The sequence below is a fragment of the Sorex araneus genome, chromosome X (assembly GCF_027595985.1).
Source record: "Sorex araneus isolate mSorAra2 chromosome X, mSorAra2.pri, whole genome shotgun sequence".
NCBI lineage: Eukaryota > Metazoa > Chordata > Mammalia > Eulipotyphla > Soricidae > Sorex > Sorex araneus.
The window spans coordinates 123,397,227-123,469,315 of record NC_073313.1 but is presented as its reverse complement, the minus strand read 5'-3'; the positions used below and the strand labels follow the sequence as shown (position 1 = coordinate 123,469,315).

Here is a 72,089-nt window from a genome sequence, read left to right as displayed (position 1 = left end):
GACAATGGAGCAATGACAAGGCAATGGTATAAAGATGGTCTCTTACGTGGGTGCTAGAATAAGTATGCAGCCACATGCAAAATATTAGTCTAGAGATAGACCTTATACTCTTCTCATAAATTCACCCAAAATGGACCATAGACCTAAATGTTAAAACAAAACTATAAAACTCCTAGAAGATAATACAAAAAGAAACTTAGAATACTTTAAGTACAGTGATGCCATTTTTAGCACAAAGCATAACCCATGAAAGAACTAATTGATAAACTGGACTTTATTAAATTGTGAAGTGTCTCTATTCTGCAAAAGATACTGTCAAGAAAATTATAGAATAAAATAAAAATGTTATAGGACATATATAATAAAAAAATTGCCCAAAATATGAAAGAAACTCTTAAAACTCAACATTAATTTTTAAAACGGGCCAAAGTTCTTAGCAGACAATTCACTGAAGAAGGTACACAGAAGGTGGAAAATAGCAATATAAAAAGATGTTCCACATTATATGTCACCAGAAAATGGAAATTAAAACAAAAGTGAGATACCACTAAACACTTTTGAGAATGAACAAACTCTCCAGAGCACTAATAGCACCAAATGCTGACAATAGAAAGTCTCATTAATTATGGGAATGTAAAATGGTGCAGGCACATTGATTTTTATCTTGGGTTTTTTTTTGCTTTTGTGGGTCACACCCAGCGATGCATAGGGGTTGCTCCTGGCTCTGTGCTCAGGAATTACTCCTGGCAGTGCTCAGAGGACCATATGGGATGCTGGGAATCAAACCCGGGTCAGCCGCGTGCAAGGCAAACGCCCTACCCGCTGTGCTATTGCTCCAGCCCCTATCTTGGGTTTTGTTTTGTTTTGTTTTTGCCAACAAACTTCTTCAGGAAATTTTTCTTTTTTCTCCCATTTTTATTGAGGTGCCTTGATTTACAAAATTGTCAATAATAGTTTCATGCATACATTGTTCCAACCCTGCACCTACCACAAGAATGTACATTTTCCTCCACCAATGTCCCAAAGCCCTTCCTATCCACTTCCTTGCACCCGAACCCAAGTAAGCTCAGTTCTGTATACCAACTCTACAGTTGTACAATTTCTTACAAAACTAAATATATTCTTATCATAGAACTGGGCAATTATACTTAGTGGTATTTAACAAAAGCATCTTAAAACCCAAGATCTCACAAAAATCTGAATACCAATGTTTATCACAGCTTTATTAATATTTACCAAAACTTTTGGGGGGTGTTAGGGCAACTCCAGATATTCCAATGGATTACTCCTGGCTCTGCATTCAGGAATCACACCTGGCAGGGCTCAAGGGACCATACCTGGTTCCAGGGATTGAATCTGGGTTGTACGCATGCAAAGGAAGCACCTTACCTGCTCTAGTATCTCTCTGAGGCCTATATTTGCCAAAACTTAGAAGCAATAAAGATGTTAAACAATAGATGAATAGATAAAGCATGGTACATTTATATAATAGTATGCCATTCATCATTATGAAGAAATAATCCTGAAAATTAAAAATAGATAACAAATATTAAATGGAATATTATTATATTCTTATATTATAATATTCTTGTATATATAATATTCTTGCATTATAATTATACATAGTATATATAATATAGATATTATAATTATATATAATATATAATATTCTTTATATGTAGCATTCTTGAATATTATTCAAGAATATTGTCAGGTGAGAGAAACTAAATTTAAAATACCACATATTATACTATTTCAATTATATGACATTCTGGAAAAGGTAAAAATATTGATGTAGTTAAAATATCAGTAGTTTCAACAGCATGATCTCACTTATCTGTGGTATATAGAATACTAGATTAGGAAATATATTGTAGTAAAAGGGGGTGCTTAGATCACCGTTGACCTTAGTTCTTTGAGATATGGACAGAGAAGGAAAGAAATCAAGGGAGGGAGAAGAGAATGGGAAGTAATGGGTAGAAAAAGGCATCAGGGAGTCAGTTATGCTGGTGAGAGGAGTGAGGGGCAAATCTATAAATCCCAAACACAGACTCAACAAGACTTAAAAACCTAATATCTAAGCAGCAACCACTGAAACTTTGTGATGTGCCTGTCAAGTTGACAGGCAGGGATGGGGTGAAGGTTGAGGTGGGGAAGAAATATAGAAACACTGGTGGAGGAACATTGACACTGATGGTGGGATTGGTGTTGAAATATTATATGCCTAAAATTCAGCTACCAATGACATTGTAAATCACAGTTCTTTAATAGTAAAAAAATATCAGTGGTTTCAAGGGTGAGTTGGGAGGGATGGATTAACAGGAATAGCAGAGAAATTTTAGGACAGTGATACTACTACATGATATTATGATGGGAATTCCATGTCCCTATACATTTATTAACTCAAATTGCGTGAACAGCATTAAAAGTTAACCCTAATAGGGTAGGAGCAATAGTACAACAAGTAGAGCACTTTTTTTGCATGTAGCCGGCCCAGGTTCGACCCCTGGCACCCCATATGATTCCTCCTGCCAGCCAGGAGTGATTCTTGAGTGCAGAGTAAGTCGTGAGCCTCGAGCACCAGGAGTGTCCCCCAAACCAAAAGTAACTAGGCTAAAAGTTGACTCTCATATAAACTATTGAATTCAGGGAAATACAGTACATCAATGTAGGTTGCTCAGCTGTTAGAGTGTGATCTCATAGGATTTTGAGAGTAGTTCAGATCATGTGTATGTGAAAACAGGCGATATATGGAAAATCTCTGTACTTTCCACTTTTGCTGTGAACCTAAAACTTTCCTAAATATAGTTTATTTTGAAACATAAATCTAAAGATTTAATATCAGAAAGAAAGGAAAAGAAGATTTGAAAATTGATTCGGGAGTGTAATATCCAACTGCTTAAAATTAAAATTGAAATAAAAAGTGTAAAGAATTAAATTGTTAAATTAATCGTGCAATAAATTTTCCATAATTAAAATCTACAAGTACCTAGAGTAAGGGGAGTCCATCAAGTTTCCAACAGAAAGCACAGAAAGACACTAACCACCCTGCTGTCATTTGTTAATCATCAATAGTCACTGGTTTGTAGCAAGATTATGTGGCAAAATAAATTGTTCTTTTCCAGTAGTTCTAATTTAAGACTTGGGAATTCATCAAAGTCACATCAGTGCAGCTATCATTAGAATCAGTAGCACTCTGGCTGATCCATAGTGTTAATGAGGCACACCAGTCATGGGTCCAACCCCTGGGTGGGCTATTCAATTTGTTCTGTTTCTTGGCCAGATTCTTAGCCCTGAACCAGAGGTAGGATAAGAAAGTGCAGACGGAGCAATACAAAACCATCCTAAGCATGAGAAAAACAGGTCAAGTTATGTACTAGTGGAAGGTCTGTGTCTTCACATATGAAAGGTGCCTTCTCCTTTGAGATCATCAAAATTTAAAAATTATTTTATATAGCTGATATGTATCCACAGACTAGGCTGAAACTGTGCTTCAAAATATTCTCTGGAGAAGGAAATAGTTGTATTCTCTGTGTTTTCTGGTGAGTTCCTGGTTTTCTTTATCCATATAAAATTTAAGCAAGAGCCCAAAAGTGATTTTTCAAGCTAGTATTTCCCAAGCACACAAATTTTATATGCCAGTCAGATTTATTATAATAGGAATAGAATGAATTAAGTCAGCTGCTTTAAGATGATGTTTGTGATTGATTTTCCAGAGTACCTTGGAGGTTGTCCATTTATCTCTTACCGTTCTCAGTAAAAAATACAAATAATAAATTTAAAGCTTTTTGGCCAGGCAAATGCTATTTTCCACCTATCCTCCTTGGCACTTACTACTGCACAGCACCACATGTTCTTTTCACCCAGATTGCTTGACTTTACCACGTCTCCCTGAGATATTTTCTCTCTGTAAAATCACTGCTCTTTTGTTGAATTGTCTTTGATTGGTGTCTTTCTTTCCTATCTCCCTCTTTCACGTTCAGTTTCTAATGACTCCTTTGGTAACATCCAAATGATGTTTGGTCAAGAAAAATATCAGTAAAAATAAAAGCATGTTTTACTTAAGCATGTAATGGAAAGATGTAAAAATATTTACCTTCTATTTAAATGTTATATTCGTATACATCTCGTAGTTACTTTTGCTTCCAAAGGTAATGTTAACGAAGATACAATACAAGACAATGAGAATTATATCTGTTCACCGTTCTATAGCTTATTCTTATCCTCAGGAAAAAGCAGTCCCTAAATTTTACAGAGATAGATATGTCTAAATCTGTAGATATGTCTAAGTGCTTTTGAAGCCACTAGCTTTCTTATTATTCTTTGCTCAAACACTCTGAGTAATCTTCTTTATAAATTCAAGAATCTAAAGGACAAAGTCTCCCATGATTTGATGAGGGTCACATGTCTAGTTGGTGGCATTCAAAAACAGCCTGGTAAGCCCAGTCTTCCAACTCAACTGTAAATCATTTTAAACTCGGATTTAAGTATAATACCTTGCCTTGCTCTTAGTGCCTCAGCAGTCATTTTATTGTTTCTGGCAGAGAAGAGGGGAAAATGAAAACTAATATAGTGGTTGAAAGTTAAATTTCTTTAACAGACTAAGCTTAAAATAAATTCACTATTTTCCTTCAATTCTCCCTTTTGCACCCCAGACTTGGTCCTACTTCAAGAACATATGAAAAATTATTAGCTTGCCATCTCTGGGGATAATTATCCCTGCTATCGTGGATAAGAGCCCTGAAAAAGGAATCTGGAAATCCAGGTTCTGGGTTATTAACTAACTGTGCTACTTTGGACAAGTTGTTTCATGAGTATGGCCTTCAGTTTTCCAATTTGTGAAAATAAGAGGATTGGAGAATTCACTAAGGTTATTTACTCCCAACTTTCTTTAAATCTGTGGTCAATATAAGGAAACATGCTCTATGAATCCGTTTAAGATGAGAGAGCAAGAGAGATGGTATAGGGATTAAGGTGCACGCATTGCATATGGCTGACCCTGGTTGAACCAACCTTCAGCATCACATAGTTCCCTGAGTATTATTAGGTGCAGTCATGGATGACCACCAAGAATGGCCCTGAAGACCCCTATGAGAAAATTGGTCAAAAAAATCATCCGTGGAATTTTTGAGGATGGGAGATGTGTTCTGAAAGTAGATAAGGGACCAAACATGATAACCTCTCAATATCTGTATTGCAAAACATTATACCCAAAAGTAGAGAGAGGGTATGGGGGAAAATGTCTGCCATGGAGGCAGGGGGAGGGTGGGAAGGGGGGCGTATACTGGGAAAAAGCAGTCCCTAAATTTTACAGAGATAGATATGTCTAAATCTGGGGACATTGTTGGTGGGGAATGTGCACTGGTGGAGGGATGGGTGTTTGATCATTGCATGATTGAAATTCAAACATGAAAGCTTGTAACTATCTCACGGTGATTCAATAATATTTTTTAATTTAAAAAAGAAAACAGGTTTTTATTTTTTTAAATTTTTATTATATCACCATGTGAAAGTTACAAAGTTTTCAGGTTTATGTCTCAGTTATAGCAATATTCAAACACCACCCCTTCACCAGTGCCCATATTCCACCACCAAAATCCCCAGTATACCCCCCGCCCCCGCCCCTCACCCCCAACTGTATAACTGATGAATTTCACTTCATTTTCTCTTTACCTTGATTACGTTCCATATTGCAAAACAACACTCACTATTGTTGTTGGAGTTCCCCCCAAGAAAGACAGCCCTACTAAGAAAGCATTTGATAATTGGTTTTCCATTAAAAGATTGTATGTTTTCAGTTTTTAGAAAAGGTCATGCGGCAGCACGGTTCGGATGTGTTCCAGTCCCGCAAGCCGGAGCCGTGTTAGTCGCTGCTCAGTGTCGCCAGGGCTCCACCTGGAGAAGGTGTGCCTGCTGTACCTCCTCCATCTGGATCCCCGGTGTTGCTGGCCGGGTTTGGGGTCCGGAGCATTTCTCCGGCCGAGAGAAAACCGGTTTTTAAATGCAAAAATAAAAATAAGAAAGAAAAGAAAATCCTCAGTACCACAAGTCCAGAGGAGCACCACATCCTCAGTCCTAGTATGGTCTGTTGGGACCTCACCTGAGAATTGCTTAGGGACTCCCGCCCAAAGTTATTAGACAACTTAACGAAACAAAGTATAGAAACTTCCTGGTCAATAAAGACAGAAACAATGTAGAAAAAAAAATCCAAAAGTGTCATAAGGTTAAAAGAATAATATATTGTTATCAACCTAGGAATGGTTTTAAATAAGGTCAGTTATTTGGGGGGCCTTATTTATCTTACTAATATTTTTAAATATCATGAATCACGAAATCACAAAATCCCATTAATCACCGATTTCTCGGGCGGGCTCAGTAACCTCTCATTTTGTCCTTTCCCTGAGATCTTAGAAGTCTATCTCAACTCAGCCCTCCAAACGATGTCGCACTGGGGGCTCTTTCAGGGTCAGAGGAATGAGATCCAACTTGTTACTGGATTTAGCATATGAATACACCATGGGAAGCTGGCAAGGCTGTCCCATGTGGGCAGGAAACTCTCAGAAGATTGCCAGTTTCTCCCAGAGGGAGAAGTAGGCTACAAGATATGGCGCGGCCGCTTTTCTGAGAGCTTTCTTTTAAGTCTCTCTCTGGATGTTGGCCGTTGATGGGATTACACACACCTGGGTTCCTCTGCCGGTACCTTCATGAGTGAGGCCTGTCCGAATGTGTGGAGAGGGGCCTTCAGCATGGCTGTAGCTAGGTTCCAGTGGTCTTCGGCTGCCAGGAGCTCTGCTCGAGGCGGGGAGGGAAGCTGGAGCCCATCCCCTCCGAGGGGCCCTGGGGAAGACAGCCAGGCATGTGGGTGTGGTAATTATGGAAAGGCAGAAAGTCTCTTGCCCTCACGCCTGGCTGTCTTCTCCGGGGCCCCTCAGGGGGGATGGGCTCCAGCTTCCCTCCCTGCTCTGAGCAAAGCTCCTGGCAGCCGAAGACCACCAGAACCTAGCTACAGCCATGCTCGAGGCCCCTCTCCACACGTTCGGACAGGCCTCACGCATAAAGGTACTGGCAGAGGAACCCAGGTGTGTGTAATCCCATCAACGCCCAACATCCAGAGACTTAAAAGTGAGCTCCCAGAAGCGATATCTTGTAGCCTAATTCTCACTCTGGGAGAAACTAGCAAGCTACTGAGAGGTTCCTGCTCACAATGGACAGCCTTGCAAGCTTCCCATGGTGTATTCATATGCTAAATTCAGTAACAAGCTGGATCTCATTCCCCTGACCCTGAAAGAGCCTCCAGTGCGACATTGTTGAGAGGGCCGAGCCGAGAGAGACTTCTAAGATCTCAGGGAAAGGACGAATGGAGAGGTTACTGAGCCCGCCCGAGAAATCAACAATTAACGGGGATTTTGTGATTTCATGATTCGTGAATTATGGAAAATGAGTAGACAGTGTCTTGTGATGTGTCGTGTGGCAGCTTTTGTGGCCGTGTGATCCAGAAATGTTCACTCATATGTGAGGCTTGCCCTGAGTGTGTGGAAAGTGGCCTGGAGCGTGGCAGCGGTTGGGTTGTGGAGGTTGACTGCCAGGGCTGGGTCCCTTGGAGCAGGGCGGGCTCTCACCCACCTCACTCTGGGGCACCCTGAGTGAAAACAGCCTGGTGCGGAGTCCAGTGGCATGGTTATGGGGACCTCTTTTTATGCTCCCTTCTGGGAGAAGCAACCGTGAGTTCTGGAGGGTGGCCGATGAGGAGATTATCTGGTGCTGGCAGGATGTGGCTTATGCATGTGACCCCTAGGTCGCTGGAGACTGGGGGAAGCAGGCAGAGGATCTCTGTTCCTGGGTCCCGTTGAGACCAGAGTCTAAGGTCACAAAGTTCCACAGTTATGAAAATTATCTTTACTTAATTGTACTCATTTTAAAGCATATATATTTTACTTGATATAACAATGATTTGCAAGCATGTTAATACTTATACATTTTAAGGTCACTATATTACCACGCTATATCCACCATCAAAACTCAAATATCCCCCTACGTCTTACTATAGAACCCTTCCTGACTACCCGTCTTTTAACCAGTTGGTAACTTCAGTACTGTGACCCTAGTCTAAGACTTTGTTCCATTGGACATTGTCCATTCCCTTCCTTTGTTTCTTTGTATGCCACAAATGAGTGAGGTTATTCAGTATTTCACCTTTCACTTATTTTAACATAACACACTTGTTACATATATGTTGCAGCATGAGTAGTATTCCATTGGGTATGTATGCAAGAACTACTTTATTCACTCACATGACATTAACTTGGATTACTTCATGTATTGGTTATTTTAAATAGCACTGGAAGAAGCATAAACATATTTAAATATTTTTCAAATTAGTATTTTGTATTCTCTGTATAGATCGTAAGAAGTAGAATTGCTGGATCATAAAGTGGCCCCATTTTTAATTTTTTGAGAAGTCTCTATACTGTTTCCTATATGATCCAGTTCACAGTCCCACCAACAATTAATGAAAGTTGCCTTTTCATTTTCCCCTCACAAAAACTGATCTTTTCTGGCCTTTCTATAAATGCCATTTTAAAATTATAATGTAATATGTCACTGTCCTTTAGAGTTATATTTTCCCGATAATCAGTGATGATAAAATACTTCCTCAAATTGAGATTTGGCATCTGTATATCTCCATAGTATGTCTGTTCAGTTTTCAGTTTTCATTACCCATTTTGAATAGAGTTGTTTCTTTGCCTTTTTTTAGTTTTGTGAATATTATTCATATATAAGGTTTATAGCCTTTTCATTGTATGTATAATGTGAAAATATTTTCCACTGCAGTATGATATATTTTTGTCTTAGTGTTAGTTACTTTCCCTACGCAAAATGCAAAATTGTTTTAATTTGATGTTCACCCATTTGTTTATTTATGCTTTTGTTTTATTTGCCAATGGAGTTGAACATATCTAGAAATCAATATCATGGGGTATTCACCCATGCTTTCTTGAATGTGTTTTATGGATTCAAGTCAATATATAAGTCTTCAATTCATGCTGTATTAAGTTTTGTATATAGTGTGATATAGTAGTTCAATACAATTTTTTGCACATAGCTGAGGCTTTTTTCCATCTCTTTATGTTCATTGTACCATTATCATAAACTGACCGGTCAGTTTATAATAATTTTTTGAGAGCTTACTTCTGGGCCATAATTATTTTCCATTGATCTAATTTTCTCTTATTTTATTTCCACACTGTTTTAATTGCCATTGCTTAATGGCACAATTTGATAGAAATTTCATTGAATCATGTAATGTCTTGTGTAGGATTGCCATTTTGACAATGTTATTCCTTCTAATTTCTAAGTATAGAGTATTTTTCCATTGCTTTGTGTCTCCTTTGATTTTTTTGACTAGTGGCCTAATTTTGGTGTATATCTTTCACCTCCTTTGTTGATTCCTTAGTATTTTCCTGACGGAATTGTAAATGTGATTGTTTACTTTAGTTTTCTCTTCTAAATCATTGTTTGTGTGTAGAAATTCAACAGATCCTTGTTACTGATTTTGTAGACTATCACTTTATTATAATTTGTAAATGATTTTAGTGGTGTTAACTTTAGTTTCTATTTTTATATAATGCTTTTCATTTATTTTTCTTGCCAAATTACTGTATACTTAGATTTTAAATACTACATTGAATAAAAGTGCTGAGAGATAGAACACAGTATGACATTAGCTACAGGTTTGTTGTAAGATCTGTATAACATTGAAGTAAATTCTTCCTATCCCCATTTTGTTTGACAGATTTCATAATATAGGGATATTGAATCATTACAAATGCTAATCTGTATCTATATTAAACTGTAATTTTATGCTTCCTTTTAAAACCATTGAATAATAAATTGATTTATGCATGTTGAACCTTCCTTGTAATTCCTGAAATAAATTCAACTTGGTTGTTATGTACTTGCTATTCTTTTAGTGCAATGTTGAATTTGGCTCACTAAGATTTTGTTGAGGATTACTCCGTGTATGTTCATGAACTTATTGATCTGTGATTTTCTTTTTGGTGCTATCTTTGTCAGCTATTGCATTTAAGGTGACATTAGCATCACCAAAACTATTTGGGAGTATTCCTGTTTCCTTAAGCTCTGAAATTGCTTGAGAAAAATAGATAATAGGTCAAACTTGAGGATTGTATAATAGGTCACTAGTAAACTCATCTGGACCTGGACTTTGCTTTGCAAAAGGTATTTGATTAATGCTTCAATTTTTTGCAGATATCTAAATAGCTTGATCATGTTTTCCATCTCTTCTTTTCCCCAAGACTTATTTTATGAGAGCACTGTGATTTACAAAGTTATTCATAGTTGGATTTTAGACACACAATGTTTCATCACCAATCCGAGTACCAGTTTTACCTTCCCTCCACTAGTGTTCTGAGTTTCCCTCTCCTATCTTACCCCCACCTCTGCATTTACTCTTTGGAGGTTGTAAAAATTCATCCATTTCTTCTAGGTTCTTCAATGGCATCAAATTGCTTATAGTAGTCCCTTGTGGTTCTTTTTGTTTTGTGTTGTCGTAACACTTCCCTTTCATATGTCATCCTGGCACTATATGTTATTCCCACACACAGTCAGGAGTGATCCCTAATCACAAGGCCAGGAGCAAGCCCTGAGTACCGCCAATTGTGGCCAAAAAAGTAAAAATAAATAAAAAGGTCTGAGGTTATATTTTTGTGTTTTCATATTTCCTAATGAAAAACTATATTGGTAGAAACTTCCCTTTTAACACTGTTTTATCTTGTGTCTCATATTAGAATACCCTTTGTCTTGATACTCATCATTTTTTTTTGCTTTTTGGGTCACACCTGGTGACACACAGGGGTTACTCCTGGCTTTGCACTCAGGAATTACTCCTGGCGGTGCTCAGGGGACCATATGGGCTGCTGGGATTCGAACCTGGGTTGGCCGCATGCAAGGCAAATGCCCTACCTGCTATGCTATCGCTCCAGCCTCTTGATACTCATCATTTTAAGGAAGTCTGTTTTACTTGATCTCTACCTTGACCTAATAGTAGTTTGTCTTATCTGACAAATGTTTAAGGTTTTTCTCAGACTTCATTCCCCCTCTTGTTTTTGGTGGGGTTTTGGGCCACATCTGACTCCTACTCAGGATAGCTCACAGAGGTGCTCACAGTACCATGCTATGTTGGGAATAAAACCTGGGTCTCCAGCAGTAAAAGCAGGCACTACAATCTATTGGGCTCTAGTCTTGCCAGCTTTATTTATTTTTTCAATTTTATTTTCATAAAGTTGTTCACAATAATTGATAACTTTCAATAGTTCAACACCAATCCCACCACCATTACACCTTCCCAACACCATTACTTTGAATTTTCCCACCTCACCTGAGCCTGCCCCACAAGTAGATGCTAAATAATTAATTTTGTATTGCTTGTTATGAATAGTATGATATGTCACTCCTGATATTCTAAAGTTTTAAATAATTGCAGTCTGGAAGTATCTCTGCAGCATGCTGCTTCTTCCAAAATTCATTTGTGACTCTCTGGATCATGGCCATAAGTGCACTTAAATGGCATCCAGAAGAAATACGTGGGTGTGACATGACTGTCAGGACACGGGAAGGGTGGGGAGATGAGAAGAAACGGTCCATTCCTGACTCCGTGAAGCCTGGAGTTTTCAGTCACTAGTCCCGCATACCTGGATTTTTCAGTGGATTAATTCTCATGCGTAGGGGGCTCTGGATGAGTATGTGAAGACTGGCCATGAGCGTGGTGGACATTGGGTTCTGGAGATTTTCAGTAGCCAGGGTTCATTTGGAGCAGATGGAGGGACACATCTGCCCCCATCTGAGATACCCCAGTGAAATAAGCCTGGCTCTGGAGCCAGCTTTCTTTTTATGGTTAATTTCTACCTTTACAGCACTGTAAATTGAAATGATACTTGATATGATTTCTATTTTCACGACTTTATGGACATTTTGTGTGTACAGCATGTGGCCAATCCTATAGAACACTCCATAAGTAGTGTAAAAGAACATGCATTTGACTATTTGAAGAACAATTAAGTGGAGAAGCCTGTAAAAATTGATTATGCCTTGTTCTTCCAACTCTTCATTTATAACTGTTATTTCCATATTTTTTTCTGCCTGACTGATATGCTAAATGGTGAGAATGGGGAGTTAGAAATCTCCCATTACTATGATGTTGCGGCCAATGTCTCTCTTCAGATTCATTAGTAATTTTTCAACCTTGATCGCGTTCCTAGTGTAATATATGTTAATAAGTGCTGTGTTCTTGATGATCTCTTAATCATTATATAATGTCCATTCATGTCACATATTATATTATTTAGTTTTAAAACATTTTGTCTGATGTAGGTATGGCCATTTCTGCCTGGTTTTGTCATTATTTGCCTATATGATTATTTTCTAATCTTTTTTGTCAATTGTTAATGGCTAGGCTTCTTTTTAAATTTCTATTAAATAACTGTGAATAATAAAGCTACAAAGTTATTTATGATTGAGTTTCAGGAGTCCAATGTTCTAACAATATCAAGCCCTTCACCAATGTTAACTTTCCTCCCTCAGTGTCCCCAGTTTGCCTCCCATCCCACAGTATTGTTAAAATGTTCCCTTCCCTGGCTTACCTTCCACCCGGCAACCAAATACGCTGATGACAGGCTTCTTGCTGGAGACCAGTTCTCTGGATTTCTGTTTCTATTGATTTTAGGTGTTTGTTATTACCCTATGATGTTTATGTACATTCCACATATGACATATGTCCTGTGTCTTTCCTTCTTCCTCTGACTAGCTCCATTCAGCATGATACTTTCCATTTCCATCTACCTAGCAGCAAATTGCATGGCTTCATGTTTTATTTAAAATTTGTGTTTCCGTTGAATGAAATGAGTCAGAGAGAAAGGGGCAGACAGAATGACCACACTCATTTGCAGGATATAAAAAAAGCATGAGAATAATACCCAAAGACAATAGGAACAAGGGCCAGGAGGACCGACTCATGGTTGGAAGTGAGGAATGGGGAGTGTAGTTAGGACTGAGAAGGGACAAGTATGACAATGAAGGTTGTAAATGATCACTCTGAAAAAGAGCTGGGTGCTGAAAAGGGGTAAAATCATATACATGAAATTCTTTCAGTGATGGTATTGCAAACCACAGTCCCTAAAGGGCAAAAAAGGATGAGGGGGAAGAGATGGAAGAAAAGTATGTGCCAGAGAGGCCGGCAGGGTGGTGGGCTGTGGGTGGAGGGAAACTGGGCACACTGGTGGCGGGAAATGTATACTGGTGAAGGAATGGGTGTTGAAATGTTGTATGACTGAAACCCAGTCATGACGAACTTTGTAACTTTATATCTCATGGGAATTCAATTAAAACTTTTTTTTAAATTTAAGTAAAATAAAATCAAGCAGGGCACTATGGGCCACACTTTGAGGAGCTAAAAAAAAGAAGTAAAATTTGTGTTTCACTGGTCCTCCTGGAGGAAAACTCTAAAATGCCCTTTGACATTTGACGAATACACAGTGGCAGACTGTATTCGTCCTGTCAAAATCCTGGAAACCGCACCCGTGCCCCTCCACTGTAGCCATGACAATGGCTCAACCCCATTGCGTCATTAATATTCTCTGCAGAGACACCAAACTGCAAAAAATTTCAAGCTTAGAAATTTGCCCAAGCTTAGAACTCTGGGGTCTCCTCGGAGTGTGGTTGGGTAGCCTCCCCATATAAACCCCAGATTTCCAGAAGCACTACAAGCCACACTCACTTCCCACAACTGCCACCATGTGAGCTCAGTGGCCCAGACCATAGATCCTGAGGTCTCTGGACTCTAATTCCGCAATACTGAGATCACAGAGAGTGCACACAAAATTAGATGGAAAAGTAACATATTACTTTTGAGCCAATTAAACTAAAAAAAAACAATAATCCATATGGCTCAACTAGCAACAAACAGCATAATAAATTATTAGAGAAGGACTTGATACAATGATGAGGTATAACAATTTTCACCAAAAAAATGATTTTTATACTTATTGATTTTAATATTGAAATTTTTATCTAATCAATTTTAATTCTAGAATTACATCAACAGTTATATCTTCTGTCTACACAAAATATTAACCAAAATACATAAAATAAAAACAAAATCTGTGTTTATCCTTGCAGTTTAGGTACTTCTCTAGTAAGAATAAAAGTTTGGGTTTGTCAAGTAAAATGTGGTCGGAGGTCATTCGGGGGAGGGGTGATGCATGCCGAATGTAGACTAGAGACTAAACACAATGGCCGCTCAACACCTTTATTGCAAACCACAACACCTAATCAGAGAGAGAGAACGAAAGGGAATACCCTGCCATAGTGGTAGTTTGGGGTGGGGGAAGACGGGACTGGGGAGGGTGGGAGGGATGCTGGGTTTACTGGTGGTGGAGAATGGGCACTGGTGAAGGGATCGGTTCTCGAACTTTGTAAGGGGGAAACATGAGCACAAAAATGTATAAATCTGTAACTGTACCCTCACGGTGATTCACTAATTAAAAATAAAAAAAAAGTTTGGGTTTGTTTGCAGTCCAACTGTCCACAGTGTACGTTTAAATTGATGAGTTTAGGTCACTGATATTAGATAAATCATTGATATAAAGGAATTTGTTGCCATCTTCTATGTGTATTTGGTTAATTTTGTAGTTTATTTCAGTTTCTTTAACCTTCTGTTATTTCTCTATTTGTGCTTGGATATCCATCTACTGCATAGTTATGTTCCATTTGCCTCATCTGTTTTGATTCTTTTCAGTACATATTTCTTGATGTTACCTTGTAGCATATATCTTAACTTCTAAACTTTTTTTCTCATTTTTAATTTAAATAAGTACAGCTTGAGTTTATTCTGTAATACCCCTTTATTATTCTCCTTTCCCACCAGTTTTATGGGGTGGCTATACCTACTGGTAGTCAGGGATTATTACTGGCTTTGTGCTCAGGTAAGATCCCTGGAAATGGTTGGAGGACCATATGCTGTCCTGGGAATCAAGGAACTAACCAGGATTGTCTGCATGCAAGGAAAGTGTCTTGCCACTGTACTATCTCTTTGTGGACCCATTTTTGTTTTTTATGTATTTTACCCCTTCTGGATGGGATTGCTTTGCCTTTCATAGCAGATCCTTTAGTATATCTTGTCAAATCAATTTAGTCACAATAAATTCCTTTAGCTGTTCTCTTTTTTAAAAATTATTTTTTAATTTATTTTATTCTTTAATTAGTGAATCACCATGAGGGTACAGATACAGATTCACACATTTTCAAGCTTGTTTTTCCCTCATACAATGTTCGCAAACACATCCCTCCACCAGTGCCCATTCTCCACCACCAATAAACCCAGTATCCCTCCCACCCACCAATCCCATCTCCCCCCCACCCCAGACCAGTGGAACAGGGTGGAATATCCCTACACACAACCCCAAATGTATGACCAAATAATCTTTGATAAGGGAGCAAGAAATGTGAAGTGGAGCAAGAAAGCCTCTTTAACAAATGGTGCTGGCACAACTGGACAACCACATGCAAAAGAATGGGCTTAGATCTCAACCTGACACCATGCACAAAAGTCAGATCAAAATGGATTAATAGCTGTTCTCTTTCTTTAAAAAATCCTTGAGAGAGGCCTTCACACTCTGCGTCAGGCTGAGTTCATCTGGGGCACCATGGAGGGGGCCAAGGAGTCCCACCTCCCATCCCAACAGAGTCCTGGCAGTGGAAAACCTCCAGAATCCAATTGATTCCATCCTCATTGCTAATCTCCTCAGGCTCCAGATGAGCCCCTCACACATGAGAATTAATCTGCTGAAAAACTTAGGTATGTGAGCTTTTGTGTCTGAAATCTCCAGGTTCTCATAGAGTTGGGAATGGGCAATCTCCCCCCATTCCCCTGTTCCTCCAGGAGCCTGGTAGTCATGACTACAAACTGCCTCTAGTGCAATATAAGCCCATTAATTGGCCATGATCCAGAGAGACTCACAAATAAATCTCAGAAGACATCAACAACCTGCAGAGATGCCTCCAGACCCCAAAGCCACCACCGAGTTTAAAGGTTAAATCCAGTTGTGCCACCTTATTTAATATTTTTGAATTCCTGCAGTATATTTCATACTCTGTGCCACTGATTTACCAGGAGCAGCACACCAAATTTGGTGGGGTGTAAAGTAGAATGCAACTGATCTCAATCAAAAATATAAAATATAAATATAAAAATATTAGCACACAAGGCTCAACATGTAACAACATGTTAGTAATCTCCTATACAAGGGCTTACTGGCTCCAAGGTGAGATACAATAATCTTTATAGACTTTCCTCTAAGGAAATCTTTTTGGATCATTTTAGCGGATTACTCTTTACAAGCAATACAAAATAAATTATCTAGGATTTGCCTTTGGGGCAGACTTAGGTAGTGGTAGGAAAATTTGAAATAATGGTGGTGGGAAGATGTAATAGTGGTGGGTTTGGTGTTAGAATATTGAATGTTATAAGTTATTGTTAACAACATTATAAAATAAAAATAAAGAAAAGAATAAATAAATCCTTCATTATTTTATTAAATTTTCATTTATTTTATGATACTATTAATTATGGTTCAACATGGACATAAATCCAACATCACAGAAACATCATCATTGTGCTGTGGAAGAATATCAACCCCCCCCATCAACTCCCCAACTCAATTGTATGGATCAGTTTTCCCCATTATGCTGCCTTTGGATCTTTGTTGCTATATTGCTGTGTATCTCTAAGACCCACATATGAGACAGGCCATTCTGTATATTTCACTTTCATTAATACTGATCTCCTCTACTTCTATCTATATTGCTGCAAATTGCATGGCTTTGTTATTTCTGAGAGCTTCATAGTATTCCATTGTGTGTGTATCACAACATTTTTTGGTATTCTAAGTTATATACATATATATGCAGTGGGATCTCACAGTCTTGTTTTTTTTTAATTTAATCACCTTGAGATACACTGTTACAAGACTGTTCACTAAGACTGTTCATGATGGAGTTTCAGTCATACAATGTTTCAACATCCATCCCTCCACCAGTGTACATTTCCTATCACCAATGACTTCAGTTTCCCTCCTGCCACTACTCCTCACAAGCCTGTCTCTATGGCAGGCACTTTTCTTTTCTCTTTCCCTCTCTCTCTCTCTGTCTCTCCTTTTGGACATCATTGTGTGCAATACAGATACTAAAGACATTATAATGTTTTTTCCTTTACCTACTTGCTGTACACAGTTCTTATACAAAGTGATCATTTCCAACTATCTTTGTCATAGTAATCCCTTCTCTATCCCAACTGGCATTTCCCCACGCACTTGAAACAGGCTTCCAGCAGTGAACCAATCCTGCTGGCCCTTGTTTCTACTGTCCTTGGGTATTAATTTCATAATATGTTTTATCATGAGTACAATCATTCTGTACCTGCTCCTCTCCTTCTGACTCATTTCATTCAGCATGATACTCTCCATCTCATCCATTTATAAGCAACTTTCATGACTTTATTTTTCTTAACAGCTGCATACTATTCCACTGTGTAAATCTACCATAGTTAACTAGTCATCTATTTTCTGGCACTTGAGTTGTTTCCAGATTCTGGCTCTTATTAGTAGTACTGCAATAGACATACACAGTCAGATGGCAATTCTACTGTGTGTTTTGGGCTCCCAGAAGTATATTTCCAGAAGTGTTATTACTGGGTCGTATGGAAGCTCAATTTCTAGCTTTTTGAGGAATGACCATATTGTACTTCAATAAGGTTGGGTCAGTCATCATTCCCACAATGAAGGAGAGAAGTGGAGTCCCATTCTCCCCTATCTACGCCAGCACTGACTGCTTTTGTTCTTTTTGATGTGTGCCACAAGTCTCTGTGATGTGAGATGTTATCTCATTTGTTGTTTTTAATTGCATCTCCCTGATGATTAGTGATGTAGAGCATTTTTCATATGTCTTTTGGCCATTTGTATTTCTTCTGTGAAAAAGTCTCTGTTCATTACTTCTCCTGATTTTTTGATGGGAGTTGAGGTTTTTTCTTTTAGAATTCTACTAGTGCCTTATATATTTTGGATATTAACCCTTTATTAGATGGGTATCGGGTAAATAATTTTTCCCATTCTGTGAACTGTATTTTATCTTGTTAATTTTTTTTCTTTTGAGGCACAGAGTCTTCTTAGTTTAATGTAGTCCCATTTGTTTATCTCTGCTTCCACTTGCTTGGCCAGTAGTGTTTCATTTTGAAATTGCCTATAGTTTCAATGTCATGGAGGGTTCTGCCCACATTTTTCTCCAGGTACCTTATATATTCAAGACTGATATTAAGGTCTTCAATCCTTTTCTAAATCTGACTTTTGTGCCTGGCATTAGAGAGATTGAGTTAATTTTTTGTATCTAGCTTCTCAGTTTTCCCAACACCACTTGTTGAAGAGGCTTTTCTTTCTCCACGTCATATTGCTTGCTCCTTTATCAAAGATTGAGTGATCATATATTTTAGGGTTGGTGTCAAGGTAGTCAGCTCTATTCCACTAGTTGGTGGGTTTGTCTCTGTTCCAAAACCATGCTTTTTAAATTGCTATCACTTTGTAGCACAATTTGAAGTTGGAGGAGGTGATGCTTCCAATCTTCTTCTTTTTCCCAAGGATTGCTTTAGCTATTTGTAGGGGTTTATTGTTCTGCAGGAATTTCAAGAGTGTTTGACCTATTTCTTTGAAAAAATGTCATGGTTATCCTTATATGAACCACACTGAATCTGTATAATTCTTTTGGGTGTATTACTATTTTGACCAATGTTAGTCCAATTGATCGAAGAGCAAGGGATGTGTTTCCATTTTCTCGTGTCCTCTTTATCTCCTGAAGTAGTATTTTGTAGTTTTCTTTGTATAGGTCTTTTACCTCTTTAGTTAAACTGAATTCGAGGTACTTGATTTTATGAGGCATGATTGTATATTACAACTTGTTTCTCCATTTATCTGTAGTTGGTCATTTGGGTTGCTACTCTATCTTGACTATTGTACTAAGTGCAGAGATTAACATAGTTGTGCATATATATATCTTCAAGTTAACATTTACTGCTTCTTTAAACCTGAGTGAAAACCTAGATGGAGAGAGTAATCTTGATTGAAGATGAAAATGTTATACACATGCAAAGAAAATAAATTTGAATCCCAATATCACATCAAATACAAAACCTAACTCAAAATGCATCAAAGACTTAAATTATAAGTCTAAATATTTCAAACATTTAGAATATAACAGATAATATTCATGACCTTGAAATTGGATATCTTAGATATGACACCAAAAGTAATAAGTAATAATAATAAGGCTAAGGCAGAAGCAATAACTCAGTAGGATATAGTACATGTTTTGCATGTACAAGGCCCACGTTTTATCCCCAATCACTGATAGAAGCAATCCAAAGCAGCAAGCTGGTAGTAGCCCATGTGACTTGCCAAGTGTAAACTCCCCCTAAAAATGAACAAACAGGGAATAATCACACCAACCATAAAATGGCAGAAAATATTTTCAAATCATAAGCTTCTCAAGGAATTTATATCCAAATATATAAGAATAATATATAAGAAAACCTCTTCCAGCTCAAGCCACAGAAACAAAACATAGTTTAGTGTTTGGCAAATACTGAGGAATAAGTAGTGAGTGGTAATGAATAGAGTGCTTCTTTGGTGGGGGGTAATTAAAATATTCTGGAATTAGATTTCATGATGGCTTTATTGCTTTTTGAATATATTAAAAACCACTGAATTGCATACCTCAAACACTGCTTTTTATAATATGTGAATAACATCTCATTTAAAAAGTCAGATTTTGAAAATAGAGTCTGGCCAGGAATATTAACAATCAGTTCAGAGATGAATAGCTGATAGAAATATATTTTAAATAAGATGCAATTCTTTTCATCTTAAATCCAGTGACTGACATCCTTATAAGAAAAGGTATATTTGGAGATACACAAAGGAGTAAACAGATAAAATGTGAAGACACTATCTAGATTTGGAATGACACAGCTTTATGCCAAGTAATGCCAAGAATACCCAAAAATCATGAGAAGCAAGAAAAATATAAGGAAGAACTACTTGCAACTTTTGATAGATGATTCATGCATAAATATATATATATTTGTAATAGAAAAATGTTAACTCTCCTTTCACACTAAAATTCTTTCAGTTGAGAGGACATTGGTGAAGGGAAGTGGACACTGGTGAAGGAAGGGATGGGTACTCGAACAATGTATGACTGAAAGTCAATCATGAACAACTTTGTAGCTTTATATCTCATGGTGATTCAATAAATAAAAAAACTTTTAAAAAATACTGTCTCTATGATTCAACCACAGATGCAGCCCTGCTGACATCACCACAGGAGCATGTCCAGGTCTAAAAAAATTTTCAGTTGATTGAACATCCCTTTCTCATTCACTTTTCAAGGTTTTGTTCATGATTTCCCTTTTCTTGGGACAGAGTCTCTGTCTTCCTCTGGTTGTTCATCTTCTAAACTTCAATTTTATCATAACATACTCTTAGAAGACTACCTGAAGTATCTAGCATCTTCCTTATAAGCTTGCAATGCTGGGTTAGGTAACTCCCTCTGAATTCTCAAACACCCTGTACTACCTACGACTGTATTTACCACACACTGAATTGTAAACATTCATTTACATCTTGTACATCACCCTGACTACACTATCCTTATGACACTGATAATTTCAATTGATATTCAATGCTTATTGAATTCATTAACTAATTCATGTACAAACACTACTGAAAGTCAAATTTCTTGTATTCCAAAGGTATCCAAAGGTATCATAGATAAATGCAAAAGGCATTAAAGGAGAGAGTGAAAGGCAAGTAAGAGATTCTGTTAGTTTGGGAGCCATACTTAGCTATGGTGAGAGGGTACTCTAAGTGCTTGGGAGTCACTATTCATGCTTCTCAGGGGATCATACTATTCCAGGAATCAAACTCAGGCCTACGGTATGCAAAACAGCCCTTTGAGATGTTCCTCCAAACTTAGAGGTTTCTTTTTAATTCAGATAAAGAGCTAGGTACAGAGGTAAAAGTGATTTAAAACAAGGCAGTCTGAGAAAAGAGCAATCAGTCTGACTTGATCTGACACCATTTTTTCCCTCCCATTCATCACCTTTTTTTCTCCCAATGGACGACTCAATACTCCTATACTACAAGCACATACTTCTACACTAATATGACATTATTCAACTTGTTCTTATAATCCAGACAGCTCTTCCACATTTCCTCTCACCCATTTCTCACAGTGTTTTTATGGTACAGAAGCTTATGACAGTTCACTACTGCCTTCTTTAGCAAATGCACTTGATTTGTGGCTTGTGTGACCCCTCAGAGTTTTCCTGTCATTTTCCTGGTCACTCTGTTTCAATTCAATTCGTCAGCAACTCCATGTCCATCATATGACTTCTAATGCTGGAATATCTAGACTAAAATCCTGCTTGGCAAAATGTGAATGGAGAGAACCTGGCTTAAAGAAAAGTGTAGATGGAGTCTGGAGAAATAGTAAAGCTGGTAGGGCACTTGTATTGCACACAGTAAATCCAGATTCAATCTCAGGCACTCAGTATGGTGCCCCCAGGCCTACCAGGAGTAATCCCTGAGCACAGAGCAAGGACTAGTTCCTAAGCACTTCCGGGTGTGACTCAAGAAACAAAATAATAATAATAATAATAATAATAACAATAATAATCAAATAAGCAAAATTAAAATTTTTAATGGGAGATAGCCCAAAGCATTGGTCCACATGCTGTGCATGTAGGATGCCCATGATCTCGTCACCATATGGCCATTCAATCACTGTCAGGAGTAACCCCAAACACTAGGCCCCAGAGCACAACTGAGTGTGGTGCCCAAACAAACAACGCCCCCAAAAGCAGTGGAACTCACTGTGCCAAAAGACAATGGTGCAATATTGACAAACACCAAAAGGAACCAATTGGTGGTTAATTATTTTTTAATTTTGGCTTAGGTTATAAGAGTGTTAAAGTTTATGGTATTGCTGTGCAAAGTGACTGCACCTTACCACCAAAATGCTCACAACTACCTCTCACTATCCTTATATCACTAAAAATTTTATATCCTTCTGTTTTGCTCTTTGACAGTCATATATTCTTAGGTGTACATTCAGGCAATGTAACACTTCTGAGTGTGTCTTTTTTTAAAAAAAAGTGGATGATAAAAGGATGAATTAAAAAAAAAGTGGATCACAATGTCCAAAAGCAGAGAAAGAGACAGTAGCACCTGTCACAGAGGCAGGCACGGGGTAGGAGGTGGGGGATGATGTGAGGGACCCTGGGGACACTGATGCTGGGAAATGTACACATGTACACTGGTGGAGGGATAGTGTTGGAATACTGTATGACTGAAATTTAATCATGAATGGCTTTGTAATGCTCTAAAAATAATTTTAAAAATTTTTGAAAGGTGGATCAGAAAAAAGGTGGAAGATAAAAGGGCCTGGAATCTAGATTAAAGGGTTGGAATGCATGTCTCTCATGTACTAGGATCTGAGTTTGAAACCTAGCTCCACATTTCCTTTTGTCCAGTACCACCATGTGTGTCCCTGGTGGCCTCCAGCATTGCTGGGCCCAAGCACCAGTCCATTACAAAGCCTGATCACAGAACCATAAAGCCCAGCTGCATGAGTGTTGCCGTGAGTGGCCCCTCCAGACTTCCCGAACACTCCTTGGAAAGCCAATGCCCCTAAATCTAAATAGTCAGGATATATTTCAAAATTTAAAACTCAGGAATAAATACACTATCAGAAATAAAGAAGGACTAACATGGTAAGTACTGAATTCATGTAAAAAACAGAACCAAGATCATGAAACGTATAGTATTCTAGGTGGAAGGTAGAATATAAATGCCATGAACTATGAGGAAGTAAAGACTAATGCTGTACCTAACAGAAATCAAGAGACGGGATGAGTCATGTTGCCATATATCATAATGATAGCTCATTTCCTCAAAGTTACAGTAATTTACTGTGCACCATAAGTTTTGTACTAATTATTTCATAAGTATTCTTTTATTTTTCATAATTACCCAATGAAGTAAAAACACTTTTTAATCTTTATTCTAGATCTGAGAAAACTGAGAGACATAGATTAAATAGTTTTCCCCACTCTATAGCTTGTAAGTATCAGAATATGCTGCCCGAGTCTATGTGCTGCTTGCACCCGCATGGTCAAGTACATGCGGTGCCTGAGTACATGTGTCGCCCGCATCTTCCCCCTTGAGATGTGTACTTTTATGCTTTGCTAAAATAAGGATTTCAGGAATCTAAAATCTAATTCTGCGGGGACAGAATCTCCTGCCCCCACGCCAGGCTGTCCTCACCAGAGCCTCTCAGAGGGGGGCGGGTTGAGTTTCCCTCCCCACCCCAAGCAGAATCCTGGCAGACGAAAACCTCCAGAACCCAGCCACAGCCATGCTCAAAGCCACTCTCCATATGTTTGGATGAGCCTCACCCTTGAAGGAACCAACAGAGGAACCCAGGTATATGGGACCCGTGGCTAAGATCTCCAAGCCTGCTCCAATTGAGACTGGGCCTCCTCCATCCAGATCCCTAGTTTTCCAGTAGTTTGTCAGTCACACCCACAAACTCCCCCCAGGGCCATGTAATCTCACCAATGGCCAAGATCCAGAAACTATAAAACAAAGCTCCCGGAAGAGAAGGACGCAATTTTTCCTAGAGCTACCTCTTTATTTTCAATTTTTCCCACATGGCAGAGCCTGGCAAGCTACCCGTGACATATTTGATACGCCAAGAACAGTAACAACAACGTGCTATTGTGTTCCTGAAGTGAGTAGATGCCATTGGGCTACACTAGCATGTGACAGGGACAAATGAAGACATTACTGGAGCCCACTTGGGCAAATCGAACAATGGGATGACAGTGACAGTGACAGTGAAGTAGCAGAATAATTTGAATGCAAGCAGGCTATCTCTATAACTCAAGGTATTAACTACATGATAATAGTGCTGGGAAAAAAGATACTTTCTCACAAGAAAGAGACAAACTCAGATGTCACATCGCCTTTCCCCACTCCTATTTTTCTTCCTGGCAGTGAGTGAAACAACCATCCTGGAAACATGAAAATGTAAGTTGTGCTCAAAGGATCACAGAACAGAAAGACAGAAATGGGTATCCAGTCCTGAATGCTGATGCTGAGACTCCATTGCATCAGAAAAAATTCACTTCTTATTTGGTCTTTGTTCCATGAAGGATTTTGTCTGCCTCTTCTTTAGATAAGTTTTAGATTTATCTAAAACAACCTTCTTCTTCATTGTTTTACTGACAGATTTTCCATTTACGTTTTGAGCATAATGTCTTTTCTATTTAAGAATATTTCATGTGTTATTCCCTCTGCCTATAGTAATCATTTTCCCTATGGTTTTCCAACTAACTTCTATTCATTATTCAGGTCCCAAGTTTATGAAATATATCCTTAACATGGACTTCCCTGACATCTTTCCTCCAATATACATTACATGATTTTATGGTAGAGTGTGCACTTTTCCTTCTTAACATGTTTAATACTTCATATATTTACTTATTTAAAAGATTCTTTCTATTAGTTTAATATTTGTCTCTCCAATTATATTCTGAGCTATACAAAGTAAAAAATTGCATTTGTCATGTCCACTAGCAAATATCTATTCAGCCTCTATGAGTATTCCTTCCTTATAAAAAAAATTTACTGAAATTCCATGTCAGTTGTGCCATGTTCTCTGCTCTCAAATTTAAATTTGATTAAATCAAAATTAATCATTCTTCCCTCTATGCTTCCATGGTACATTAGCTTAAATTCTATTTTAATTCAATCCTTTTAACAAGTAAGCATGTTTAAAGTATCTCAAAGTCTCTTAGGGGGGAAATCCCATGAATTATAATAGCTTAATAGGGGCAACATTTGAAGTATGAGTAAGATATGAAAGGGAGTAAACTGAAAAGAGTGGTTAACTAAGCAGTCTTAGCGATGAGATCAAGAAAGACTTTCAAGAAGTACTATTCTTTAGACAGAAATCTCAAACCTTAATAACAATTTTCTAGGTAGACAAAGTGAAGAACTGGTATCCAGATAAAGAGTATACACTATGTGAAATATGTGAAAATATGGAGTGTATAGATAGAACATAAAATCATAAAATATAAGGAAGGCATTGTGTGAGTTACATTAAGAAGACATAGTAAGCTTAAGTTTATTCATTTATTTTTAATGTTTTGCCAAAGAATTGTAGAACAAATATAGCCATTAATTATATTTCCTAATTTAAATTATATTTAATATATTAACATGCCTCTATTAGAAAATTATCTTCATTTGAAACACTGTGATTCAGATGAAGTCATATGTGCGTACTCCATGATCCTGCCAAGCTGAGACTTCCTGTTTGCTCCATCTCTATGGAGGAAATTGTGACAAAACAAGGCTCAAGAGATAAGCCAGAAGACTTCCCACAGCCACCGCCATGTTCACTCACCTACTCCTACTGAGTCCCAACCAATCTCCCAGGCAATGCACACAAAGGAGCAAAAATTTATGGAAACACCAGTACCGTCAGCTGAAAACTCTGGGGCACCCTTGGAAGGCAGATGGGCTTAGTATCTGCCCAACTGAAGCCCTGGCAGCTACACTTACGCTCCATCATTGCAGCCACACCAAGGGCTCACCTCCACCATTTCACAAATGTTCTCTGCAGAGATGTCAAACTGAGAATAATGTCAGGTACCCTGGTGCTAAGGCTGAGAACTCTGGTGTTTCTCAGGGTCTAGGTGGGTAGCTTCCCCCTGTAATCTCACCTCATACTTTTAGAAGCCCCACAGCCTCACCCACCTCCTACAGCTGCTGCCATTTCAACTCATTGACCCAGACCATGAATTCTGAAGTCTCTGGACCTCCTAATTTCTAATAGGAGCACACCAAATTAGATGATAAAGTAACATAGCAGCCAAGTCAAAAAACAAAAACAATAGCAAAGATTTCTCAACTAGTCACAAACAGCTTAATAAATTCTTAGATAAAACTTAACCCAGTGAGAATATATGATAATATTCACATAAAATTGTTTTTAATACTTATTGATCTTAGTATTGGAGCTTTGTTATCTAATCAATTTCAGCTTTAGAATTGTATTAACAATTGTGGGGCTGGAGCGATAGCATGGCGGGTAGGGCGTTTGCCTTGCATGCGGCTGACCCGGGTTTGATTCCCAGCATCCCATATGGTCCCCTGAGTACCACCAGGGGTAACTCCTGAGTGCAGAGCCAGGAGTAACCCCTGAGCATTGCCGGGTGTGACCCAAAAAGCAAAAAAAAAGATTGTATTAACAATTGTGGCTACATTAAAATAAATTAAGATTTTTTTAAAAAGAGAGAAAAGCAAGACCCATATCATCAAATTCCAATGAAATTCATAAGCCATAAGAAGCTGTCATTTGACAGACAGTGAAAAGACACAGAAGTTTTTTCAAGAAAGAGGGAGATTATTCTGATTTGAGTTTCACAAAGATCATCTTCAAGGAAACATATGGGGCAACAATAAGAGTAACTATGAGAAGGTCAATTAAGACAGTGGCAACCTAAGATGCAGAGTAGGATTGGTGCAATAAATCAGAAGACAAATGCCTAGAATTAATTATTGATTAGTAATAGTAGACATAGGAGAAAGAAATGGAGGAACATTTTGGAGGCTTCTAGTTAGAGATCGACCATTGTGTCATTTTTGAGGAAAGTAACATACAATGTGTTTGGAAGACATGAAAATTAATTCAGTAAATCACATATGGCATTTCAAGTTCCTGCAAAATATCCAAGTGGAGATTTCCAGTAGGTTAGTTCTACAAGGAGATCTAGAGTTCTAAGAGAATAGACTGGATTAAGTAAATAAATTTGAGATTTACCAAAGAGAGTGACAACTTAACATAAATATGCAGTGATCATGGGGCTGGAGCGATAGTATAGTGGGTAGGGTGTTTGCCTTGCACTTGACTGACCCGGGTTTGATTTCTAGCATCACATATGTTCCGCTGAGCACCATCAGGAGTAGTTCCTAAGTGCATCAGCCAGGAGTAACCCCTGTGTATCACTGGGTGTGAATCAAAAAGCAAAGAGAGAGAGAGAGAGAGAGAGAGAGAGAGAGAGAGAGAGAGAGACTTTAGAATTGATTACTTCTGGTAAATGAAAAGCAGGAATTTAGCACAAGCCTCACTTTCTGCTACTGGAGACTGGGTGACTGATGATTCTATGGTTATTGAATAAATATGCTCGCAAGGTCATATGTTGAAGCCCTAATCTCTATTGTCTCAGTATGTGATCATATTTGGAAGTGGGGTTCTTAAAGAGACAGCTTCTGTGCCACAAATAAAACAATGATCAGCATAAGATGCCCCACAAACTGGGGGAATAATTTTCTAGCACTAATCTGATAAAGTGTTGATATCCAGGATGTGTAAGCACTGATATAACTTTACAAAGGAAATAAAAACAACTTCATCAAAAAGTGGGGGGAAGAGATGAACAGAAACTTCCTCATAAAGGACATACAGAGGGGCTGGAGCAATAACACAGTGGGTAGGGCGTTTGCATTGCACACGGCGGACCCAGGTTTGATTCCCAGCATCCCATATGGTCTCCTGAGCACCGCCAGTGGTGATTCCTGAGTGCAGAGCCAGGAGTAACCCCTGAGCATCGCCAGGTGTGACCCAAAAAGAAAAAAAAAACACAAAAAAAAACAAATAAAAAACATACAGAGGGCCAACAGATATACTAAAAAAATGCTCTACATTACTTATCATCAGAGAAATGCAATTGAAAACAATGAAAAATAATATCACACCAGAGATACTGACACATATTACTAAGAACAAAACAACTAGTATTGCCATGGACATGAGGGAAAAAAGTTTCTCATTCCCTGCTGGTGGGAATGCTGACTGGTTCAGTCTTTTTTCAAAAACAATATGAACACTTCTCAGAAAGTTAGAAACTGAGCTTCCATATGGCCCAACAATTCCACTTCTTGACATCTACCCAAGAGCCAAAAATCTTTATTCAGAAAGCAAATTTGCACTCCTATGTTCACTGCAGCACTATTTTCAATAGCCAAAGTTCAAGAAGAGATGACTGGACAAAGAAACTATGGTAAGGCAAGTGCCCTAGAACAGATGACTGGTTAAAGAAACTTTGGTACATCTACACAATGGAATACTATGCAGCTGTTAGGAGAGATGAAGTCATGAAATTTGCTTATAAATGGATAGACATGGAGAGTATCATGCTAAGTGAAATGAGTCAGAAAGAGAGGGATTATGTCATAGAAGAACTGCACTCATTTGTGGTATATAGAATAACATCACATGAGTTGACACCCAAAGACAGTAGATACAAGGGCCAGGAGGATTGCCCCATAGCTGGAAGACTGCTTCATGAGTGGAGGGGAGAAGGCAGATGAAATAGAGAAGGGATAACTAAGAAAATGATGGCTGGAGGAATCAGTTGGGATGGGAGATGTGTGCCGAAAGTAGATAGTGAACCAAACATGATGACCTCTCAGTGACTGTGTTGCAAGACATAATGCCCAAAAGTAGAGAGAGCGTGGGGAATATTGTCTGCCATGGAGGCAGGGGGAGGGTGGGAAAGGGGGAGTATACCGGGGATATTGAGGAATGTGCATTGGTGGAGGGATAGGTGTTTGATCATTGTGTGATTGTAACCCAAACATTAAAGCTTATAACTATCTCACAGTGATTCAATAAAATTTTAAAAAATAAGAAGAAAAAAACAAAAAAACTATGGTATAGGGCCAGAGCAATAGTATAATGGATAGATTGCTTGCCTTTATATGTCCGACCTGGGTTTGATCCCCAGCATCCCATGTGGTCCCCTGAGCATACCAGAATTTATCCTTCAGTGTAAGTCCTGGGCACCACTGAGTGTAGCCCAAAAACAAGAAAGAAAGAAAAGAAAGAAAGAAAGAAAGAAAGAAAGAAAGAAAGAAAGAAAGAAAGAAAGAAAGAAAGAAAGGAAGGAAGGAAGGAAGGAAGGAAGGAAGGAAGGAAGGAAGGAAGGAAGGAAGGAAGGAAGGAAGGAAGGAAGGAAGGAAGGAAGGAAGGAAGGAAGGAAGGAAGGAAGGAAGGAAGAAAAAGAAACTGGAGAGATAGCACAGCGGGTAGGGCGTTTGCCTTGCATGCGGCCGACGTGGGTTCAATTCCCAGCATCCCTTATGGTCCCCTGAGCACCACCAGCGGTAATTCCTGAGTTCGAGCCAGGAGTGACCTCTGTGCATCGCCAGGTGTGACTCAAAAAGCAAAAAAGAAAAAGAAAGAGAGAGAGAGATGGAAAGAAAGTAATATAGTATTGTATATATATAAAATGAAATATTACTTGGTTTTAACAAAAAATAAAATTACAAAATTTACTACTACATGGGACTGGAGCGATAGCAAAGCGGATAGGGCATTTGCCTTGCACAAGGCCAACCCAGGTTCGGTTCTTCCGTTCCTGTCAGAGAGTTCAGCAAGCTACCAAGAGTACCCCACCTGCATGGCAGAACCTGGCAAGCTGCCCGTGGCATATTTGATACACCAAAAGCAGTAACAACAAGTCTCACAATGCAGACATTACTGTGACATTGCAGGCATTAATGGTGCCTGCTCGAGCAAATCGATGAACAATGGGACCACAGTTCTACGGTGCTACAGTGCTACTACTACATGGATGGATCTAGAGAGTATCACAATAAATGAAGTTAGAAGGAGAGGGACAGATCCAGGATTATCTCTATCATATGAGAGATATAAAAACATAACAAAGCAAAAAATTGAGATCTTTTCTTTAGTAGGAAGCTTATTTTGCCATGGGGAAGACTGGGGAAGGAGACACTGGGACAGTGGTGGAGGGAAGGGGACACTTTGGTGGAGTGTGTAATGTTGGGATGTTTTAGGCATGAAAACCTTACGTTTATTTGGAGGGGCCACTGTCAGCAGTGTTCATGGTAGATTCCTGGCTCTGTGTTCATGGATCATTCCCAGCAGGGCTTGGAGGGGACATATGGGGTGCAATGAATCAAACCCATGTTAGCTACATGCAAGACAAGTGTCCTACCTGCTGTACTTTCACTGTGGTCTAAGGGTTTTGTAAACCACAGTGCCAAAAATAAAATTTTGATGTATTTTTTCTTTTTTATTAAAGCACCATGATTTACAAAGTTATCCATAGTTGGCAGAGAGTCTCTTGCCCGCATGCCTGGCTGTCTTCCCCGGGGCCCCTCGGAGGGGATGGGCTCCAGCTTCCCTCCCCGCCCCAAGCAGAGCTCCTGGCAGCCGAAGACCACCGGAACCTAGCCACAGTCATGCTCAAGGCCCCTCTCCACACGTTTGGACAAGTCTCACACATGAAGGTACCGGCAGAGGAACCCAGGTGTGTGTAATCTTATCAACGGCCAACATACAGAGACTTAAAAGCAAGCTCCCAGAAGTGATATCTTATAACCTGCTTTTCCCTCTGGGAGAAACTAGCAAGCTACTGAGAGCTTCCTGCCCACATGGGACAGCCTCACAAGCTTCCCATGGTGTATTCATTTGCCAAAGCCAGTAATCAGCTGAGTCTCATTCCCTTGACCCTGAAAGAGCCTCCAATGCGGCATTGTTGGGAAGGCCGAGTAGAGAGAGGCTTCTAAAATCTCAGGGATAGGACGAATGGAGAGGCTACTGAGACCACTTGAGCAACTCGACAATCAACGGGATTTCGTGATTTGTGATTCGTGATCCATAGTTGAGTTTTAGACATACAATATTGCAGCATCAATCCCACCAATATTATCAACTTCCCTCCACCAATATTCCCATATCCCACCCTCTCCATTAAGGGTAGTTAAGGAAAATAAAGTCACACATTTGGGCTATCATCCAATATGATTGTGTTCTTATAAGAAAGGGATATTAGGGCCAGAAGATGGCACAGGGGTCTGGGACATATGCTGTGCATCAATCAGACCCCTGGAAATCTATGGTCTCTGAACAGTACTAGGTATAGCCCTGGAACCCCCTGAGCTCTACCAGTGTGGCCCCGATTGCTCGTATCACTGCAGGACTCAAGCATCACCACATCCTCAAGCTCTCGTATTAAGCTGTTTAGCCTGGGTGACCAAGTATTGCTGGGAGTAACCACAGGTTCTCTGAGCACTGTTTGGGAGCCCTCCAAAAAGAATCAATTAGGACACAGCCACAAATGGAGGGAAAATTCCAAGGGTATATGAAGATGGTCACCTACAGAGCAAAGAGAAAGTACTCAGAAGAAAACAACCCCACTGACTTCTTAATCTAGACTTCTAGCTTCCAGAGCAGTGAAGATATAAATTTCTATTGTTTATGTCACCTAGTCTGTCATTTTTGCTATGGCAGTTCTAGCAAATGGCTAGACCCACCAATCAGGACTAGGAATATGGACAAGAAAGTAGGTTAAGGAAATGGGGGTGTTGAAAAAATAATTTGTTATGGTGAGTTTGAGATTCTCAAGGTACATCCAGATAGAGATATTCAAATGACTTAAATTCAAGTGATGGAATCGAGTTATAGATTTGGAAATATCTCTATATAATTGACTTTAATAGGGTTCTCCTCAGTGGTGCTCCAGACTCAGAAGCCACTCCTGGCAATACTCTGCCTGATAGTGCAGGCCTGAGAGTTTGATGCTTGGCCTGGTAAACAACAATTATGTTGATGCTTCAGTTCTAGTTCCAAGTGTCCCTAAGGTAATATCTGATGATGCTCAAAGAGCTCCATCGTGCTGGGGATCGAATACATGGCCTACAGGAGGAATACTTGATGGTTGGAAATTACTACAAGTTTTGGGAAGTGAGGGCTAATTAAGATAGAGGCAGGTGAGTATGCCAACAATAGTTGGAAATTATCGCTCTGCACAAGAACTGAGTGTTGAAAGTAGGTAAAGGGATATACATGGTATCCTTCCAGCATCTGTATTGCAAACCATACCGCCTAAAATGAGAGAGAGAAAGAGAGAGAGAGAGAGAAGAGAGGTGTCTGCCATAGGGGCAGGCTGGGGTGGGGGTGGGATTTGGGAGGGTGGAAGGGAAACCGGAGACATTGGTGCTGGGAAATTACACTGGTGGAGGGATGGGTGTTAGAGCATTATATGACTGAAACTCAATCATGAGCAACTTGGTAATGCTCTATATCATGGTGATTCAGTTTTTTAAAAAGTAAAAAAATACAGAGCCTCGCTTATACAAGATGTGCTCCAACCTTTGAACTATCTCCTCATCTGGGAATGACTGCTATCATTTAAGAAGTGATGGCATCAAGGACATAATCAAGAACTATCAACATCGAGGAACAGACTGAAGAAGAGAATCTACAAAAGTAAATATCCCAGAGAGATGCTTAATATTAGCTCATTTTTTATTCTGCTTAATTCTAATCACTTAGGGACACATTGATTTCAAGGATTTTTAATAGATTGAGATGTCTTGTTTATTTCTGAGTCTCCAATACCAAGCAAAATGCCTAATAATTACTATTCCTGCAATAAATAGTTTTTAAATCTAATGGAATTGAAATTAGAACTTTATTCTCTTTTTTATTTTATTTGCTTATTTCTGGAGTGTGAAGCATGTGCTGCAACTGAAAGTTTAAGTTTGTAGTGAAAAATCATTTCAACATGTCCCAGGCTTGGTCCCCTTCCAAACCAACCCCAGGACAATAGTTTTCATTATAACCTTCTGTCTTTGCCATTCTGAATGAAATTCTGTGCACAGAAGTTATATACATATATGGGTATATCTATGTAACAAATCACAGCACAGGAGCCCCCTGGGCTCCCTCGGGCTCTGGTATGACATATTTGAGCAATATAAATTCAGCTTCTCCTCTGGCATCTGTTAGACGACTCACTTGCAACTCCACCTCAGCAGTGGTCTCAGTCCTCTCAAAGCAGGGAAAGAGTACTGTGTGCTGAGAGACCATGGCAAAGAATCCTCCAGAGAACTGTGAGGACTGTCACATTCTAAATGTAAGTTGATTCATATTTTTCCCTTTCGAGCAGATTTATTGTATTGCAATGTGAACATTAGAAAGTAAAATCAAAGGTGACTTTGAAGTATGACTTGCTATTTTAAGAGCTATTGTATATTGCTTTATTCTTTCTGTTCTTTGCTTAGGCAGACACTTTTAAATCCAAGAAGATATGTAAATCACTTAAGATTTGTGGATTGCTGTTTGGTATCCTGGCCATAACTTTAATTGTCCTGTTTTGGGGCAGCAAGCACTTCTGGCCAGAGACACCCAAAAAAGTAAGTAAATGCATATTATCATACAACGCTTCTGTTTTGAGCTTGACTGGATTTAATTAGTGATTGACAAATGTAGTACTCTGAAAAGAATAATTAGGTCACTTTTCTGTTTATTTTCTGGTGTTATGAGAAAGTGAATCAAGATTTTCCCCTCTCATTTTCTAAGCTATTTTTTATCAGAAAAAAATGTGTTTTGTGTGTTTGGGTTAAAAATAATAAACTCCCTATTCTTCTCTACTGCTTGGCTTTAAAGAGTTAAGACTCTTCCAAGTGAAATTTTTACGGCAAGAAAAGTTTCCATCTTTCTTTTGATTATCTGGGCAAAAGCTAATGGGAATGTAATTATACCTCCACATAAGAAGTAACTACCAGAAATGGTAGCAAAGGATTTTCAGGAATTAGGTTTCTTGATTTAATGCATCTGCTCTAAGGACAGGAAGCATGCTCTTTTTTCAAAGCAATTCTCATACCTGAGTTACCCTTTATTTATGATTTAAAAAACTACAGCTTTACAGCTCCTCTCCAGTCACAATAATCACTCTCCCACTGAGGTAGTAACACTCCATGCAGAAGTTAGCAACACCAACTCATTCATCACAGGTATCTGAAAAAGCTTCTATTGTTAAGGTCATTAGGTGTGGCTTGAGTAGACATTGTCATTGTTGTTAGTATGGCTTAGTGTTATTGTTAGTCCCAGACTCACATTCAAGAAGAAAGTTGAGATGCAATCCAAATCATAGTCTCTTTTTGCTAAAAAATTCTTTCTGCAAGAAAATTAATGAATACACATTAATACAAGGTGTGGAGAGGGTTTAGCGGCTTTGCCACATTTTTGTCTCTGAGTGTGGGTGACTGCTTTTATTTATTAATTTGTTGTCATAAGATGTTGACTTGATAACAGGCGCTAGATACATTTGATAACAGAGAAAAGGAAAGGCATATATCCAGGAGTAAGGATGACAGATGAGAATAGCTTGATGTTGATGGTTAAGAGCCAAAGGAGCAATAGCAGCAGAGAAGGCGGGGGGGGGGGGCGCGAATGGATCGGTCAGGAAGGTAAGGCAAAGACAGAAAATAAAAAAGCAGCTGCACAAATGTCCAAGAGCAAACAGAAAAATAAAGTACAGCCACCCTTGGAATCTTCACCTCTGCTCCCTTTCCATTTTCATTTAGTTTCAGAGGCTATCTGTGTGTGTGTGTGTGTGTGTGTGTGTGTTGCCAAGCTCTGAACCCAGAACCAAACATATATGAGGTGAATGCATTACTACTGAGCCATATACCCACCTCTTAAATTCACATAGGAAGAAAATAAAGAGCAAACCATCTACATTGCTTATATACCTGTTTATTTTCACCTAGTTCCAGAAAGCACTTCAGTCACACCCAATGTCAATGATAGTCCTCTTTCCTCTCTTTTACACCTTCTCCCCATTGCTTCTGGACTACTTTCTGTTGTGCTATCTTTATAGAGAAGAAAACTGTGTGCAAAAAAAAAACTGTGCAAGATAACAAAGGTGGGTAATCGAGATCAGGAAGGAAATGGCCAATGTGTAAGGGTGCCAAAATGCTTTCTGATACAATCTGCTACAAATTAGCTAATTCCCAAGGTGACAGACTGCACACAAATTAAATCCTGATAATTATAGATAAATTAAAGGACAAAAAACTTTTCCATTTGTCCTTGGCTATAATATATTTAACTGACTGTTAAATATATTATATTTAACATATATATAAATATATATAAATATAACAGTAGGCAGCAAGCCCTTTAGACTACCCCATACATGCCTGCCAAATATGGAGCTAGGTGGCTTTGCTTGGTTTTCATTACAAGTGATATTCTGAAAGAGAGTTTGGTTTGTTTCAACTTACATACTATTTCCTACATGTAATTATAAATCACTGGTTGGGGAGACTTGTTTTTTTTTATTTTGTAAGTTGCCAAACTCACTAAGTTTATAGTACCTTCTGTGTCCACATAACATCATCTTTGTCTCTCACTACAGTCCTCTTTTCAATTAATGATAAGGAGGAATTCTGTGATTCCGCCAACCAAAAGTAAGACTTATGGCATACACATAAAAAGAGAAGTATGGTCATAAATAATTTTTAAAAGAATCACATATCTTGAAAAGTAATATGTCTTAGGATATTATTTTCAGCAAAGCAAGTCCCAGGAAAGAATAGTTATTATGAAGTAGCATGGTAAAAGCATTTCCTGGACACTTTTTTCAACTGCGGGCAAAGTATTTTAAATATGAACAAATTCTGTTTTCCATTTCAAAGGATAATTGCAGTTTGTTGTTTCGGCTGTGTATGTCCTGGCCTTCACCAGAGTCTATTATCACTACTTTTATTGCTACCTTCAATTCTCAGTGGACCCCAAAGACCACCTGTTTCTAATGGTTAAGATTACAAGTAAGCCTGCCTCAGAGCTGACTTGGGAATCCTTGGAAGAGAAGTATAGTTAGATTAATCTTGGAAGATTTGCAGAATAAAGGGATCCAGGCATCTTGCACAGATTAAGGACACTCCCTTTAAAAGTATGGTCTAGCAAGAAATAACTCTTTGCAGATAAAAAATCCAAACTCTTGTTATTTTCCTTCCCCAGGCCTGTGTGACATGTAGAAATTGTGGGGTCCTCGGTAAAGAGAACTAACTGTTGATGCTGCTGTGCTCATTGACGGCAGCCATTTCTTTTATGTCCTGGGGCTTTCTCCAAACTCTTCATGTCTGCTCTTCCAGCCTCCACCTCCATTCCTTTTCACTTTGTTTTTCAACATCTGTTTATAATAAACAATGTTTTTTTAACGTCCCACATCTGGTGTTGACATTTTCATGCCAGCAAGGCCTCCCTCTACTTCCATTACCTCCCACTTTGGTGTGCACAATGGAGGCAGACTCTTGACTCCTGAGGAGGAGTAAACAATGTTAGACTTCCTGCTCTCCTCCTTATATACCTCAAGTAGAAGCAGAGGCAAATAAGAACATGCACATGACTGTTTGGGATCTCTCTCTCTCTCTCTCTCTCTCTCTCTCTCTCTCTCACACACACACACACACGCACGCACGCACACACACCAAAGGGAGAAAGAGATCAAAATGAAATTTAGAAGGAAACTAACTCTGGGTGAACTGCTGCACCCCCTTATCGGTTACAGGAACCCTAACATACAGCCACATATTGGACCCACTTCAGCTGAACGCAGGCAGCTTTTCAAGCTCCTAACTCTGCTTTATTTACCAAGAATAGGGGACCTATTCAGTTCCACAGAGCATTGCAATAAGGCTCCACTTCCTGGCAGTGACTGCCTAGGGATCTTTGAAGCAGATTCTCTAGAGAAACATTTTTGCTAACAGCTCCCTGTATTACACATTTAAATGGAAACAATCACAACCCAACTCTCCAGTGAATCAATACACCGTGGAGAAAACAAACCAGGAAAACCCAAGCCCTTAAACCAATGGACCACAGACATTGCACAAACCTATCCCCTCCAATCTTTCGTAGAATGAAGGCACAAAACCAACAAAGTACAAAATGCTGTACTTTCTGTAATATAAAGAAGCTGTCTGATAGCTTCACAGTTGTATGCAAAATTTTTTGGCTTTTTGGGGGTCACACCTTTCTATTCAGGGGTAACTTCTGTCTCTGCACCCAGGAATTACTCCTGGCAGTGCTCGGAAGACCATATGGGATGCAGAGGAGCAAACCCCGGTTGGCTGCATGCAAGGCAAATACCCTACCAACTGTACTATTGCTCCGGCCCCTTGTTTGGAAATCTTAAAGCTCATATAGCAATAAACAGATTTCTAGAAATGTTGCCTCCACCCATCACACTACCTACCGTTATCAGATAAGAGGGGCTAGGTAAAGGGCCCTTTTCACATCTCAGCTACATAGGACAAAAAAAATATATTGTTTCACTCCGTGTTTCAAGACCACTATTCTAAGCTGAAAATCCCTTGCTCAGAAAAAGCACATTCTGGCGAAATCTGTGTTTAGCTTATTTTATCCTATTTCATAAATCTAGTTTTGTCTAGAAATTAAGTTACTTCCCTCCTCTTTAAAGCACACGGGACATAACTTTCTTCCCCGGGTGCCCGGCCTTTTCAACACAGCAGTTTGGTTGGTAAAATTTTGGTCTGGAGAAGTGTTCATATCCTCAAGGAAAAAGTTAAAGCTGTAGCTGGAATTTTTTAGCAGGGGAACTAAACTTCACCAGATGATGCCACTTCGGCATTTCAAACAAACGGTTCTCTTCATTTTCTTTTCTTCCCAAACATTGTGCAACCCAACTCCACCCTCATACAGAAGTTCCTGATGATCTGGCATTTGCCCTGAGCTAACCAAAGGCAGCCCCCACCAAATATGTAGAGACAGACTTTGACTGCTAATAAGAACCAAGGAAAGTATGAGTCTTTGAAAGAAACTGTTCTTTTTCTGCCTGAGAGTGGGATTAGGCTGCCGAAGAGCATGATGAGGGAGCAACTCAAGTAATCAATGGTCAACTTGACATTGACAAGTGTCAGTCCCATCGCTGAGCAGAACAGATTTTGTCAACTAGCCAACATTGCATCTGGCAGAGCAGGGAGATAAAAACGGGGACTAAGTCTCCAGAAACATTTAATGACTTCCACCAAGCAAGTGGTAGCGTTGAGGCTAAGACTAGAACCTGGTCTATATTTTTTTTTACTATTTTCTTCTGCATTTAAGAATAAGGAGCAGGAGGGTGGGGATATGGATCAGGGAAATTTTCCAGCCGGCTTGAATCTGTAGGTGAAAGAAATGGTTTTTTCTTATTGAAAAAGAAGAATGTCTGTGCTGCTTATGCCAATTTTTTTCAGAGCTGAGAACTGGTGATTGAAAATGCAGAAACCCAAGTTTGCATAAAGAACAATCTGTCTGCTCTGTGTTTGGCAAAGAAGTATTCAGAGGTTCTTTAAATTCTATAGGATAGATTGGTAATAATATAGTACAACACATACCCTTCTTGTCCTTCCAGCCTAACACCTGCTAGCTAGCTATATTGAGCAAGTATTTCACCTTTGGGGAGTGTACCTCCAAGACACACAATAAAGGATCAAGATGGTGTGATGAGCAGCTAGATTAACTACAGTGTCAGAAAACAAACCTAAGCCAAATATCCTCAAATCTCTTCCAGGACATGCTAAAGCTACTTATTCCAAAAACAGATCCATCTCCCAAAGATGTGATATAGCTATATTCTTTATAAAATGTTTTCTTTTTGATCTCAGAGATAGTCAGAAGTTGAAGCAAGAAAGCAAGAAAACTGTGAAAGCGGGGGAAGGGGTGGTGTTAGGATTCATTTGCTAGCTGGGTGTAGGACTTAACTGGACTTAGGAAAGAATTCCTAAAGAAGGAAGATAAATGAGTTTTTGTCCTCTTGATGCTTTGTTTATGGGGTCTTGTTTATCTCTCACTGTCTGGACTTAATCACACACACACATCTTATTTCACTTCTGTGTCACATTCCACTTCACTAGACTTCCTGTCCAACACCAGTGTTCTGGTACTTACACTTAAGACTACCAGGGTGGATTCCGGACACTTGAGTGCTATTATTGGATCAATGTCCTTTCCACAATGTTGAAATATATCATTACTTTTATCCTTTGAGTTAATTACTTCACTCATTTAAAGTGTTTGTATTTAATTAAAGAAGCATGATTTGCAAAATTATTGATAGTTGAATCTTAGGCATACAACATTCCAACATTAATCCCACACCAGCATTAGCTGCCATGCACCAGTGTTTCCATGCGCCCTCACTCCCACCCCCCACAACCCTGTCTGCCACCTTGACGGGCACTTTTCAGAGCTTCGTGACTGCAATTTAGGTTTCGTGTTTTCAGTGTTGTTTGCGTCTGTACTGAACTCATTTTAACAGATAAATACTTACCATCTTAGTGTGAAATCACTTGTAAAATTGATTCCTACTTTGACCTAAAGCCCTTAACTGTATCTCCAGATTTCAAGATCTGTAAGCACAATACAAATGGATGTGGGCAGGGGAGGGGGGGAGTAGAGAGATAGTACAGTGGATCTGGTGCTTGCCTTGCTCAAGGCCAAGCCCAGTTCAATCCCTGGCATCTGATGTGGTCCTCCAAGCACCACCAGGAGTTATCACAGAGTGAAGAGCCAGAAGGAAGCCTTAAGCATCGCCAAAAATGACACAAACCAAATGAAAATATGTAACCAGAGCAATAGTACATCCAGTATGGTCCTTGCCTTGTACACTGCTGACTAGGTTTTTATCTCTGAGAACACAAAGGATCCACTGAACCCTGCCAGGAGTGATCCCTGAGCACAGAACCAGGAATAACCCCTAATTATTGCCCGGTGTGACCCAGCAGAGAGAGAGAGAGAGAGAGAGAGAGAAGAAGAATTTGGGATGGAGAAATAGTACAATGGGTAGACTGCTTGTCTTGCACACGGTTGACTCAGGTTCAATCTCCAGCATACTATATGGTCCCACAAGCCCCGCCAGGAATAACTCCTGTGTAGAGCCAAGAGTAACCCTTGAGCATATCCAAGCGCAGCCCCCAAATCAGAAAAGAAATGTAGAGAGGTAAATTGGAAGAGAGGAAAGGACTAAGAAGATACAAAGTGAAAAGTATATGAAAAGAGCCAAAATTAAAAAGAAAACTAGACACATCAAAGATGAACTGTTTCTATCTGCCGATTTGGCAGAACTACCCTCCTTGTCATACTTTGTCCTCGAAATTTCCTTCCTGGAATTAAATTGTTAAGGACAGTCTGAGATGAGCTACTGAGGGTCCACTCACATCTTTCTCCAACCAGTCACTCTGTCTTTGTTTTGGTTTGCTCCAGGAAGAACAAAACCATTTATTCCTTCATCTCCAGAAAGGCACTCAGGTCCTGAGCCAGGAAGTTTAGTAGAGAGAAAAGTAATTCAAAGGCCAAAGGTATGAGCTCAGTCTTCATATGGGTCTGTGAAGCTTGTAAAGCCATTACCCAGACAATGTGCTCCACAGGGACCCAGACGAGACAGTATGTCTGAATTTGTTCAAACTCATCCCCAAACAATCCAAAGTGGGATACCAGCATCATCTTCCTAGACAAAGGACAATGTGATCCAAAAAGACACCTTTGACAGTAGAATTCCTTTGTAATAAATATAGAGCTCCACTCTCTTATTTCCACAAACACCCCATAATTTACAATAGATGAAGTTATTCAGATCCTATTTTATTTAGCAACATATCATTGTCAACAAAAAGTTTTAAAAAGTTTGTTTATGAATGTAGTCAGTATGGACACCTTCTCCCCGACTAAAATAAGTAAATAAATAACCCAAAGCAAATCTCATTGAAGGAATGTTGAAAAGAATCAAGATCTGCTGAGCTTGGCAGTTTCCAGTAGTTTTCATCCAGCAAGGTGTCCAAGTGAAGTGCATTGCCAATAGTACAGGAAAACTCATTCCACAGAAGCACACTGAAATTCTAAATGTCACCAAGTATGGTTCCATAGTCTTCTACCAATGATTGAAAATGCAGCTTGTATTTTCTCTTTTGCTCAGGTAGGCAGGATTCCAACAGCCCCTAGTCTCTAACCTCATTTTTCCATGCAACAATCCATCAGTAGTGCAACTGATGAATCAAACACCACCCTTACCTCCAAACGCTGGTGGTGTAGACATTTGTCTCAAAAATGTATAGCATTTCTAAAGAAATAGCTCCCCCTGTTGGGATAGCTGACAAGACTGGATTGGAGTAGATGACTGTGCTTGGTCAGTCTTGTCTGAAATTTCCATTTGTTGCCATAGGTAGAAGTTATTCAAGCTAGCTACATAGCTGTAACTGAGGACATATTTATAACTAGAAGCAAATAACAAGCCTATAGGAATTTGTTACCAGTCATAAACCAGATCAGATTTTTCTGAGTTAACTCTGCAGTAACTGGAAGATTATAAATAATATTTTCCTTACCTCTTTAAAATGTGATCTCAATTTTTCTCACCAATGAATTAATGCTTATTGTAGATGATGCAAAAAATAGAAAAAGGAAAATTAAAATGTGGTCTTAAGAGACCTTGCCAAAGTTCAAAATATTTTAGGGAAATGAAGATTTGCCTTTGGTGGGAGGGGAAATTTTATTTAATAAATATTTAAGCACAGACCTTGGCTAAGGCACAGTGGGACTAGAAATATGCAAATGATTTATCTCTTGTGTTCTGATTTAGCAATTATATAAACTTTTCTTGCTTGAAGTATCAAATCACTATTTCTACAAATCTTTCCAATTTGTTTTTTTACTGGAGCGGGAGACATTTTGACCAGGTCAAAATGTCACAGACAGAGGTAGACTCATAAACAATCCAACCTAATGCAATCTTTATAAGACTGCAAGAGAGAATGACATCTTTATAAAGATAAAACAACATTGACTCTGTACATGACTTATTTATTCAGGATTGTAGTTTCACAATTTTTTTTCATAAGGGAAAATGAGTATGGAAAAACTTGACTGATGAAACCCTAAAAACAAGAAAAAGATAGACCTCCTCAAGCAACCACCAGATCTGGCCAGGTAGTGGAAGGTAGCAAATTTCTTTGGGCTTATTATTTGCTTCTAGCTATAAATATATTCACAGTTATAGACTTACTACACTTCTGGGACTTCCCGTGATTTGGTCTTCTTGTAAACTAACTACAACAAAAACATACTTTTATATTATAAGACAAAATTAGTGGTCACCAGAGGAATAGGAGGACAGGGCATGGATTCAGTTGAATTAAAGGGATCAGCAGTATGCTGAAGAATAGAATTGGAATTTCAGTGGTAAACTTTATGTAGTATGCACTCATGTCAACTTTAAATTCAGCATTCCTAAAAGTTTGATGATGCTATAATGCAATGTCACTGGGATTTAAATATATGCTTAAAAAAGAAAAAAAAATATTTCCTATAGAGAATCTTTGAGTTTTATTTCAACCATCCATGAACCTTTCCAAGGCATTCTTCTTGGGAGGCTCCATATCATTTAGAGCAGGGAACTTGGCAATGTGATTGAATTTCATATATAAGAGAATCTGGAGAACATAAGGCCAACTGAATTTGAAACACAGAACTCAGAAAAACAATTAATGGAGTTAGTTAACACATAGAAATAAAACCATAAATATTAGAGGAAGACAGTAAATGTTTCCTGAGGTTTTAAAGGATAAATAAGGATAAGAATAAATAAATAAGACTGATAAGAAAATAAAGACCAATGTGTAATCACTCCAAATGTGATAAAAAAAATCTCTTTCTGGATCTAGTAAAATTCATAAAGAGTGTGAGGTGGAGCACTGAGCACTTGTAAAGGAAAGTTATAGCTTAACGAACCATTTCAGGGGCTAGAGCAATAGCACAGCGGGTAGGGCGTTTGTCTTGCACGCGGCTGACCCGGGTTCAATTCCCAGAATCCCATATAGTCCCACGAGCACCACCAGGAGTAATTCCTGAGTGTAGAGGCAGGAGTAACCCCTGAGCATCGCTGGGTGTGACCAAAAAAGCAAAAAAAAAATAAGGAACCATTTCAGTATAGGTTTTAGGTGATTGTTCTGCTTAACACAAGGAGAAATTACAGCAGTTTGCAAAATATCATTTGCAACCTAGCAAGGCTGTCAAGAAAACCGTCGGAATTTGTAGTGATTAGTTCAGCACTTAGGCTTGAATATAAAATACTGACTCCAAAATGATCTGCATACCAGCCTTAATGCCAAAAATCACCTCGCTTTAGTCTCCAGTCTCAGAGAATTCTATTGTCAACTCCGGATATGGCACCTCACTGCAAAGCCTCTGGAAAGCAAAGATGATCTAGATATGACCCAACTAAAGTGTCTTAGGAAAGAACATATTGAGTATCTTAGAACTTGTTTTGCTATATTTTTCCCAGACATATGACATGGAGCACACTTTCTATAGCAATGGAGAGAAGAAAAAGATTTACATGGAAATTGATCCAGTGACCAGAACCGAAATATTCAGAAGTGGAAACGGCACCGATGAAACTTTGGAAGTACATGACTTTAAGAATGTAAGTTGATGGGTCATACAGACTAGAGACTGAACACAATGGCCACTCAACACCTCTATTGCAAACCACAACACCTAATCAGAGAGAGAAAACAAAAGGGAATTCCCTGCCATAGTGGCAGGGTGGGGTGGGGGGAGACGGGTCTGGGGAGGGGGGGAGGGATGTTGGGTTTACGGGTGGTGGAGAATGGGCACTGGTGAAGGGATGGGTTATTGAACTTTGTATGGGGGAAGCATGAGCACAAAAATGTATGGATCTGTAACTGTACCCTCACGATGACTCTCTAATTAAAAATAAACTAATAAAAATTAAAAAAATCTAAAAAAAAAGAATGTAAGTTGATATAAAATAAAATTAAAATTAAAAATTTTTTTGAAAAAGAATGTAAGTTGGGTATATTCTGCCTAACACTTCCCAATGAAAATGCTAGAACATTCGAATCAAGTTAAAAATAGCCTTTGGCTTCCATTTAATTTATAAGACAAGGTTTTCTCTTTGAATTCAAATTTTGCCAGCCTGAGGTCCTAAGAGATTATGGGACTCATTAATTATGGTGATTTCTGGAAGTATTGCTAATTTTTGTCTGTTTTATAGGGATATACTGGCATCTACTTTGTAGGTCTTCAGAAATGCTTCATCAAAACTCAGATTAAAGTGATTCCTGAATTTTCTGAACCAGAGGAGGAAATAGATGAGGTATGTAATAATAGTAGAGGTAGTCAAAGACACTATTTATTGGATATAAATATGTACTCAGTGCTCTACTCAGACAATGTACTCAGTGCTCTACTCTCATTTGAGTCTCATAATGACCTTTATATACAAGTACTATTATAACCCCCATTTCCAGATAAGGAAATTGAGACTCATTAATGAAATCTGATTTGCATAAGTTTACACAGCTAAGTGTGAACTGCAAATTGTGATCTTGAAATCAGGCTTCTGAAATATTTGCTTTCAGGAGAAAGTTTATATATACTTGGGTACCCATTAAAACTATGTGTATTTTCTCCTAAATCAAAGGTTTTTAGTAAGAGGAATAAGACAGAGAGACAAATTTAATCCTACCTAAAACACAGTCCTAAAAGGTACTCTCAAGGCTACCTGGGATCCTTGCCACTTTCATCACACTGTGCTGTTCACCTAATGTTTTCAGTTCATTCAGTTTGTCGTTTCATCCCTGTTTGATAAAGAAATAACCCACACATAATCTCACTAGGAAAAGCAAAAGGTGAGAACTATTATGTAACACAAAGTTTCTGGGAACACACTGTGAGTTCCAAGTGTTAGATCACTGAGTAGTCCCTCAAAACCTATTGGAAGATGGAGAATTAATGCCTAAAATATAGCCATCAATAAAAACCCTGGAAGTTATTTCCTTTCCCTGCTAATCCTATTGTAATATCAGTGGAGAAGGAAGAATTTAGCTCAGGCTGTTTTGTGACAGTAACCCCCTCCCCATGGTAGATAGGAGGAAACAAATGCCCATTTCTTTTATTTTGTTTTATTTTGCCTTTAAATGTCATATCTGCAATGAGTTTTGAACAGCTGCAGAGTGGCCTCTCTCTATGACATATAACTCTTTTTCTTTATTCTATATCCCTCTTTTTTTTTCATTTTTCTCCAACTGACTCTCCATCTTTTTCTTTATCCAACCATTTATCTTTTCCCCTCCTTTGCAGGGAGGAGGGGTAACCTGATATGGGCTGGAAAGAACTTTTTTCTTTCCTCATGTCACAGTGTTGTCATTGACTCTCACAAACATAAATTTCATATCTCTGGTCCCTTCATGGCCAGAGCACTTGCAGACCCTTCTTATGAGAATTTCCAAGGAAAAAGGAGATTTTTCTCAAAAATGATGCTCTGCTCCCAAGGTCTATAATAGTGAAAATTTGGGGGTATTTTTTAAAGAAATATAATTTAGAGTCATCTGAGGAATAAACCAACGTCCAGCCAATTTAGTAATAGTCTATGGAGTAACCATAGACTATTTATTAGGAGGCAAGACAAGAGGAAAAAAGAATCAATAGGATAAAAGTTATTATTTTCCCAGGAAGTTTTCCACTATTGTAAAAAACTAAGGCACACAGAAGGGCGTGCGCACTCGAGGGCTCTCCGGGTGGTTCTGTCTCAGCACCCGCGTTCAGTGCTCTGGAACCGCTGTGTATGGGCTGGATCAGGACCGCCGTTGGCCAAGGACAGGCGAAGGAAGAATGAAGACCAAGCTGGTTGCTGATTAGTTACCGTTTATTCAATCTTCCATCTTTCTCATCTCCTGCACTCCCAGCTCCAGCCTCTCTCTGGATCAACTGTGGCCTCTCTCCTCTAGTTTCTCCTCCTCCTTGTCTCTTCCACCTTGCCCTCTAGGCTACACCCAGCCAGGTAGCAAAATCAACATAAGAAAGCCCTTCCTGAGGGCAGGGCATTCCAAAGCCCTTCCTGACTCTTAAGGTTTTTTTTTTTTCTTTTCCTTAGTCCAAACACTTATTAACATCTTAATACTAGTTATTTTTGTATGGACATAGCAAGAGATACATTGAGGTTTGCAAGGCAGCTCTCCTGGCAACATCTTGCCACAGGCTCAGACCACAGCACTCAGGCCAGAGTAATCATTCCTCACCCTAGAGGGTCCAAATCTAGGTATCATTGTTTGGATCATGACAGCATTTGTCCATGATCAAGCTCTTAACTTATAGTTAAGCATTAGGCACTTTGGCCAGGCCCATCTTGATGCTAGGGTAGCACACAACTCACTGCTTGCCCTGCGTCTGTCTCGTCCCTCGTCGGGACCCTATTTTTGGGGGTGCTAGGAAGTAAGGGCAGCTGAGGCTTAGGTCGAGAGAACAGATGCCCAGGAGGAAAATATCATGTAGAGTCAAATGACTCCCAGGTTACAAAAGCATAGCATTTGCTAAGTCTTCCTGTGTCCATACAAAAAGGACATTTCTCTGAATAAACTATGCAAAGGAACTCAAAGAGAAGAGAAAAACAATATTTGCAAGTCAACAGAACACTAAGAAAGAAATCACAAATAAACACAGAGGAGTGGGAGCACTGTAATGGGAGTAACCCAATAAACCTAAACTATCTGAAGCTATGTTATCCTACACACTATGTCAATGGAACTAAAGGGCATTCCGCTTAGTGCAGTCAGTCATAAAGAGAGGGGCAGATTCAGAATGACCTCTCTCATATGTGAGAGTGGTGTGCAAGGCGTACCCACTGTACTATCTCTGCACCCTTTTTGTGATTTTGGACCACATTCAGCTGTACTCATGGATCATTATTGATGGTTCTTGGGGACTACATGTGGTGCTGGGTATCAAATGGGATAGGCTGCATGCAAGGCAAGTACCTTATATTCCCTATATTTTCTCTCTGGCCACATTTTCTGTTTTTTTGGTTCTTTCTCTATCTCTATTTATTTTGGGGTCATATCGGGTATCAAACCTGGGTCAACCACATGCAAAGCAAGCATCCTAACGATTAGATTATTGCTTGATTCAGTTCTTTTTGTTTCTTTTACAGAAAATTATCTAAGTATTGAGCAGGACAACCAGCAATGAGTGATAAATTGGCGTAACAGGATTTTTTAAGAAAAGAGAGATTAAGAAAAAGAGATAAAGGCAAAAACAACATCTCATTTGGATGCTATATTATTCTTCAATTAAAATTTTCAGATCTTTTAAATAATACATGCATTCAGCTCGTGACTCTGAAATCGCTTTATCTTTTAGAAAATCTTATTCATTTGGTATTCAGGCTACTAAAATTCAGATTTTTATGAGATCAATGTGTGGTTCAAAATGAAAAATAACACCTCTTGTTATGTACTTCCTTCATACTGTACCCATAGTTTGTGAATGTTAAACATGCAGACAGGTATATAAATAACCCTGATTTTGCTAACAAAGCTAGTCAGAATATCATCCTGATTTTACATAGTCCTTTTCAATGTATCCCAAGGTCTTTGCAGACTTAAGTGCAAAGGAGCTAAGATTTGAGGGTTGTAAATGACAGGGGGAATTATACAAAGGCTTTTTTAAAGAATAAATAAAGTATCTGAAATGATAAAGCCGGAAAGAAACAAAAGAGAGAGGACATGTTTATCTAAAAGTAGGAGGAAGATGTTAAAGTTCAAAAAGCAAAAGAATAGGAACTCAGTATACAAGACAACCACTTCCAATTCTAGAAACTAAAGAGGAGTATAGTGTTCATGACAATATAATAAAGCCTACGTAAAGGGAAATAGTCTGAGATTTAAGCATCTGGATGGAAAAAATAAAGCAATGTTACCATTAGTGAACTCATAGGCTGAAGACATCATCTAAACTAAAACTAGCTAGCAGTAACAAAAAATTTTGCAAAAATTTGTCACTGTTTTTGTTTTGGACATACCTAGCTGTTCTAAGGGGCTACTCAGGAATCCATACAGTGGCTGGGGGAATGCAGTGTCATGGAGTAAACCCCAAGCTTCAGGCAGCAATGCATGCACTATCCCTTTGAACGATCTGCTTTGTCCCCCCAAAAAATATTTTATCTTCAGTTGATATTTATTTGATCACACCAGTCTAGAATACTGGAGATTTTTCAACTTGAGAGTAAATCCTGCTTGCAACTTTTATTGAAAGCTTGAAAAACAAGGCAGCCACTTACAGCATCAATTTATAGAAAGAAAATTAATTAATTATTAATAACTCGGGATTTTAGAAGTCCAAATTAACACAAACATAGTTCAGTGGAAGATTCAGAAAATGGTAGAAAGCCTCCCTTAAGTGAAGTGGTAATTGAGAAGATGCCTGTTTCTGTGACTAATATACTGTTAGACCAGAAAGGAGGAATTTTTTTCACTTCTAAAGGGCACCTACTATGTTGCAAGTCACAGAGCTTTAGCAGACCTAAAGTTGTAATTGCTTTCAGACTCAAAATAAAATATTATCCAGTATCCTATACTACCTCACTTGTCATTAATTTCTCTTCCTGATCTCATTTTTTCTTTCAGAATGAAGAGATCACCACGACTTTCTTTGAGCAATCAGTGATTTGGGTCCCAGCTGAAAAGCCCATTGAAAACCGAGACTTTCTTAAAAATTCCAAAATTCTGGAGATCTGTGATAATGTGACCATGTTTTGGATTAATCCAACTCTAATAGCAGGTGTGATTTATTTTCCCTTCCACTCACCCTTCTCTGTGTTCTTGCTGTCCTCCCTTAAAACCAGCAATAGGTAATGTTACAGCAAGTTCCCAGCATTTACAGACTACATTTCTTGGAAAATAAATGATTAGCTTAAATCATCTTAGATAAAATAATATGTTTTGGCTGCTAGTGAGGAGTTTTTTCACAGTGTAGCTATAAATCAGATAAATTAGTGCTGACAAGATTTTAAATATCCCAGTAAAGGTAATACCACCTTAATGTGACCAGTGATAGAAAAAAACTAATCTTTGTACTTCTATAGTCATTCTGGTCAGGATACCAGATTACTTATTGTTCAAACGTTGGTGGGTCCAACTCAAGAATAGAAGAGAGAAGAGCCAAAACAATACTGAAACTGTTGTCTTAAGAAAGATTCTCTATGTGTAATGATGGAAATCTTCTCAGAGATAGGACAGTCACTGCAATATATGCATTTTTGAGCTGATTTAGAAATCACTATAAGCGCAATTGAGGAATGGAGATCAGAGAAGATGACTTTCAATCTCAACTTTTAATTACCCCATAAAGAAGGCAAAGGTCACTTGGACATCTCCAGCTAACATAAAATTATTCAATAGCATACATTATTATTATCACCCAAGTATGTCACTCTTTTCAATGCAAGCTGTTAACAGCCTTTACCTTAACAACAACTAAATTCAATGTGATTTACTGGACTGGATATTTGAACTTGCGTCTAAGCACCCTTTATCTAAAAAGGATCAGTGGAAATAACAATAAAATCGGAATAGTCTATTTGTTATTGCTATAGTTTAAGTAACATGGTTACAATAATGTTTGCATTTTTAGCTGATATACAATGTTTCTATACCCTGCCAGCAAAATGTCTAGTATGTTAAGTATTTTGCATTTTACCATGGTTACATAACATCTTAATTTTATTCGTCTAATAAGGCAAGGCAGTAAGTAAAGATGTAAGCAAGTGAACAAGCAATGAAGAGGTCTATTGTGCACGGGAAAACTTGGCTATGTTTTAGAAAGTTATCATACAGTATTACTGAAGGAGCTTGGAAAAGTGCTTCATGGATGCCAAAATGATGGCGGTGAGAAGACACAATTAAAATATTTCTCTCATGGGCTGGAGAGACAATACAGTGGGTAAGGCATTTGCCTTGCACACAGCCAGCCCAGGTTCAATCTCCAGCACCCCCATTTGGTCGCCTGAGACTCTCAGGAGTTATTCCTGAGTGCAGATCCCAGGTATAACCCCTGAACACTTCTGAATGTGGCCAAAAAACCAAATAACCAAACAAAAACTTTATCCCCGAGTTTATTTCCCGGAGTACTTCTTTTAGAAACATTTGCAGAGTGTCACCTCACATTCTTGTTGCTATTATTTTAGTTTCAGAATTACAAGACTTTGAAGAGGATGGTGAAGATCTTCACTTTCCTACTAATGAAAAAAAAGACGTTGAACAAAATGAGCAGTGGGTGGTTCCTCAAGTGAAGGTGGAGAAGACCCGTCATGCCAGACAAGCAAGTGAGGAAGATCTTCCAATAAATGACTATGTGAGTTACAATTATGCCATTTTTGTTAGAAGAAAAAGCAATAAGCCTCACCAAGAATTACTATCCCAGAGATGATAGTCATTAGAAGGAAAACTATCATGGTTTTAACAAAATAGAGAGAATTTTTTAGTTTTTGCATTTTATTTCTGTATTTAAGAAACCGGGGTTTGGGGGCTGGAGCAATAGCACAGCGGGTAGGGCATTTGCCTTGCACGTGGCCGACCCAGGTTCGTTTCCCAGCACTCCATATGGTCTCCTGAGCACTACCAGGGGTAATTCCTGAGTGCATGAACCAAGAGTAAGCCCTGTGCATCGCCGGGTGTGACCCAAAAAGAAAAAAAAAAGAAACTTGGGGTTTTAGAAGGCTCATTCAAAATGAACCTTGATCTCTTCTGCTCTATCCCCATGACCAGACTAAGAACTCTGATTGTCCCCAATCCCCAGCTCATATATAGTCCCATTCAATACTTTCCCCCCAGACTCCCCATCCCGTATTTCCACCCACCCTGTCCCCCACCCCTTATTAACTGGTCTCTTTCTGATGAATGTTCCCCTCAAACACTGGCTTCTTCTTCTTTCAGACTGAAAATGGAATAGAATTTGACCCCATGCTGGATGAGAGAGGTTATTGTTGTATTTACTGCCGTCGAGGCAACCGCTATTGCCGCCGCGTCTGTGAACCTTTACTGGGTTACTACCCGTATCCCTACTGCTACCAGGGAGGACGGGTTATCTGTCGTGTCATCATGCCTTGCAACTGGTGGGTGGCCCGCATGCTTGGGAGGGTTTAAAAAAGAACTTTGCGCTCCAATGCTAAAAGTTCTGGCACCCAACATATAATAATTGCATGCTGATCTATGAATTTCTGCCTATGAGGGCTTTGGCTTCTGGTAGCCAATACTCTGGAATTACTTGTAGGTAATTCTTCTCTTCATGTTCTAATAAACTTTTACATCATCTTCAATGGCCTGATTACTGATGAACACATTGGGTAAGAGATTGCTAAGAATATTTCCTGAAGCTGAAATAGAGACTATCTAATATGGATATGAATGATATAAAATTGAATTTCATCTTGTTTGATGAGAAGGAAAGGGCGAAACATAAGGAGTCTTAAATATCACATTTTACTATGCCGTACTGAGAAAGGAGAAATAAAGACCTGTGGTAAAATGTCCTCATAAAACATGTCCTTTTGTGCATAGCTCCAGTGTTTAATTATCTAAGAGACATATTGAGATCTTGCATAAGCATCTATTAAGCCACTGGCCAGGCAGTGAGTCACAGCAGGCCAACACTAAAATATTTCAAGTGCGCAAACTCAGCAAAGGAGAGAGCTAACCTAGCAAAAAATGGTTCCCAAGCTTTCCTCCTGTGAACAGAAACTCAACTTTTGACAAGTCGAACATTTTGTAAACTTCATTTCTGACTTTTCTTTCAAGCAGAGTCCGGGTACATAACTTTCCAAACAACTTGTCTAGAAAGGGGGAGCCATAAATATCAGAAACAGAAACCAGAAATCGTTTAAGCGAGGAGTCAAATGAGATCCCCCACCCCCCTTTCAAAATCCTAATAAACAAGCAGTAGGACATTTCTTAAAGGGAAGATAAGACCTGGTTCCCAGTGACTCGATACTTTGCTCGGGAAAACAGTAACAGGGACAAGGAACAGAAAGAAGTTTTGAGAGAGGGTGATGTTAACCTTGACGTCCAAGCAAGTTTTAGCTTCAAAATTCTTTTCGACTAGTTGGTCACCCCTTCTAATTTCATTTGAAGTTAGCTCTTTCAGAGTTGTTGTGCCATGAAAATATCACAAGTCTGTCATTCTCCATCAGAACAGCATTTTCAAACATTGAAAACTGCAAGCAGGCCCTGGGCCAGGAGACATTCCCCTCACCTTTAACAGTTGAGGAAGAAGCAAATGGAAATGTATTTGGCTAAGGCTGTGTTAACATTAACCAGTCATTATTTGATAATTAGCATATTTCCCATAGTTGAGATACAAATTTCCACAGAATGAGGGTCATAGAAAAACACATCTAATACAACATAAGTGAATATATTTTCATTTCTGTTAACTATTTAAAGAAATCTAAGAATTTAGGAGTGCTTCAGTTATCGAGCTTCTATTTATAGTTGAAATTAAAAAAATTGAGAAGACATGAGATTTATGTACCTTATGAGGCTCGAAAATGTTTTCTAACAAATTAGTCACTTTTATACTGCTTTTTTGGCACTGTAACACTGTCATCCCGTTGTTCATTGATTTGCTCAAGCGAGCACCAGAAACATCTCCAGTGTGAAACTTGTTGTTACTGTATTTGGCATATAGAATACGCCACGGCTAGCGTGCCAGGCTCTGCCATGCGGGCGGGATACTCTTGGTAGCTTGCCGGGCTCTCCGAGAGGGATGGAGGAATTGAACCGGGTCAGCCACGTGAATGGTGAGAGAGCTGGAGCCAGGGAGAACAGAGATGCACCTTTAATGAAGTGGTGGAATCAGTTTGAACTTGGCTTTTTAAGACCAGTCAGTAATTTTAAATTCTTGATACATTCAACTTTATGAAGTCAACACAGTACTGTATATGTTCTTCGGAGAATACAAATGAAGTAGATACAACATTTTTTATTTCTAGAGAAAGATAAGACACCTAAAATTAATAGGCACTAAAATAAAAGCTTATAACTACAGTTATAAAAGCAACAAAAACAAAAGCAGTGAACTACAGTTGTATAAGGCATGCACATATATATACACACTATAAGGTTCTAAATTACTTCTTAGGATTAATATTTCTAGTTCTTTTAATTTAGGGAGAATTCCTTGTGCAAATTAGATACCTGCATGTCTACATAATTTCACACTGGGAAAGTGTTATCACTTTAATGAGGTGTACCACGAGTTCAAGAGACAATGCAAGAGGCATTAAAATCATAGGAGAAAAAATCACACATAGGAGAAAAAATCAAAAGAGTAAACAAATCCAATTACATCAGTTGTTTTCAATAAGCCATACCAGGTTGGAAAAAGAGAAAGTATGATCTCTTTACATAGTCACGAATTTTTGCCTCTCATTTGATTCCAATGAAAACTTCCTAAATCATGCTTTGTATTTCTCTCATAAAAACTAAATTGAAGCTAAATCTACTTTCTTTCCTTCAGTTACCTTTGTCTAAGTCTAACCTCCCCTCCACAAGCAGCAATATCAAAGTAACTCTGACTGTCCAAGTCAGCGACCTTCCAGAAATCATAATGTATTTTATTTACCCCAGTTCCTCACTAAAAACTTTCAGTATATTCTTCTAAACTACCACTCAAGCTTAAAGTTTAGTCCATGAGTCAGTTCTTGGCATGCTGGTAGTATTCTCCCCATTAAAGTTCCCAGGCTATAGAATGAAGTTATTCAATTTAATTACAATTTAAATACAAATTCTGTATTCAATACAAATTTTGCTTTCTGCTTATAGATTTTATGATTGCCATTTCATTTCTGAGGGCATAATATCAAATTATGACATTAAAGGTAGGTGCTAGCTTCCATTTAAATAATACTTCCTCAAACAACTCTTTTGTTTTGTTTTGTTTTTGGGTCACACCCAGCGATGCACAGGGGTTACTCCTGGCTCTGCACTCAGGAATTACTCCTGGCGGTGCTCAGGGGACCATATGGGATGCTGGGATTAGAACCCGGATCGGCCGCGTGCAAGGCAATTGCCCTACCTGCTGTGCTATCGCTCCAGCCCCCCTCAAACAACTCTTAACCACCAACTTCTCTTTCCTTAGTTCTGCCACTAACTCCTTTACTTGAATTGGACACCTTAGTTTCATATTTATTTGTTCATACATACCATCTTTTACATAGCTTCCTCTTACTAATTTAAAGAAATGAGGCCCAAAGGAATAGTACAGTGCCATAGATATGCCTGCCTAGCAAGCATACAATCATGACTTCAAATTCCCTGCATTGCCACATGCACGGAAAGTGATTCTGGCAGCTTTACTCTCTTCATTTCTTAGTGCAACAATTTCTGACCACACTGAAGCTGTGTTTACGTGTAAGTGAGAGAGAGAGAGAACACACTGTGAGCACTGGAACGAAAGATGTGCAAGCAGGAAGTCTGACTCCTAGAGAGTACTATCACCATAATGTGTATGCCTCAACTGAGTCCTGAAAGTACATGTGCAATCACCACAATTTAGGGAGTAAAAACTCAGCTGAATGTTTAAGCACAGGAACCTGATGTGGAAACTCTGGCAAGCACAGGTGAGCACCATACCCAGGCAGCTGTGTGACTTCTGGTCACTGCGACAACAGAAGGAAATGTGAGAGGGGGAGGAATTTTTTTTAAATGAAGAAATTAAAAATCCAGCTTTTCTTTTACCTAAACATGTGAAGCCTAAAATATTTTCTACTTCTTTCTATGTCTATAGAAGTTAGTAAATCACTGAATATGATAATCATTTCCATATGAGTTTTACTTAAATGTTTTAAAAGACTAGGGCTTGGGGCTGGAGCACAGCGGGTAGGGCGTTTGCCTTGCACGCGGCCAACCTGGGTTCGATCCCCAGCATCCCATATGGTCCCCTGAGCACCACCAGGAGTTAATTCCTGAGTGCAGAGCCAGGAGTAACCCCTGTGCATCTCCAGGTATGACCCAAAAAACAAAAAAAATAAGAGACTAGGGCTCATGTTCTTTCCCACTATGTTTTAAAATCTAGCAAGGTACTTAAATCACATAAATGAACTTTTTAAAAGTTTGACTGGATTTGGCAGGGGGGGGTCACACCTGGCTCTGGTCAGGGATTACTCCTGTCTGTGTTCAAGCATCATTTCTGGGACGCTCAGAGGACCCAACTATATGTGGTGCTCAGTATTAAACTAGGCTGGCCACAGGCAAGGCAAGCGCCTTAATCCATGTAATATCTCTCTGGCCCTAAACACTTTTTAGTTAATGCAACAAAAATGAAAGGAAGACTGTAGAAGAAAAAGAGATTGCAAAGAACATAGCTACAGACGCTTAGAGATTATTTTTTAAATGTTGGATTTGAATTCTGTTGAAATTTGGGATGAAAGTCCTTAAGTTACTAAATCTATTTTTGTACTCTGAATTTTGACACAGTCCCTTTCTGCTATTGAGAGGAATTCTAATCCCAGAATGACCATAAGCCTTAGTAATTACTCACAGCTTGATAATCTAGTTCCACTATATAATGTAGAATTTTTGCATTTTCTACTCAATAGTCCTGTATGTAAAAAAATTTAAAGGTCAAAAAAGCACATCTACAGTGAAATCACAGAAATATCATATTACCTCTCGGAGTCTTTGGGGATCTGAATTCCAATTTAAAAATAAGTCAAGTGAAGCAAAGCCATCCATTGTACCGACTCTGCATAAGGGCACTGTGTATTAGTGTGTTCTGCGCCTTCCTGCACATGTAAAATGGCTCTTTGGCAAGACAAGGGGTAAAGTAAATCTATTTTGAGTCTTTATATATAAGTCTCACTGTCTGACTGAATTCAAAACTGTCACTTTTGTTCCTAAAGACTAACAGTTAAATCTTAACTGAGATAAATATGGACCTTCTCATTTGGGCTGTCAGGAAATGTGTGGATCTATCTTATTTATACTCTTAAAATGATTTCATTTTCACTTTCCTTTTTTGAAGTTTAATTCTGGGGTTTAATTTTGCTGACAACATGCTGTTCCGTAACAAGAAAGAAAAGTGGCCCTGTATTAAAATCCAAGTAGGAATGTACACACAAAAAATATTGTTCATGACTCATTCCAAATTTTTCACTTGGGGGATGGGGATTGGGCCATACTCAATTATGTTCAGGGATAACTCTTGGTATTGGGGGATCATGTACAGTGACGGAGATCCAACTGAGGTAAGCAAACATGTGCAGCACAAACGCCTTATCCCCTGTGCTATGTCTTCAGCCACTATTCTCCTCTGTGGTGGTGGAGAAGGTGTAATAAAGTTATACACTAAAAGCATTAAAGTTAACACTATTGTAATCATGCTACCTCAACAGCATTTAAAAAAAAATAAAAGACAAAACCAGACACCCATTGTCCTCTTCTAGACCTTTTTTGAGTCTTTTGTTTGCACAATAACTATAATGAATTCACTGGTAATTTATCTATATCAGTAGTCAAGTCTAGTATTTGTTACCTAATGAGTGAATTTGTATACGCACTTGTATATTATGTTGAGATTTGGCTTCTGTTTGCCTCTCTTTTCTTCCATCCATTTAGTTGACAGACAAGGTATTATCCTTGCTAAACTTGCAGAAAGAGAGAAGCAGACTGAATCAAAGGAAACAGAGCAAACAACAGTAAATGTCTCAACCTAAACAAACAAATAAAATCAGCAATTCCATAGTGCTGAGATTAACAGTGATATGAATATATTGTTTATAGTTATCCTTACCTGCTGATATAGTCATTTGCTGTTATGAATTTTCCACCGACAGCAATATTTCTGCTGGTCTTGCAAAGAGTGTCGTCTACTAAAACACAATTCAGGTTTATACCCAATTACCAGTGAATGAAGTAAAAAAACCACAATTGCTAAAGGTAGGACATATGGGTGCAGGCCCTAGCTGCCACTGAGTTGTCAAAGTAGCAGGTAAAAAAGCAGTAATATGATGAGCACACATAGAACCTTGAGGACTAAATTTGTATGTTTAAGTTTTTTCTTTTTTCCAAAGTGGCCCATGTGTCATGCTGGCTTACAAATCCATTGTGCCCACTGAAACCAGTCCTCTAAGACTATTCTGTCTACTGTTCCTGTAAGACGGTCCTATTCATATCAATGCTGCTCTAGCCACATTAATCTTTCTGGTACACCCCTGTAAAGTATGTCCTCCATGTTCCCAAATAATGTCAGGCTCAAATCAGAATGGTTTTTGGTCTCTCTTTTACATTTCCTGTTCCCTTTATATTTCTTGTTCCTGTTCCTCTTCAAGTGTGTCTTTCTACTGGGGAATGTTGATCTCAGGTAGCTATTATACTAATATAATCAAGAGATACGAAGAATCCAGCATTCCACTGTGCCAGATACTGTGGTATGGCATAGAAAACTGCTAATCCTCCTTGTTGTCAGGCTATGTGCAAAATATTTGGCATCATAAGTGTATGCCCTTCAAACAGTTAAGAAAGCATAAAAGAGATTTTCTTCAGAAGGATTTAAGAAAGCAAGAATTCTTCAAATGCGTCTAGAAACTGAGAACTTCTCCTTCAAAAACCAACAATGAGGCTTTTCTAAGTATCAGTCTACCAGTTTTGCTAAAACATACTGCAAAACCCTTACTTACCACAGGCACACTGTGGTATATCAAACTGTCTTCTTAAATCCCTAAATAACACAACATAAACAAGGTAGAAGTAGGTAGTCATCCAGTCAATTGATCCAAGTACCTATCTTTCAGAATCAGTACTTTTCAGTATATGGTTTCTATTCGAGGTAATTTCATGATGTAAGATAACAGCAGTTCTAGTCATCAAGACCACATCCTAGATTATCATCACAAAATAGTGGGGAAGGATAAAATATGACCCTCTATCCTTTAGGTATATTTCATTTTTCATAGCCTGAAATTTAGCCACATGGCCAAATGTAGCTTCTAAGGATACCAGTAATACTTTTGATCACATTATCCTTCCTTTTGAGCACATTATTACATCAAACTAAATAAAGATCCTCTTACTGGGGAAGGTTGGGGAGAAGTCTTGTTGAAGGAGATAATTGCCAATCTCAGCCTTATGGAGTAATTTGTTATAGGACCTAGAATCCTGATTAGTAAAGTAATTCATTTTATATTAAATTCCTGTCTGAAAATCTTTGTTAAGTGCAAATATATCACTTGAAAGTGTTAAAATCTTAAAGCATTAGCGAATAAGACACAGAGCAGATTATAACGTTAAAATTTATTTTTAATATTTTGATTTTGATTGCTCATTTTATTTTAATTGTCATTCCATGGTCTGCAAGAATAATTTCTCAGGTTTTTTCCTCTGAAGAATGTTACTATAAGTAAAAGTGACCAAAAATAGAAAAGTAAATTAAGTATATGCTAAGGGAAAGCCTCCAAAGCCTCCATCGACTCAAGGTACTATAGGACCAAAGGTTAGGTATAGAAAGTGAGGCAAAAAACAGATTTACTTGCTTTATACGTTTTATGGGGACTGACTCCGTATGCTGATTACAATGCTATGCAATTGAAGATATCTATAGTTTATATCCTAAGATAGTATATAATGAAATAAAAATTTTCATTTATTATTGTCTTTCACAAGGCTTTTATTTGTTCATTTTTATCAAAGAAGAGGCTATGTGGGGCTGGAGCAATAGCACAATGGGAAGAGCCTTTGCCTTGCACGCGGTAGACCTGGCTTTGATTCCCAGCATCCCATATGGTCCCCTGAGCACCGCCAGGGGTAATTCCTGAGTGCAGAGCCAGGAGTGACCCCTCTGCATCTCCAGGTGTGACCCAAAAAGAAAAAAAAAGATATGCATTACTAGATTTCAAGCTATTGAAAATCACTGTATCACTGTCATTCCGTTGTTCATTGATTTGCTAGAGCGGGCGCCAGTAACATCTCCATTTGTCCCTGTTGTCCCTGTTGCATGCTAGTGTAGCCCGATGGGGTACTCGGGGCTCTTTCAGGATCAAGGGAATGAGGACCATCATTAGTACTGTTTTTGGCATATCGAGTATGCCACGGGTAGCTTGCCAGGCTCTGCCACGAGGACGGGATACTCCCGGTAGCTTGCCAGGCTCTCTGAGAGGGACGGGGGCTTTGGGGGTGGCCGCTAATTGCCTTTACAGGTATTCCCAGTCTACCGAATGTAAGCTTTTGGTCGACTGGCATGTTGTCACGATCCGCACTCTGATAAACACGCACCTGCCTGCATCTCTGGGCAGCACCTGGGACATCTGTGGCCTCAGGTTGATCTCCTTGAGGTTTATGGAGTGCGCCCAGAGGTTGTTGAGCAGCTGGCAGAGCAGGACCCTATCACGGAGGGTCTGTGCCAGGTCGAACACCTGCGCCGAGTCCCAGGTCACCCGGTGGTTGGCTGACAGCACCCACCATGGATGAGCCACTGCATGCACTGCCACCACGGCTCTATGTCCGATGGCACTGCCAGTTGGCCCGGCCGGGGCAGGGGGTGACACTGCGACCACCACCGCGGTTTCTCCCTGCCGTGCCAATGCCATTCTTTCAGAATCTTGCAAAACAGCTGGCAATGTCCATCATGAATCAAGCTGGTTGAAAATAGGAAAGGAAAAAACTTTCAAATAACTGTAGTTTATATTTCTGAATCAAAAAAGAATACCACTTTAAATAAAATTACAGAGACAAGCTTCTAGTTCAAATAGCCTCATCGGTGTTTGGAGTTAAGACCTTCAAACAATGAGTATTATTCAATAAATAAGTTTTATGTTGGCATACTTTGACTGACTAGTAAAATTACATCTCCTAATTTATATGATCTCAAAGTCTGTCCAGCAAAACAGACTGAGGTTGACCCAGCATCATACACAGAGAAAATGTGATAATATAAGGACAACACTAATAGTTCTACTTTAGTGTCACCCAGGGAAATTTCCCCTTTCTTTCAAGTAGGTGATAATCCGCACTTATTTTTCTCAATCTTTATTTTTTACACCATCATAGATCCCATCTGCTATCCCAGTGAATATGGCTTTGGAGACATAGAAGACTATAAACAACTGATAATCCAATCCCGAGAGCACAAATTTTTATACTCAGAGAAACTACAATGACTATTCAGGGCACCAGAGAAAAATAAGGGAAAAAAGATTTAATTTAAAATTTATTCACAGTTTTTTTAGATCAAACAACACAAGTTGAGTACAGCAATTTTTTTAGTGGGCGTATAATAAAAACAAGATTCCTCAGTGTTTTGACCCAATATTAGATTTGGCATCTTAAAAATGAAGCCCACTTTAAGTACTGAGAGACTTCTTCACATTAATTCTATGTATCTTGATTTTTAATTCACATTATTTTCTAAAATGTATGTTCCTAGTGCTTGCATTGTAGTAATCTTTTCCTTTGAGTTTATGGAAGGTTGTCCAAAGAAAATTGAGAAATATTTTTTTTACTTGAGGCTGTTACTCTGTGGTCTTAGATATTTTAACTTGGGGTCTAGAAGAAGGGGAAGGAAAGCTAATCTGTGTTTTAGCTTTGCCCAGGGTTCTTTAAATTCTTTCTCTCTAGTTTCCTTCAAGATAATAATCAAACTGTCTGTAGGAGCTGAGAAATAAAAGCTCCTCAAGTCACAGAATATTGAAATTTATCTTTCATCAAGCATTCAAGTGTTTTTCCAGGTGTCCAATTCCACATGCTAAAGCATGTTGCTTTCAAAAATAGAATTACTCGGCATGTCATAATCTTTCTCACATATTCCTCTATATTTCACACCCTATTCTATAGTGCTCAATTGGAATGCAGGTTACACATGAAAGGACTCATTTCATTATAGTGTGACGTCTATTTTTTCTGACATAAATTTTTTTATTTAAAAGCTTCATTCTGAATCATTTGTGAAAAATAAACAATGCTACCAGGAGGTCATATTCCTACCCTACAAAAAAAAAAAAAATAACCCTTGTCTCTTTTTACCCAACTCCCAGGGAAAAAATTCAACACCACAATAGAGAACAGACTATCTCAGATTTATTTGTTTTACGAAGGCTAAAATCAATAGATTGACTGTGCTCCCTACTGGCAAAACTGAGAGCTACAGCCAGCACCAGTATTTATTTGACAAAAGCTTGAAGAACTAGGAGTTTAAAGTGTGTATACTGGGACTGGAGATTTAGTACAGTGGTAGTGCACTTGCCTTGCACACAACAGGTTGGCATTTGATCCCCAACACCCCATGAGGTCTCCAAGCCTCACCAGAAAAAATACTTGAGGACAAAACCAGGAGTAAGGCCTGACTGCCGGATATAGCCCAGATGCAAAAAGACACACATTCACACAATAAAAATGTATTTACCACATCCAGAAATAGGTTTTCTTGCTCCCTAAGTTTTAAAAATCACTGGAAAAGACAGACAGTTTGTTAACCTGAGAGCAGAAGCAAGTAAAGCCAAGCAGCTTATGTGTGGAAGGGTGTAAATGAATATGAATTCGTATACTAGTAACTGGACTGGAGCTATCGCACAGCAAGTAGGGCATTTGCCTTGCATGCAGCCGACCCGGGTTCGATTCCTCTGTCCCCCTCGGAGAGCCCAGCAAGCTACTGAGAGTACCCCGCCCGCACGGCAGAGCCTGGCAAGCTACCTGTGGCGTATTCGATATGCCAAAAATAGTAACATCAAGTCTCACAATGGAGACGTTACTGGTGCCCACTCGAGCAAATTGATGACCGATGGTGCTACAGTGCATACTAGTGACATTGGACATTGTTGTTGGCATTTCTAGCTTTGGATAAGTAAAGTACTCTAACATAACCATGCCTTAAAAAGAGCAGAATCCAGTGGTTTTAACTGTTTAGTCTGCATCAAAAGCTCCTGTTTTGCCTGCAAAAAATGTACAGTCTCAGATTCAAAGAACAGGCTTTCTGACTCAGCAAGTTTGAAAGGAAGCTCTAGAATCTTTATTTTATTAGTTCTTGCCTCCCTTGATGATTCTAATTCAAGGTATCTAAGAAATATATTTTTAATATGTTTGTGTTCTTTACAGAGCAAACCGATTCTTTTAGAATAGCCAGAATAATTACTTATTCGCATGACATCAACACCATCCTGCGAACTATGATCATCCTGTTGGGCTTGGAAGAAAACCTGTACTTTCAATTCTTTCCACATACCAACTATTTGCCTCTACATGTTTTACTGGTTTGTGTTCTGTGCGTACACATGTTCACTGTATCACTGTCATCCCGTTACTCATCGATTTTGCTCAAGAAGGCACTAGTAACGTCTTCAAGTGAGACTTGTTACTGTTTGGGGCATATTGAATACACGTGTTCAGTTAAAAATAATAATTGTAATATCTAACACTTATTGAGGGCTTTCTATTTTCCTAGTACTAAGTCTTTATATTTAAAATAAAACTGTAGGTGCCATGTTTTGCAATATTGTTAATGGTAGGGTTTCATACATGATACAGTCTAGCACCACACCTTGTGCCAGAGTGTCCCCTTCCTGCTCCCATTGTCTGGTGTTCTCCCCTCCATCCCCCTCTTGATGGTAAATTTTCTTCTGTAAATCAGTTCTCTGTTTCTGTTGACTTTGAGCATTTGTTATTCCCTCCCCAACCTCATGCTATGTTTATTTATATTCTGCATATGAGAGAAATCATTCTGTGTCTGTCCCTTTCTTTCTGACTAAATTCATTCAGCATTATACTTTCCATATCCACATATATAGCAGTAAATTGTGTGGTTGCATCTTTATTAGAGCAAAGTAGTATTCCCTCAGGTGCATGGACCATAGCTTTCGTCCTGTGTTCTTGGACAGTTGGGCTGTGTCCAAATTTTGGCTATTGTGAAGAGTGCTGCAGTGAACATAGAAGTGCAAATCTCAAAACCCATTTCTGAATAGTGTTCTTAAGCCCTTGGGTAAATTCTAGGAAATGGAACTGCTGGGTCATATGGAAGTTCAAACACTAGATTTTTTTAAATAGTCCATGTTATTTTTCTCAAAAGGCTAAACCAGTCAACATTACCGTTAGCAGTGAAGGCTTATATGAACTAAATTTAAAGCTCAAATTAAACTGGATAGAACAGGAAATATTATCATTATTATTTTTTATGGGGGATGGTGTTAATAAATTCCACAAGGTCACACACTTTATAAATGACTGAGGCAGAAATGAAAGCAAGCAGAGATTGGTTCAAAGCCCACGGTATTTATACATTTAACCACTTTGATATTCAGACACTTAACCACTTTCTATTCTATTGTCAGTTTTGTTGCTGTTTGTTTTGTTTTGTGTGGATTTCTTTTTGTTTTGGGGAAACACCTGGAGACATTCAGGGCTTACTCCTGATTCTATGCTCTGAGGTCACTCCTGGCAGTGCTTAGGGCACCAGATGTAGTGTCAGGGTCAGCCAAGTGCAAGGTCAGCACCCTAAAGCTGTACTTTCTCTAAGGTCAAATACTATTAATGTTTCAAAGACAAAATGCTATCTTTTTTATTCTCTTTATAATATTATTTTAGCTTTACTTTCCAAGTCAGAAGAACAGTCATTACAAGAATAATATATAATACATATTGTAAAAAAGTAAGGCTCACCGAGGGGCGCGTGCACTCTCAGGCTCTCCCGGCACCTCTGTCTCACCGCCCGCATTCGGTGCTCTGGAACCGCTGTGTATGGGCTGAATGGGAACGGCCGTTGGCCAAGGACAGGCGAAGGAAGAACGAGGACCAAGCTGGTTGCTGATTAGTTACCGTTTATTCAATCTTTCATCTTTCTCCTCTCCCGCACTCCCAGCTCAGTCCTCTCTCTCGATCTACTCCAGCCTCTCTCCTCTAGTCTCTCCTCCTCCTTCTCTCTCCCACCTTGCCCTCTAGGCTACACCCAGCCAGGTAGCAAAATCAACATAAGAAAGCCCTTCCTGAGGGCAGGGCATTCCAAAGCCCTTCCTCACTCTTAAGGTTTTTTTTTCTGTTCCTTAGTCCAAACACTTATTAACATCTTAATACTAGTTATTTTTGTATGGACACAGCAAGAGATACATTGAGGCTTGCAAGGCAGCTCTCCTGGCAACATCTTGCCACAGACTCAGACTACAGCACTCAGGACAGAGTAATCATTCCTCACCCTAGCAGGGTCCAAATCTAGTTGTCACTGTTTGGATCATGACAACATTTGTCCATGATCAAGCTCTTAACTTATAGTTAAGCATTAGGCACTTTGGCCAGGCCCATCTCGATGCCAGGGTAGCACACAACTCACCGCTCGCCCTGGGTCTGTCTTGTCCCTCGTCAGGACCCTGTTTTTGGGGGTGCTAGGAAGTAAGGGCAGCTGAGGCTTAGGTTGAGAGAACAGATGCCCAGGAGGAAAATATCATGTAGAGTCAAATGACTCCCAGGTTACAAAAACATAACATTTGCTAAGTCTTCCTGTGTCCATACAAAAAGGACATTGCTCTGAATAAACTATGCAAAGGACTCAAGGAGAAGAGAAAAAACATTATTTACAAGTCAACAGAACACTAAGAAAGAAGCTACAAATAAACAAAGAGGAATAGGAGCACTGTAATGGGAGTAACCAAATAAACCTAAACTACCTGAGGCTATGTTATCCTACAACATATTAATGTATATATGTATGTATGCACATATATATAAACACTATCAGAATCTTATTCAAACAAGTTCAAGTTCCCTGAAAAGTATGTGATTTCAGTAATTTCTACTGTAAGACTTTTATAATGCTGTGCTCCCTAATTCATTGCCTCAATGAAGAGATTTAAAAGCTGACAACTAAGAACATTTACAAGGTCAGCACAAAGTTGATGGTGACAAAATAGTAAGACCTGCTCATCTTCCCCTCTGTCCTCCAGTTCCTTTATGCTCCACACTCAATTCCTTTACTTACTGGCTTGATTTTAAGTAGCACAATATCGGTAGCCTGGGAATGGCCATAACGGAAGATGTAAAATAATAAGCTACGAATTAATAAAACCTAGTATGGCTTTGGGAAACCATATTAGTATCCAAAGACTAAAAGAATAAATAAAAACTTCAGCTTATAATTATTTTCAAGAACATCACCTTCAAATGAGGTGTTTTCTTTACACCCATGGTAGCAAATTTTCTCTCAACAGTACCTATAATTAAGTATATCAGTTCCTCAATAGCAAGTTTTTTTTTTTATTTCTTCCCTGTCACTCCAGCATATCTCCTTAGTCTGATGGCAGGAAAAGAAGCAAAGGCTTTAATATGCAAATCATGCACTGTCCTACTAGCTAAATTTCAAACCTTCCTCTTTGTGTTTTTAACCTCATTGTAGACCACTGCTTTTTTTTTATACTTTTTTCATAAAATGGACTGGAGTGATAGCACGGCGGGTAGGGCATTGCCTTGCACATGGCTGACCCGGATTCGATGCCTCCGTCCCTCTTGGAGAGCCTGGCAAGCTACCAAGAGTATCCCGCCCACATTGCAGAGCCTGGCAAGTTACCCGTGGTGTATTCGATATGCCAAAAACAGTAACAAGCCTCACAATGGAGATGTTACTGGTGCCCGCTCGAGCAAATAGATGAACAATGGGACTTCAGTGCTACAGTATTACAGTGCTTTTCACAAAATGCTATTTTTTTTTGTTTGGTGGTCCCACTCAGCTGTGCTCAGAGCTAACTCCTGCCTCTGAGCTCAAGGAATCATATGCAGTACACAACATGGTCACCTGAATGTAAGACAAGTGCTCTACTCGCTGTAGTATCTCTCAGACCTCATTAAAAATTATTTCTAAAGCAGCTTGATCTAAATATTCTTTTTATCAAGCTCTCCCACAGATAATTTGTAAGCCCAAAACATGTTTATTTTTTGTTTCAGCTATGAGAGGGAGAAAAATGTGACCGGAAGCTATCTTGTATGTTTGTGAACAACTATAAGTTTGAATCACAGTTTTACTAAGATTCCAAGAGCAATTTATGATAGGGAGCTGCATTTGCCATTCTGAGGCATCTTGACCAATTCTAGGGCGTAGGACTCCATTTCCCAACAATCAACCTGACACTTCGTAGCATGAATTGATCCAAATTCATAAAATAATAGCAAAGAAGGTTTTGATTTATGGTTTGATCTCCAGACTGCAAGGTTCAAGCGCCTGGGAGAAGCATTTTGATAAGCCGGCATGCTTTGTGATGCTCCCTCACCTTCAACTGCCCTTTCTCACCCCTCTTGCTTATTATAATGAAGGCTCAATCTGAACAGCCTTTTAAACTCTGTGTGAGGGAAGCAGATAGGCAACTTCATACTAACATGCTAGATCTATTCACAGCATTAAAAGTAAAAAATAGAAATTAATGGAATGTGGCACCATTTTCTCAACTGGTGAATTATAAAGTGGAAGAAGAGTCTATGCTAGCATATATATATATAATTTATTGATGTAGTAGTAGAGTATAATTAACATAGTAATTTTTAGTGCAATTTCACAATATTGATGAAAATCAGAACTGCACATACTCTTTTTTTTAAAAATTTATTTATTTTTAATTAGAGAATCACCGTGAGGGTACAGTTACAGATTTATACACTTTTGTGCTTATACTTCCCTCATACAAAGTTTGGGAACCCATCCCTTCACCAGTGCCCATTCTCCACCACCCGTAAACCCAGTGTCCCTCCCACCCTCCCCAATCCCATCTCCCCCCCCACCCCACCCTGCCACTGTGGCAAGGCATTCCCTTCTGTTTTCTCTCTCTAATTAGCTGTTGTGGTTTGCAATAAAGGTGTTGAGTGGCCGCTGTGCTCAGTCTCTAGCCCTCATTCAGCCCGCAACTCCCTTCCCCCACATGGCCTTCGACTGCAATGTAGTTGGTGATCGCTTCTCTGAGTTGACCTTTCCCAGGAACGTGAGGCCAGCCTCGAAGCCATGGAGTCAACCTCCTGGTACTTATTTCTACAGTTCTTGGGTGTTAGTCTCCCACTCTGTTATTCTATATACCATAGATGAGTGCAATCTTTCTATGTCTGTCTCTCTCTTTCTGACTCATTTCACTCAGCATGAAACTTTTCATGCCCATCCACTTGACTACAAAATTCTTGACCTCCTTTTTTCTAACAGCTGCATAGTATTCCATTGTATAGATGTACCAAAGTTTCCTCAACCAGTCATCCGTTCTGGGGCATTCGGGTTTTTTCCAGATTCTGGCTATTGTAAACAGTGCTGCGATGAACATACATGTGCAGATGTTGTTTCGATTGTACTTTTTTGCCTCTCTGGGATATATTCCCAGCAGTGGTATTGCTGGGTCAAATGGGAATTCAATATCTAATTTTTTGAGAGTCGTCCAAATTGTTTTCCAGAAGGGCTGAACCAGTCGGCATTCCCACCAGCAGTGAAGAAGGGTCCCTTTCTCCCCACATCCTCTCCAACAGCGGTTGCTTTTGTTCTTTTGGATGTGTGCTAGTCTCTGTGGTGTGAGGTGGTATCTCAAAGTTGTTTTGATCTGCATCTCTCTGATGATTAGTGATGCAGAGCACTTTTTCATGAGAACTGCACATACTCTTAACTAGCTATTTCTCAGCTGGCAATTTAACCTACAGATAAATAACTGCGAAGCCATAGAAAAAGAGTAGCCAGATAACCTCCCAGTTTTAACTCCCATACCATAGCCCCTAACACCAACAGCTATAATTTTGGAGGTACCTGTGCACTGCCAGACATGGCCTTGATGATTGCCATCACCACAGGGCTAAACACCACCACATACTTGTATTCTAGCATTGAATCATCACGTCTGGTTCCCAAGCACTGTCAGGGATGCCGCCCCCAAATATACACACTTGCAATCTATATAAAAGCTGTTTAAAAGGTTTATTATTGTGAAAACTAAAAGATAGCTAACTGAATCAGAAAAATATCAGCTTTCAACACATGAGAAAAAGGATTGGTTGATATTTAGAATACATCAAACACTGACAAAGATCAACAAAAAATAAACCCTACCATAATTGGGGAGAGTAAATGAACAGACACTTCTCTAAGGAAAGCAGGCAGATGGAAAGCAAGCACAAGGAAAAATTTTCAGCATCACTTATCATTAGGGAAATCCAAATCATGATGAAAATGATATATCCCACACCAGTGAGAATGACACATATCAAAAATAGTGTGAACAATCTGTTGGTGGGGATGCGAAAAAGAAATTCTTACCCACTGCTGGTGGGAATGTTGTATGGTTCAAACCCTTTGGAAAAACAGTATGGAGAGTCCTCCATGAACTTAAAATTTTGCTACCATATGACTCAGAAATTCCACTTTTGGGAATCTATCCCCAGGACAAAATTAAACACTTGTTCAAAAGGACATATGTACACCATTATTCATCACTGCACTTAGCACAACAGCTAGGATATTGACAGTATCTCAGTGCCCAATGACAGACAAATAGATTATAAAGATGTGTTATAATGGAACACACACAGTGGAATAATATGCAGCTGCAAGGGATGATGAAATGTAAGTTGCTGCAACCTGGTTAGAACTGGGAGATACCATGTTGAGTGATGTAAGCCTTAGGAAGAAAGAGAAACACAGTATTATCTCACTTATGTGGTACATAGAATAAATATACTAGGAAATGTAATACATTTAAGGGAATGAGGCCTAGATAACTCTTGACCTAAGAGTTCAGGGAGAAGTACAGAGAAGGAAAGAAATCAAGAGGGAAAGGAAGAAGAGAAAACGATATAAAAAGGAAAACCATGGTCAGGATGTTGTTTATATCAGAAAATAAATTAATAAAAGGCAGTTCGCAATAGTAAATTGATATATGTTTTTAACCATTTTATTTTATTTTTTAAATTTTTTTAATTTTATTGAATCAACATGAGATAGTTACAAGCCTTCATGTTTGGGTTACAATCTCAAAATGATCAAACACCCATCCCTCCACCAGTGCACATTCCCCACCACCAATATCCCGGGTAACCTTTATGAATCTGGACTGGAGCGATAGCACAGCGGGTAGGGCGTTTGCCTGGCACGCGGCCAACCCAGATTCGATTCCTCCATCCCTCTCAGAGAGCCTGGCAAGCTACCAAGAGTATCCCGCCCACACAGCAGAACCTGGCAAGCTACCCATGGCATATTCGATATGCCAAAAGCAGTAACAAGTCTCACAATAAAGATATTACTGGTGCCCGCTCAAGCAAATTGATTAATAACGGGACAACGGTGCTACAGTGCTGACCTTTTTTAATCTAGTAGAGGACAAACACATGCACCATTATTGGCTGCCATACTCGGTGCCATATGATTGCAAGTTTCTCCTGTTTTTCAAGAGCTCTGTTAATACTTCTTGCAAAACTGGTTTAAAGGTTATGAATTCCCTTAGCTATTGCCTCTCCATGAAGCTCTGTACCATTCCTTCAAATATGAATAATAATCTAGCTGCATAGAGTATTCTTGGTGAGGTATTCATTTTGCTGAGTTTTTGTTGAATTTTTGTTTTTGTTTTTGTACTATATTCCTCCATTGTCTTCTGGGTCACATTTGATAGATCAAGTGTGTATATCATGGGCTTTCCTTTGAATGTAATTTCCTTCATTGTTGGCACTACTTTCAGTTCTCTATCTTTGGATTTTGTGATTTTTGATACGATGTGTCTTCAAGTTTCCCTAGCTGGATCTATTTTCACTGGAACACTATGAGCCTTTTGGATCTCAGTGCCTGTAATTTTTAACTCCAGAAAGTTCTTATTGATGACTTCTTTAATTATTGTTTCTTTTATTATTTTTTCTTGGCTTTTTGGGTCACACCCTGCGATGCTCAGTGTTTACTCCTGGCTCTGCACACAGGAATAACTCCTGGTACAGCAATGTTGAATATGGGATGTTGGGGAACCAGGTCGGCTGTGTGCAAGGCAAACACCCTCCCCTCTGTACCATGGCTCTGGCCATCAACTATTGTTTCCTAATCATGTTCACCATCCTGTTATTCAGGAACTCCAATATTTCTTTTTAGTCATTTTAATTTAAATTTAATTTTATTTTTATAAAGTAGTTCACAATATTTGGTTACATTTAATATTTGAACAACAGGACCACCACAATTAAACTTTCCCAGCACCGTATTTTGGATGTTTCCATCTCGAACTCGAACCCCTGCCCCAAAGCAGAACCAAAATATTTTTGTATTTTTTTATGAATAAATCACTGAAAACTTAGAGGAGAGTGTGTGAAGATTGTTGTATTTCACCCAAGTGTCATTAAGCCCTTTCATAAGATATTACTAATATGTTGTTATGGGTTAAGCCTTGTGTGCTTATATATCTTGTGTGCTTATATATATATATATATGTAAAAATATATTTTCCTCTAAGATTGTTTTCCTTCTATTTTAAACCCCACCAAATGTGGCGTGCTACTCTTGGAATATGGGTGGTGTGAGATGTGAGATGCATTCACGGCCGTGCGGTCCAGGGATAGTTTTAGTCATTGGTGAGGCCCAGCCAGAGCCTGTGGAGAGGGGCCGTGAGCATGGCTGTGGTTGAGTTCTAGAGGTTTTTGGCTGCTGGGACTGGGTCCCTTGGGGCAGGGAGGGGCCTCACTCATCCCACTCCTCGGTGTCCCAAATGAAACAGCCATGGTATGGGTCCAGCGGTGTGGCTATGGCAGTGTCATTTTATGCTCTCTACTGAAAGAGAAGGATTATGAGTCTCTGGATTGTGGCTGTTGATGAGATTATCTGACATCCAATATTTCTTGTACTATTCTTCTTGAACTCATCCTAAGGCTCTCTAGTACGCTGTTAATTGCTTTCCAGACAATTTTCCCCCTCTTTTGTTTCCTAGACGTTTCTTCCTTCTTATCTTGGAGCTCCTCAATCTTATGCTCAGCTTCTGCTATTCAGAGCTTCTATTGACTTTTTTATATCAACTACCATATTCATTTCTGACTACAATAGTCTTTTCATTACATATATCATACTGTCATGTGCTTTGCTGACTATCTGTGCTATCATTTCTTTGAACTCATTGAACATTCTAATCAGAATGTAAAAAAAGATTACTGTCTGAGGATTTTACGGTGTTGTTGCTTTCTTCAGTGATACTTTTTTTTCCTCATTGAGAGTAGTGGGCTTCTGTGGGTTTCTACCATTGGTTTTCTAGTGTTCGTGCTGTGCTTGGGGTGAGTTTTTGTAGTTGACATTCTTGGAAGATGCCAAGGGATTATGCTGGACGTTGCTCTCTGTCTTCTCTGCCTGTGCTCACAGAAAGACAAGAAAAATAACTGAGCAGCACACAAATTGTTGAGTAGCTCTGTTACAGGGCAGCGTAACTGGCCATGCATTTCAAGAGCTGTGATGTAAGCAATTAATATGGCATAAGTCACGTATGGACACTATTGGGACCCACCCATTAGGGAGGGGCACTGCCTCCCATTCTGGAATGGATCCAGTGGTGTCAGCTAAAGGGTGGGTGGAGCAGCAAACATAAGGTCACAAAGGACCTGTGATGTGGGACCTTAGTACTGTATAGGTCAGGTATGGAGGCTGCTGATACCTACCCAGTAGCCAACCATTTTTTAAAATAATGGCAGAGTTAAAATATTTATAAAATTATCCTACCATAAAATAAATGAAAATATGGCAACTTAATAAAAATAAACATTTTTTAGAAATTTGGAAATCCATTAAAGGCCTAAAACAATCTGAGAAGCAAATAATCAAGAAAAACCATTTAAGCTCTGTTATAACACTTTAAAGCATGGTTACCTTGTCCTGATGTCATGTCCTTCTCCCAGTTCTACTATAGCCTTGAAGAAAAAGTAGACTGAAAAAGAAAGCCATTATAAGAACAACAACAAAACACAGCAGCATTATAACTACCACATGAGTAGACCAGTTTTGGGGTGCCACAAAAATCCAGAACACTGTCACTATTTAACCTGTTTAATTGGACATTTATTTAACCAGCTTCCTGAAAAAGATTCATTCACTGAGTGCTTTTAATATTTGACCTAATCCAGAGTTTGCTCTATGAGAAAAGCCCTATTTGCAAGCATTGGTTGAAAGCAACCAGCAGTAATTATTTAGCCCCACTGCTATTTGAGGCAATCATAGTAATTTAGGAAAAATCCTAGCCCAAAATTTAAAATATTGAGTGAAATAGATGTCTGCAGTAGCCTTTAAAGTGTTCT

At 38.9% G+C, this 72,089-nt stretch overlaps 1 protein-coding gene across 1 annotated transcript; it reads left to right on the top strand.

Moving 5' to 3' along the window:
• Positions 1 to 33,091: 33,091 nt before the first annotated feature.
• Positions 33,092 to 51,011, top strand: TNMD (tenomodulin). Its single transcript, XM_004611648.2, has 7 exons — positions 33,092 to 33,139; positions 33,288 to 33,419; positions 43,352 to 43,492; positions 44,087 to 44,188; positions 48,495 to 48,648; positions 50,054 to 50,220; positions 50,802 to 51,011. The coding sequence occupies exons 1-7, from the start codon at positions 33,092 to 33,094 to the stop codon at positions 51,009 to 51,011; spliced, it is 954 nt and encodes a 317-aa protein (XP_004611705.1).
• Positions 51,012 to 72,089: the final 21,078 nt, after the last annotated feature.

What these genes read in the sequence shown, in the direction of transcription:
- TNMD (XM_004611648.2), top strand. Translation starts at nt 33,092, where the DNA reads ATGGCAAAGAATCCTCCAGAGAACTGTGAGGACTGTCACATTCTAAAT. An exon ending in AGGACTGTCACATTCTAAAT is followed by an intron (nt 33,140 to 33,287) that starts GTAAGTTGATTC and finishes TTCTTTGCTTAG; the next exon opens with GCAGACACTTTTAAATCCAA. An exon ending in AAGTACATGACTTTAAGAAT is followed by an intron (nt 43,493 to 44,086) that starts GTAAGTTGATGG and finishes TCTGTTTTATAG; the next exon opens with GGATATACTGGCATCTACTT.